The following is a 52,258-nucleotide window of genomic DNA, read 5'->3' on the forward strand; positions in this document are numbered from 1 at the left end:
AGCGCTACTTTTAGAACTAAGTTTAGCTGTATGAAATCCTCTGGCAGACTTTAAACAACTTTACTATAAATTAATAAAGGCACAAGTCTGTTACTGTCTGGACTGCCGGGGGTGGGGGTGGGGGGGTAGAAATAGGGGATATAGGGAGAGAGAACAGGTTGGTGCAATAGAGACGAAAAAAGGGAAAACTATGTATCTCTAAATGATCTGTAATCATTGTACTTTCATATTATGGCAGCCACAAAACGGCTGATGAGTGATATTGTTGTGAATGTATATTTATGTCATGAACAGGTTTACAGTTTCTGGAGGATTACATGTTTATAGTGTTGCTTCAGTAGAGTACTCTGTCATGCTGAAGCAACACGACAAAAGCAAAATGACTCAAAATGACAAAATGACTTGTTACGATCCAATGTTGTCAGTGTTTTGTGTTAGGCGTGACTGTTATGAGTTTCCTGTTTTACTTTGAAGGTCTGTCTTATCTCAGTGTGTTCAGTTTACGCTTCCTTGTCTTGTCAGTTCTGATTTGCCCCAGATGTGTTTCCCTCCTGTTGTCCATTCCCTGATTGCTCCCTCTATGTATTTAAGCCCTGTGTTTCAGTTTGTCATGGGTCGTGATCACTGTGGTGTTGGAATCTTTAGTTTTTGTAAAATAGATTTTGTAAGGTCGCAATCTGAGTATTTTTTTCGCACCCTTGTATATATTGTTCACTGCAGCCAGCCTAGTAGCGTGAGAAGCCATTTTTGTTGATTACGTTTTCTCCTGTTTTTGTTTAGGGAAGTTAGGTAAGTGAATTGTCTTTTGTTTGGTTTTCATTTTGGTAGAAAGCGTAGGGACCATTAGGGAGTTTTGTTTGTTAGTTTTTGGCACTGCTCACTGCTGAAGCAAATAAAATGGCTGCCTTATGCATTTTAAAAGATACTATTGTTTGGGGTTCTTGTTTTTGGGGTGGAGTGTGGTGGGCCAATGATTTGTTGCGTTCAGGACACGCCTAGACTTAGAACGTAACATAAAATGGGGCTCGTCCGGGATTTGAACCCGGGACCTCTCGCACCCCAAAGTGAGAATCATACGGCTAGATTCCGGACGAGCCCCCAGTAGTGTGGTGGGCCAATGTTTTGTTGCATTCAGGACACGCCTAGACTTAGAACGTAACATAAATGGGGGCTCGTCCATTCGCTGGAGGGTCCGGGGGACCGCTTCAGCCTTCGTCTGTCTCCGCTGGAGGGTCCGAGGGACCGCTTCAGCATTCCGTCTGTCTCCGCTGGAGGGTCCGAGGGACCGCCTTCAGCCTTCGTCCGTCTTCGCTGGAGGGTCCGAGGGGCCGTCTGGCCCTCCGTCCGTCTTCGCCGGAGGGTCCGGGGGACCGCTTCAGCCTTCCGTCTGTCTTCGCTGGAGGGTCCGAGGGGCCGACAAAAGCAAAATGACTCAAAATGACAAAATGACTCCTGCTGTACAGGTGAAAATAGAGCAACAGGACCACTAGTCCTTTGATTTTATTTATTTTCTGCTGTTTTACTTGCATCTATTTGAAAGACTGAGTGTAAACACAAAAACTATTTCATTATATGTGCTGGAATGTGCAGAAAATAGGTTTAAATGTTAAACAAATTTCTTCCAGTCAGAGAATGCTGCATATAATTTAATTTATGTTTTCATAGAGTTAAATGATTAAAACTAATAAACAAGTTTTAAAAAGAGACTTTTCCATTTGATTACATTTTGTATGATGGATTATGCAGAAAAAGTAGAATTGGGCTGAAAGATCTATCGCTTTATCACCTCTTCAGGTTGTAAATCATGTTTTTAAAAAGTAACTAAGTAATTAATTACTTTTGAAAATAAGTAATCAGTAAAGTAACAGGATTACTTTTTTGGGGAAGTAACAGTAATTACTTACTGCTTACTTTTTCAGTAACTTTACCAACACTGCACACAACGTTAATCAAACTCTAGATCTTGTTCTGACAGATGGCACAGAGACACTTTTGTCTAATCATTATTTAATAATATTCAAAGTTACAATAATGGACTGCACAGCAGTGGGATAGTAAGGTAGCACTTTTATGAAAGTGCTGTTAAGTAGGGATACCTCTATAGGTAGAATGGTGGCCCCATGATCGGAAGGTCGGTGGTTTGATTTCCCTGAACAGTTAGCTTGAGATACCTACGAGCAAGGTACTGTCCCTACACACAGCTGTCCACTGAGTGAATGGGTTAAATGGAGAGCAAGAGAAGATTCCCCAATAAAGTATACATTATTATGATTATTATTAAGTACTGTAAGTTTAAGGGTCTAATTCCTCTATTGTTGTCTTCTTTAGTGCCAACACAGTGCAGAACAGCACCCTAAAGTGTACTCCCACAGAGGCTACACCCACGATACAGCTACTGTGGCTCCTCCTAATAAGAACTCTCAAATTAGAAGTACTTGACTTCCTGTAACTCTCAAATGCACACCTTAAAGCAGATTACCTGTAAGATGGAGAGGAAATGGCAACTCACAGATTTAGAAGTTCTGTGTTTTAGCCAGGAAAAAGAAAAAAGATCAAATCTGTGTGAAAACATCTTACTATTGATCACTGATTGAATAAAATAAGAACAACTCCAGTTTTCTCTTCAGTGCTGTAGCCAGGCTGACAAAAGCCAGAGCTCTTTTGAACCAAGCATTGCTCTAATCATAACTAGTAATGACTTCATAACTTTCTACAAAAATAACATTTTAAACATTAGAGAAAAGATTATTGATGACTATCTCACAGATGTGATCTTATGTACTGCTAACTTTAGATCTACTTTCAGTAAAATCGATGATTATCAATACTGTTATTCTCCAGTTTATTTTTCTGAGTTAACTTTATTAATCACTCAACTTTGAAATAGTAACAAGAACGAAGCCAGCATTCTGAGAGCAAAGCACTCCTTTGGGGTGATATGGTACTATGAGGTCTTAAAGATTATATGATATGGCTGGCCTCTCCAAACTGCTGAGTGTCTCTTTAGGCTTTTGCAGAACCACCACTCTGCTTTAATGCCATTCACTGCTATCTTTGGAGGGCTAACTTCAATATTTCATAGAAACCTCGGTCACAGGTAGAAATATCTCTCCTCAGAGACTGCAAGACGTCACAGAGTTTATTTCTCGCCTCATTTAGATTTTTTTCAGCAGAAAAAAGCAGACTGTGTATGAGTTCTGTCCTCTTTTTAAGGTTAGACTTGGACAAACCTGTAAATGCAGTGCAGGATAATAGAACAAAGAAAAGTGGGCGGTTGTTACAGTTACAAAAGTCTAACTTGTAATTTGTACAAAATAATTTGATGTTTCTATGGTGAACGTAATTACATCACGTAGGATCTGCAGGAAATTTGTTCTTGTTGAGATGACATCATACAATCTAGTAAGAGTGCTTAGTTTCCTGGACTCACAAAATTCACAAGATCACACGAGATTTCAAACCACAGGAAAACCACTGGAGTTATAACTACACACACCACGTGTACGCTGTTGCTCTTTATTGTGGTTTAACCTGTCAAGGACAAAAAAAGTAAAGATAAATCTGCGTCAAGCCTGGTAATCGTAGCTTTCCTACTTTCGTGAATTCTGTGGTGGTGCTCAGTGGTGCAGTGGTTAGCACTGTTGCCTCACAGCAAGAAGGTACTGGTTTAATTCCTTTCAGGGCACTCTGGTTTCCTCCCACAGTTTACGGGTTTTTCTAGGTTAAACTGGTGATTCTAAATGACCTGTTAATGTAAATGGTTGTTTGTTTCTTTGTGTTACCCTAACCCTGTGATAGACTGGTGATCTGTCCATGGTCTACCCTGTCTCTGACCCTATCACATCAGGCCCCAGCAACCCTGATAAAGATTAGAGGATGGATGAAGTGGAAGTTGTTGTAAATCCGTTAAACTCCACTGTTAACCAAACTCTAGACTTCGTTGAACATCATGTAGTATTTAAGTGACCTACTATAACAAATATCAGCTTTAATAAATACCTGCCGCCCAGTGTGTGTTATTATGTAACAATGCAGGTCTCCTCTGCATAAATATAGTGCCCCACTTGAGTCTCAGTCCTCAAGACCACATCAATTTTCTTCTTTGTGTGTGTGTGTGTGTGTGTGTGTGTGTGTGTGTGTGTGTGTGTGTGTGTGTTCCTGTCTAGCTATCTTTGTGAGGACCGGAATCTGCATTCTACTATACTTGTGAGAACCAACAGTCACTTGTGAGGACACACTCACGGTCCTCAAGTTTGAAGCCTTTTTGAGGCTCAAAATGTGGTTTTAGTGTCAGGGTTACTTATGGTTAGGTTTAGGGTCAGGGTCAGGGAAACCATTATGTCAGTGAAGGCCCTCACTAAGATAGCTGAACGGAGTTGTGTGTGCACGCTCGTGTGTGTGTGTGTGTGGGGGGGGGGGGGTCAGCTGCCTCTCATTTGTCTGAACTGCCCACAGTGCTCTGACAAAACTTACCCTGTATTATAAAATATTGCTTACAGAACAAAGGCTGTCTAGCTCTACGATAGAAATCACAATTTAATAATGAAAGTCATGAAAGGCTGACTTATAGTTTTGCTCCTTCTCTAATGATGTGTTACGTTTCGGTGTTGTCAGTGTTTTGTTTTTGCGTGACTGTCATGTGTTTCCTGTTTTACTTTGAAGGTCTGTTGTTATCTTGGTGTGTTCAGTTTACATTTTCCCTGTCTCGTCAGTTCTAATTTGCCCCAGCTGTGTTTCCCTCCTGTGGTCCATTCCCTGATTGCTCCTTCTATGTATTTAAGCCTTGTGTTTCAGTATGTCATGGTCGCGATCTCCCCCGTGCTGTAAATAGTTTGGTGTGTTTGTTGTAAATAAATAGTCTGTTGTAAATAGTTGTGAATGGGTTTGTTAATATTTTCGTTTGAGACACCTTCGTTTTGGGATTTTGGTGGAGGGCCTTCGTGTGTTTTTGCCTTATTTTTGTTTTTCTACGTTGCACCCCGGTTGCCTAGGCCGGGGTGTAACATATGGGGGCTCGTCCAATCGCTGGAGGGCCCGGGGACCGCTTCGCGTCCCCGTCGCTGGAGGGTCGAGGAGGGACCCGCTCAGCCGTCTGTCTTCGCTGAGGGGTCCGAGGGCCGGGTCCAGCCTTCATCCGCCTTCGCTGGAGGGTCCCGAGGCCGTCCAGCCTTCATCCGCCTTCGCTGGAGGGTCCGAGGGGGACCGCTCCGGCCTTCGTGTCTTCGCTGGAGGATCCGAGGACCGCTCCAGCCTTCTGCAGCTGTGGGCTGCGGTTGTCCGTAGTGTGCAGCTGGTGGGCTGCGTGTCCGTGTGTGCAGCTGGGGGGCTGCTCATCCGCCTTCGCTGGAGGGTCCGAGGGACGCCCTCCAGGTCTTCATCCGCCTTCGCTGGAGGGTCCGAGGGACCGCCCCGGCCTTCGTCGTCTGCTGAGAGGGTCCGAGGGACTGCTCCAGCCTTCATCCGCCTTCGCTGGGGGTCCGGGAACCGCTCCAGCCTTCGTCGTCTGCTGGAGGTCAGTGGGGACCGCTCCAGCCTTCATCAGCTTCGTCTGCCTTCGCTTCAGCTTCGTTTGTCTGCTGGAGGGTCCGTGGGACTGCTCAGGCCTCGTCCGTCTCCCTGGAGGGGGTCCGAGGACCGCTCCAGCCTTCGTCGTCTGCTGGAGGGTCAGTGGGACCGCTCCAGCTTCATCAGCCTTCGTCTGCCTTCGCTGGAGGTCCGAGGCACCGCTCCAGGCCTGCGGTCTGCCTTCGCTGGAGGGTCCGTGGGACCGCTCCAGACTTCATCCGTCTTCGCTGGAGGGTCCGGGGGACCGCTCCAGCCTTCGTCGTCTGCTGAGGGTCCGTGGGGACCGCTCGCAGCCTTCACCAGCCTTCATCCGGTTTTGATCAAACATTTCACTTGGGGGTTACATGTTTGATTTTTGGGGTAGGGGGAAATGTTTACGTTTCGGTGTTGTCAGTGTTTTGTTTTGCGTTGACTGTCATGTGTTTCCTGTTTTTACTTTGAAGGTCTGTTGTTATCTTGTGTGTGTTTTAATGTTTGTGAGTGTCAGCCTTTCTAATCTTTTGAACAGACACACTCCATCTGATGGAAAACTGGATATCTGTTTCTTTACTTGTGACGAGCTGTCATCATGTGTCACTGGCATATCCTTTAATCAGCTTTCCATGTTAATCTCTCCATCCCTCTCTTTCTGTCAGCTCTAATCCTGTTTTACTTTCATTGCCATTTCACTCACATTTGTTCTTGACTTTATAGTTTTGTCTTCAAATCATCACTGCTACTGAAACTGCATTGTTAGAGACCATAATGGATTTTGTACACATCACAGATTATTGCTCAGAATGGATTTTCTGCTATGATTCTGCTTTCCTCCTGCAAATATGCTCAGCTGTATAACAGGAAGCTAACGTTCAGTTTCAGTCCAAAACGATAATATATATATACAGTATATATTGCATTTATATAGCGCTTTTCGAGGCTCTTAAAGCGATTTACAATTCCACTATTCATTTACACACTGGTGGAGGCAGCTACAGACTGACAGAAGCGAGGCTGCCATATCGCGCCATCAGCCCCTCTGGCGGTAGGTGGTAGGTGAAGTGTCTTGCCCAAGGACACAACGACCGAGACTGTCTGAGCCAGGGCTCGAACCAGCAACCTTCCGATTACAAGACGAACTCCAATACAGCTTGTTTTCATTAAGCTGGTATGATGCAGAACTGTACTGTGCAGTTCTTTAACCTCCTAAGAGCTGAACTCTTTCATGGCATTTTTAATTTCTCTTTGATATTTGGCCTGATTGGAACCTGATGAATGTAAAAACAAAGAATTACGTGATTTTTTTTTTTTTTTTACCTGATTTTTGCTTCTGAGAAAAATGAGATCCACATATGAGGACATTCGTTTTAAATTTCGATTGAACAGTGGCAGTGTAACATCCTTGTAAGTGGATATCGGGTCTAGACAACCCAAAATGTGATGTCCACATATGTGGACGCCAGGTCCTAGGAGGTTGAGGACCCAAACCCTGATCTTTGGCAAGGTTTGTCTGGCTGGACTCAGGAATGAAAGTTCAGTGAGTTTATTTATATTGTTGTACGACCCTGGAGTCTGAATTATCCACTTCAACCATGACCTGTTGGGCAGTGTCGGGCTGAATGAGGACCGGTGCAGTGTCAAACTGCACCGAGCAGCATTGTTCCACATGAATGGCAGCTTGGGAGGAGTCAGAGCACTGAGAGGTAGAACAGTTTTACAGACATTTTGATTAAACTGGCAGTAATAACTGGTAAACCCCAAGAAGGGCTGATGTGTCCTTTCTCCACTACGTGACTGAGGAAGGAGATGGTATCGGTGTGGAATTCACGTTTCTTGGACTTAACAAAACTGTTATTTTCAAGGACATGTTGGAGAACCAATGTTGGAGAACCAGGAGTTAATTAAATGTCCTTTGTTGCCTCAATAGAGGCACTCATGCCCTTAAAGGCACCTCAGGTGTTCTGCTGGGGAGAGCTTCATTGGTTGTTCTCTGTTGTCAGAGTCAAAGTTCAGGGTCCCAACCTCTTCCAGGGCAGCTCCTTTGGAGCCAGAAGCAGTGCAGCGCAGGGACTACTGGGTTTCAGTCTGGAGGCTATGCTGGACACTCCATGTTTGCAAGCTCACCATCTTGTTCTTGTTCCTGAGGTAGTTGTGGCACAGCTTGGACTGATGGTTTGGGTCATTATCTTGCTGCAGGATGAACCCCGACCAACTAGGTGCATACCAGAGGGTCCCGCATGGTGCTTCATGGTGCTGTGGTAGCTGTGTTGGTTCAGTCACCGACCCTGGATCAGCAAACAGCCCCAGACCATCACCCTTCCTCCTCCATGTTTGGAAGTTTTCTCTTCACAGCTGAAACTTGCTCACTACGACCACTATTAAGCTGCTTGAAGCTGTTGTCCCGTGAGCCGCCATCACACAGCTGTTAACTCTCAGAAACTTGTCCTCTGACTCAGTCGTGTCTTTGTCTGCAGACCTCTTCCTGTCACAGTTTGTTTCTGAGCCTTTGGATGCTGAAGGAAACTGGACTCACTGACACTGTGACTTTGTTTGCAGGTTTGTGTAGGACAGACCGACATTTATACATGTGATGACGGTCTGTATCTCTTGCATTGTTAATTGCCTTTTGCGTGCCATTTTTGTAGCAACACTACTTTCTACAGTATAATACTGTTCAACTGATGCTCTGGGTATGGAACCTGGTGTGTGTGTGTGCAGGTGTGTTTGTGTGAGTATTGTGTATACCTGCAGGGTAAATCCACAACATTCTGTGATGCTTTTATGCTTTTAACCTTCACAGTGGAAACCCAGCAAACACACTCCTCATTCTGGAATCCAGACACGTTCTCATTCATATTCATTCATCACCAAGTGCTACGAATCAAGCTGTTAAAAAACGAGAGAGAGGAAGAAAAAAAAAGGAATGGGTCCAGACAGACACGCTGGGAAAAAAGAAGAGAAGAGATCAAATAAAAGACAGTGATGGATATATCCACATCAACGTGTGTGGAGTCTAGTCCTTAACTTTCTAGTGTGTGTGGCCTAGGGTCCTTTGGGGGGGGGCATCCACTGCAGTGGTGTGTTAACTTCATGACAAAGCCCACTAATACCAGCTAAGCATGACTGACGAGAGGAGGGACCTCCTGACAACCCTCCACATACACACCAACAACAAGTAACCCCCTTTGAAAAAAATCCTTCAGTGGCTTCCTCATGGCACAGGGCAGTGTTTCACCAGCTTATCATCCAAGAGCCAAATGTTCAGCTTTTTAAAAGTAAACGTAGCTGAAGACAAACTGGACCTGTGGGATGTTGCCTTGTAGTGGTCAGCTAGAATCCAAAACTAGGGTACAAAAGTCTCGTGCACAGCTGTTGAAAGTGAAACGCTTCTTTCCACCAGCTCAGCTCGCTGTCGTCTGAATTGCTGATTTTTTCTTTTTGATTCACAAGTGAATAAATTGAGTGAAACCAAATGGTAATTCATTATGATTTACTGCTAAACAATAGCAGTAACCCCAAACCAACAATATTAGAAGAATGTCATTATTTACAGGTGCTGCTCTGTATCATGCAAGAGGAGGATACATTAATCTTGTATAACTGCTTCTGTAGCTTAAGCTAGTGTGCTATTATAACTTCAGAAATATAGAGTGTCTGGCTGTACAACAATAATCCCAAATACTTATTCACAGAAATCATGCAATTTCCTGTAAAATGTATTCTGCAGATACAGATAAGCAGTCCTACATTTTTCAAGTTCAATATTGTTAACAACGATGAGGCTGAAACTGCTGGACACTTAGAAGAGCTTAAGGATATAACGGGTCAGTGACAGGGAAAGAAAGTAGACCACACTTCAAAATTGTGACCATGCTACCATCTAGAGTTTTAAAAACAAAATTACAACAAGTAAAAGAGCTGCAAGCTGCTGTTAAGTTGTTTTATCTATTGCTTAATAATTCCACTAAAATATTACGCTCAAAAACTGAATACTACTCATGAGTATAGCACCACGGCTAAAAACATCTGGGACATTGATCAGCTGCTGTACTGTTATTGAAATTAACAGGCACGCTAAAGGGTCAACAATGAGACAACCCCCCAAAATAGGAATAGTTTTACAGATTGAGGTCCCACAATTTCACTCATCTTTTCTGACTGTCTTTTTCTCCAGTTTTGCACATGGCTAGAGTCAGTGCCTTTTTTGCCTGTCTCGTTTGGTTCTTTAGCCATCAGAATTATTGTCTGAAGGCCAAGAAAGATGCCCAACAGATTTAAGTTGGGTTTGGGTCATTATCTGTATCCCCATGTAATGTTTATGCTATATGTGTAAGGTCGGGGGGGGGGTCCCATTTCACTGCAGGGCAACCTGCATGTGACGAATAAAGCTTTGATTGATTGATTGATTGATTGATTGATTGATTATCTTGCTGTAGGATGAACCTCTGTTCAACTAGGTGCATACCAGAGGGTACTGCAAGTTGCTAAATAGCCCAATTCTTTGATCTTTGGGCTGAAGGAAGAACAACACTTGCTGTGTAAATGCTCAATCAACAATCACTTTAATCAGCACAATCCTATTTATTCCATACAACACTTTGAGCATTACAGACGTCCGGACGGGAGATTTGCACAGGTGGGTGACCAGCAAAATCTCGAAGTGTCTGACCATGCCTAGAGGCCCAAGCCCCCCACCCCCCAGAAGGGGCCTGACCGAGCCACCGGCACCAGGCTCCACCAAGCAGCCACTGGGAGTGAGCCAGTACATGCCTGAGCGCCCAGCCCCGGACACCAAGAACCACCAACGCCTGAGGGCATCAGCCAGTGTGGTGGGGGGAGATAGGCCTCCACACTTTGGAGGGCCTGAGATGTTCCCAGAGAGGTGGAGTCTAAGACCCGACCTGACATACAGACGAACAGGCGCACGCAGACACAAACATGCCTTCCCACCCTCATGCACACATATACAAACACTCAGCACTCACCCGACGTAAGGATAGACATACATGGACACTGTACACACAAGCACACTCCCCAAACATTCTCTATATCCCAGGTCCAGGACTTTTAAGCATATAGTTAGGGATGTATCAGGTGACCCTGAATCCTCGCTCAGTTATGCTGCAGTAGGTGTCGGCTGCTGGGGGCTGTTTCTTCTTTCAGCTTTTCCCCCTCTGTGTGTTCATGCAGCACTCTGCATTTAATCATTAGTTATCAATAACCTCTCTTCCACAGCGTGCCTGCTTTCCTCCTCTCATGTCCAACCAGTGGCAGCAGATGGTACCGCTCCCTAATGCTGGTTCTGTCTTCTTTTTCCTTCCCACTGTCACCAAAGCGCTTGCTTACAGGGGGTCATCTGATTCTTGGCGTTTTCTCTGTGTTATTGCAGAGTCTTTACCTTACAATATAAAGCACATTGAGGCGACTGTTATTTTGATTTGGTGCTACATAAATAAATGTTTATTGAACAAAATGATCATTGCTTTATGCCCAGCTTGGGGTATAGAAGTCAATTAAAGACATGTATTTTATTTATCGGGCTGCACCTGAAATGCAAAATGAAGTTACAGAAGAAAATTGGGTCCACAAATATTTATAACTCCATATTTTCCTTTTCTGTTTACCATGCCATTGATTTACCTGCAGTATAAAATTAATTTCTTCAGCAGCAAGATGATAAATGGTAAAAAATGGCCTGTATTTATATAGCGCTTTACTAGTCCCTAAGGACCCCAAAGCGCTTTACATATCCAGTCATCCACCCATTCACACACTGGCGATAGCAAGCTACATTGTAGCCACAGCCACCCTGGGGCGCACTGACAGAGGCGAGGCTGCCGGACACTGGCGCCACCGGGATGATAAGTTACACAGAGGTCCAGCTCATTCAGCATTCTGCTTTAACCTGTGACATTGTGGGTGTGTGTGTATGTGTGTGTGAAGTCTCTCTGAGCGCTAACAAACTCACTCTTGGGATCTTTCCGTACTTCTGTTGTCCTGTTTCTTTTTTTTTCTAATTGCATTTGTCGTGAAAACTGTGACAATCTGACTGCTGTTGGAGGTTACAGAGCATACAAAGTTAGGCCAACATTTGTGCCAACAGCAGGTGCTTCTGGGTACTGCGAGGCGCTTCCTCCCACTGCTCAAAGAGATGTTTGATAATTGGTGAAGAATGGATGGTTGTCTGTCTCTATGCACGAACTGTCCACTGTGTGTCCAGACCTCCATCCATTCGCTTCCACTTCTCCTTTTCAGGGTCGCGGGGGGCGCTGGAGCCTATCCCAGCTGTCATAGGGCGAGAGGCGGGGTACACCCTGGACAGGTCGCCAGTCTTTCGCAGGGCCAACACACAGGGACAGACAACCATTCACACTCACATTCACACCTAGTGGCAATTTGGATTATCCAATTAACCTATCCCCACAAGCTGCATGTCTTTGGACGGTGGGAGGAAGCCGGAGTACCCAGAGAGAACCCACGCAAACACGGGGAGAACATGCAAACTCCACACAGAAAGACCCCGGCCTGATGGTGGAATTGAACTCAGGACCTTCTTGCTGTGAGGCAACAGTGCTAACCACCGTGCCAACATGCTGCCAGACCTTTAATATTGAATTATGAGGCACTGTACAATGTAAAGCAGATATCATTCAAAATAATGGAAATAGTCTTGGTCTTACAAAGCATTATCGCAGCTGGACTGACAAGTATATGATATATACTATATATAACCATAAATTGAAACTTTTATTATATACAATTTATCAGTGGCCAACATACAAATAAGCAGGTTGTTTCTATGTAAAGAGTAACAAACCAGCAGGCAGGATGAAGTAAGAAGAGGCACTTTATACTCAGATATGCTGCTTCCCACAGTGAAAGCATCAGCACTGATTCTGATGAACACTCTCAGGATACAGCACGGACCGGTCAGTTATAACAGAGGCTTCATAGGACTGCATGAGCCCCAGAGTTTGGCTCTGGGGCTCATTGTTAGTGCAGCTGTCCACACATAATTCCCTTTTCCATTATCCCAGTGGTGCTGGGATGGATCTGATTAATGATTCACAGCAGTCTGGAAACATTTTGATTCACTGGCAGCGTTTCAGTTCAAATTTGGTTTATTTTTCTCCTCATCAAGAGAGAGCACTGATGTCAACAAACCACCGAGCTACTGTACACATCAGGTACAGTTGGAAAGGTTGAAGAACCCGTTGACTGTTGGTGCACTTCCAGATCAGTGACTTTTCAATCACCCCTTTGGTTAAAGAATTATATGTGTGTGTTTTTTACTTTGATTCAATTTTATTTTACTTATAAAGAGTTAAATCTCAACAGTAGTCACATCAAGGTGCTCTCCACAGTAACAGAGAGAAACCCCAACAATCAGACGACCCCATATGAGCGAGCTATTTGGCGACAGTGGAGAGGCTGTGGGTGAGAGGCGAGAGACAAGACCAAAGGCTTGCTGTGGAAGCTAGCCAGAACTCATAACTCAATACAATCATTAGCAATAACTATGCTAAGCCAGCTAATTATTGTCTAGTTAGTGATAAATTCAGTCATGTTTTCAATATATGTCTCATTTATATATTTACATATGTTTATATTATAAAGTTTACAGGCTGTGAACTGAGTATCAATTTGAGTCCACACAGATGATGAAATACTGGGTTTGTGGTTTTTACTTCAAACCGTCCAGGCACGGCAGAGAATGGTCGTCTTTACAGGAATCACTGAACACGTGGAACACGAAACAAACACCTCACTGAGCTCAAATATAGAATTTCTAACATATCACGTTTTTAAGGCCAGGTTAGGCTTCAGAACACCCTGAGTGCTCGACTACATGAAGACTAAGTAAATTTAATGTTCCTCAGTGTAAATTTAAAAAGAATAACTCATCATTTACAATACATTATTGTTTTTAGATTATTCTCAGAGTCTGGACCCTCAGACACACGATTCACTGCATGGGCTCAGGAATACTTCCAGAAACGTGTGAACATAGCTTCCTCTGTCACCCACAAACACAGGTTAAATCCACAAACACCAGTCATTCCTGGACCAAAGCCATTTAAAATCTGATTTTATTGTTTTCAGAAAAAATATGGACACCATGTTCTCCAAAACAATGAGGTGCTGGAGCTTCGCTGCCTGTTACCAGCACTCAGTTTTAGAGCTTGTCTCTCTGATGACATAGAGGTGCAAACGTACCTGGAACTGGCTGCTTGCACATCTGGAAAGCCACCATCAGTGCTGAAAGGTATGTGCAGGTTTAAGGCCAGCATAAGCTCCCATACAGGCAATATCTTTTCCAGTAAATCTTTAACCAAGATCATGCTGAACTGCATGCTGCATTTGTTACAACAGCATGGATTTGTTGTAGAAGGGGCCTTTAACCAAATGAAGACTAATTTGCCACATCGTGAATTTAAAAGTAAGAGAGAGAAGATCCAGGACTGTTACGCAACTAGAATCCTATATTAGCCAGGAGTGAGACAGCATTGCTCTATCACTAGTCCAGCAGCTCGTCTCCTCAGGTCCCTGACGTTTATGGATCGTTGTTAAAAGAAGAGGGGACGCCATACAGCGGTAAACATGAACCTGTCTGAACTTTTCTGACACATGTTGGTGCCACCAAATTAAAAATGACCTAAGTTTTTCCTTAAACTGCTACAGTTTCTCAGTTTAATCATTGGATATCATTTTTATTCTCCATTTTGAAGGAGACGTTGGATCATGAGATTTACAGATCATTGCATTCAGTTCAGATTCCATATTTTGCACAGTGTTCCAACATTTGCACATTGCACTTATAACCCTAACGAGTTCCTGATCTGTCCTTTTGCCTTCTGGCTATTTTATTCTCCCAATGATCCGTTTATAAATGTGCAAGACCTAAACCCAGATTCTGGTCAATCAAAACACACACCTATCCATCCATCTTGGGCCAAATCATGGGTGCAGTAGCCTGTGTAGCTCAGACCTCCCTCTGCTCAGGTCACAGATATGATCTCTCCAGCACGGGTCTACCCCGGGGCTTCCTTAGGTTGAAACACGCCTCACCCAGGTTTAATGCTCAGCTCTATCTGGACCCACCTCGCATCACTACAGACACGGTCCCAACATCCCACTTCTCCTCTCCTCACTCATGAAAAAGACCAGGAAATACTTAAACTCAGTTTAAGTAACTCAGTTTAGCAACTGTGACCCAGTATGGACACTTCACCAGCTGAGAGTCATGGCCTCAGGCTTGAAGGTGAAATTCATTCTCACTGCTTCACACTCGGTTGTGAACCATTCCAGTGCAAGCTGGACGCCACCGCCTAATGAAGCCAGCAGAATCACATCCTCTGCAAAAACTAGAGATAATTTTGAGGTCAGAAGTGTGCGTAGAGCACGGCTTTCTCTCCCGAGTCGCCTGACAGTTTGGCAGAATCAGTTTGAAGCAGACCTGAAGCAGTCTCGGTCAAAAGCCTGACAAAACTACTCCCACATGCATGGGCTGAGGTCCAGTCCCTCCTCATGCCTGCCTTCAGGGTGGGGCCACAGTGAACCTGGGCATTTGGCCCCTGACTTTTTGCCCTCCGTATGGGTGTCTGGCCTCTCACCATGGACCAGTTTGCCTGCTAGAGTCTATCAAGGACCCAAACAACACACACACCCCTCCACCACGGTTAGGTGAGTTTACATTTCTTTTTTAATTAATTAAACTGTATTATTTATCAAACTTAGTTAATAACTTTGTAAGTACTAACAGACAGTATGGGTAAATGTGAGTTGGTTTAAAAAGAGCCAGTAAGTCACCGAGACTAGAACAGCAGTACATACATGTCAGTGCAGCCACGAGTTATTTTACACCATCATCTCATCTTTGCAATTATTGCACACAACGCTGTTCTGAGGGTACAGGACTGGACATATGTTAACAACAACGCTGGGATACGTAGAGCAGGCATGAAACAGGTGAGCAACATCAGCTAGTTTATTCTTACCTTCACCATCACCGGCTCAGTCATGAAGTCAACTGAATCCAGTTTTATTTATGCAGCACCTCATCACAACAGCAGTTGCCTCAAAGTGCTTTAAACTTGTTTGTATTTCTGCGGCCACCTGTCTTCTATCCGAAGGTTTTTAGGTGGGATTCATTTATTTTGGTTACGGAATTGTTGCCTGCTGTATTTGGAATACCTGGAATACCTGGAATACCTGGTGACTGTGGCGACCAACTTTAATAACTGCCAGCCATCTCTAACAGCCGCGTGTGTGTGTGTGAAGTCTCTCTGAGCGCTAACAAACTCACTCTTGGGATCTTTCCGTACTTCTGTTGTCCTGTTTCTTTTTTTTTCTAATTGCATTTGTCGTGAAAACTGTGACAATCTGACTGCTGTTGGAGGTTACAGAGCATACAAAGTTAGGCCAACATTTGTGCCAACAGCAGGTGCTTCTGGGTACTGCGAGGCGCTTCCTCCCACTGCTCAAAGAGATGTTTGATAATTGGTGAAGAATGGATGGTTGTCTGTCTCTATGCACGAGACAGACAAATGAGTGTCGGCGACACTCATTTTCCCGAGTGACCAGTCGGTCTGTGTGACCTCATCGAGCACCTTTCCTAAAGACACAGCTTGAAACGGTTTTCTTTATTGATTGATTTATTTTGCATGAGAGGTCGAAAAAACTGGGGAAGTCTGCTATTTTTAGTTCAAATAATGAACAAGACCAACAAGTCCACAATAAGACAGCAAGAATCTCTACTAGAAAGAGAGAGTGGTAAAAAAAGAAAAACAGCACTCGGACACACCTGAATCGATTGCAGCTGCAGTGACAGACACTTGGTAATATTTTACCAGACGTCCGATATGAAAGTTGCTTCTAAAGACGAATTCCCTTCCTGTGGACCATTTAGTATCCAAGCATGAACATGAGCTTTGCTGTTGTTTGACACTAAATGCTTAGAGGAAGATTGAGGATGAAAAACGGGGAGTGTGGCGAGTGGGTGAAAGCAGACGACAGAGCACATTCCACAAGAAAGTACATTCATCAGTAAACGTCTGCCTCCCAGGAACAGCGGCCACTTCATCCAAAGGGTCTGCAGCCGCACGAGCACATTTACAAGCTGAATGAATGAGATCCAACCACTACAGTTATTCACCACAGTGACTGGTAAACAAACATACAACAAAACAGACTTCAGGGTGGAGTTTCCCACCTTCACACCAAATGTCACAGGCTTTACTTACAGAAACAGACAGTTTTGTAACCTGATTTCTAAACCATTACTGGTGATTTACATGCAGGTCTTTCCTGATTTGTATTTACTAGTCTGTAAACTACCTACTTTTTGGACAAAGAATCTGTAAACACTGATGCAAACTGTGTCCATGGTGCATCCTGCTAACGTCCGGTAGTCGTCCATATGTACCACAGAAGGCGGCGATCCAGACGCTGTTTGATCTTCCTTGAAGTAATGCCAACATGTTTGCATTTTAACTCCGTTTATTGTGGTTCAGGACAGTCCAGCACATTCACTACAGTTCAGTCAGAGTCTGCTGCTACACGGCTGTACAGTCACACTCGTTTAGTTCAGTAGGTTTAGGCATCCTCTGAACTCCATGTGTCGAGTAAACGGACTGCTCTAGGTCCCCAGAGCAAATATTACACCACCCTTAGTTCAGTCCTGAAATAAATAAACATTTAATAAATTAAAGGTAGATCATAGAAAAGTGCAGTCCTTATTCATGTGGCCTATACGACAGCTACAGGTAACAGTTTCTCCATAAATTATAATTCTACGCATCGTTTTTCTTTGCGGAGAGACTTTTCCATGTAAGTAACAGCATCACACAACATACTGATGCATGTGTGATGAAGTCATGTTAGAAAAACAAAGAAACATCGTCCATACTTAAAGTTTTAGATCCTTACAGATGCTTCGGTAACACTTTATCAGTTTCTAGCTTGAGTGAGTCACAAATACTGTGTCATCAAATATGCAGAGGTGGCAAAACCACAGACAGTCGTCACTTTAGGAGAACGATGGACACTCGTGTTGAAAACTGCTGATTAAACTTCTTAACTCAAGTAAAAGTGAAAATGCACAGAAATGTAAACTGAGCCTCGTGACTGCTGAAACACCTAAATAGTACAAGAACATAGTCGGGGATTAAAGTGGGATTTGGCAGGTGTGAAACTCTCAGATCAGTTGTATGGCTGGAGTGTGGGGAAACCAACATCAGCTCCATTCATTTTGATTGTGTACATTTTGTCTACAGGCTGTGATCGACTGACTTGTGTTGCTGCTGCTCTAAAATGTACCGCTCTTTGTGAATTTAACCAACTGAATTAACAAGATGTAAGCAGAGATTACACAGACTCACAAGGCTCCCTCTGTAGCACAAAGATGGAAGTCAGTGAGGGAGTCCAACCAGCATCAGCCGATGTAACAGTGAGCATGAACGCAACAGGTTCTCCGCAGCAGGCAAACATCGTGCACTACTTTAAACTTAAGCACAGTGCTGTAGATGAACCGACTCAGCACTAAGCTGCTCTTTCATGCACACAAAGTCAGAATCCTTTGATTTGTTTTGCAGATGTGTGAGAAAACAAACGGCTGGATCCAAAAACTCAAAACTACATTTAAATGTAATTTCCAATCTAGTTTTTTCACATTTCTCCATCTCTCAGTGAACGCATTCATTTCTCTCCCTGGGAAACAAAGCAGCTGTACTTGCTGTCCACACTGCACACAAACACTTTGTGTGTTTATATTTGTTGAGTTGTTTAAAGGTACATTTAAAATGATCTGCCAGTTAAAACATCGTTACTTCCTCTTCTGTAGTGCTAGCTACATGCTGAAGTGCATCGCAGCTCATGGTATCTACACCAAAAATGTTTTTTGTTGCGGTCCACTTTACCCCCCCGAGTAGAGCTATTAATGTATGTGTGATGTATAACTGATATGTTTTTGCCTCTTGTCGTAACAGGATTGTCGTCGATGTTACTGTCCTCAACATTTAGGTTCAAATCTGTTCCAGAGGGCCTGCAGTGATGTGAAATGATAATAATATTACCCCTTAAATGTGTCAAAGCTAAAGTAATGAGCCTTTTATGAAAATGTAGGGAGTAAATACAGATACCTGAAAATCCTACTTAAGTACTGTAACAGAGTATTTGTTATTTCCCACCTCTGTAGTAATCTGTTGCCTGAAAGGAGTAAAAACAGGGGAAAGAAAAGTGACAAAGAAACTGGAGAAGAGGAAGAAGATATTTTGAATACCAGCATATTCGAGTAAACTGTGGGGAAATATATTTCCCTTCAAAAGTGTAGCTGAAGTTTATCGATATGCAAATATAATTTTTAGGACACTGTGCTGACACTGTCCTTGAAAGGAAATGATTACAAATATACTAGAAACAGGCTCATCACGGTGTTCCTGCAACTGTCCAACTACCTGCAGTTCAAACAGCACTTTGTGCAGGACCCTCTATTAAGCGACAGGCAGCACTGCCCCAGAGCCTGAGATCAACTGCACGAGTCCTCAGCTCAGCGAGAGGCCTCTGCAAAGTCCCAACAGTTAGTTACATGACGGTAAACTGGAGCCAACACATCCAGTTCCACCTTAGTCCAGCTGACTTCTTTGGGTTCTTGTGGTGTTTTGGCAGTTTACCTGACCCGCTTCATGTGTCATTGCTGAAATCGGTAAATGAACAAATAACAAGGTAATAGAATAAATAAATATTCTGGGGTTAAGGTTTTGGTCTACAGGGGACTGATCGTGGTCCTGCAGTAGCAAGAGTTTCCATTTTGCACCACAGGAAGGATTCAGCACCAAACATCTGTCCCACGCACACACTGACAGACAGACAATCAAACGCTCCTGTGGGAGTTCAGATCCCGTCACAGTGTGTTTCCCATGCCGCTGCTCACCAGCCCTTTCACGTTCATAATGGGCCGAACGTCGTGCAGTTGTCTCCTTCGATCGATAAATGTGGCCAACCGTGCCGTGTCCAGTGGTGTCTTGGAGTACTCCCCACCTCCACGACCCACCCACAGATGTTGGAGACAGGAAGTAGCACTCGGCCGCTTCCTGGGATCCTGCTGCAGTAATGATGACACAAAATCCCTCGCCACCTGGCTCACATTGCAGAAGTATTCATCTGGGAAGCAGAAGTCTAGGCGGCAGATGTTGATGCAGGTTTCCTCCGGTGACTCGTCCAGAAACGGAGAAACGCCACTAAGCATGACATAAGCCAGAACACCCAAGCTCCACATGTCTGTGGCCACGGAGACTGGAGCGCCACGGATCAGCTCAGGCGCAGCGAACTCTGGATTCCCGAGCAAGAGGTGGACGTATCGGCGGTGGGCAGACAACTGGACAGCATCGCCAAAATCGATTAACTTAATACTGGGCATGGGAGAATGGAGGTTGACCATGATGTTCTCGGGCTACAGCAAAAACAGAGTTATGACTTAGACACAGGTGAGCAAACAACAATTGTCAATATTTTTCTTTTCATATGTGACAAAAACCTGCAGTCACCTTCAGGTCTAGGTGTGCCACTCTACAGGTATGAAGGTGCTCCAGGGCCTCCAGTGTTTCTCTGATGAAGAAGGCCACCTTCTCCTCCATCAGCTCATCGTGGGCAACCAGATAATCAAGCAAGCGGCCATCCTCCAGTCTAACATGGAAACACAGACAAGTTTCGATTTCTGCACTGTGTGGTTGAATGAATCGCTCAGTAGACCCGCTATTACACACAGCTGTGAATATGCACTGCAGGCTTTGTAACTCATTCACTGTGAATGGGTGATGTCACACGTTCACATTATGGAGCAGCTGTTCTGCTTTGCTCGTCCTGGTTGTGCTGACAAAGTGTAAACATTATGAAAACATTCAAAGAGAGCAAAGTTGAAAAGAAAACTATTAAAAAGTAACAGCCATCTAGTTTGGTTCATACCAAACCACGCGGGCTCTAAAAGCAGCTGAAAACTCTACTTGTTGTGAAAAACAAGCAAAAACACAACGATAAAAAAACCGTGCAGCAGCCAAACACTGGACTTACAGCTCCAGGACGAGCATCAGACAGGAGGGAGACTCGTAGGTGTCCAACAATGACACCAGCTGGTGATTCTGGACATATTGCAGAATGTCTGCCTCATGAGCCACTTGCTCCTTCTTCTGCATCTTCTTGCTCACAAACTTCACTGCCACCTAGTGGAGAACAAAGGCAAAACACTTAAACGTGCAATATAGTTTTTTCTATGCCGAGGTGCATCTATTTGACTAGTTCCATCCAACTTGAGGTTCAGTATCTTGCCCAACATACAAGCGATTAGTTGATGAGCTGCTCTACCTCCTGAGCTGCAGCCACCCCGCCTGAAGTTAAAGTTTTGAGACAAAACCACTCTGCACGATGACATATTGTGGATTTTATTATACAGCCAGATAATAAAATGCTTGTTTGTGCAAACACAGACAGATTATCAAGTTTATCTATACGATCATTAAAACAGGTTACATCTTGAATGTGTCTGCATCTCACAGTAGCTGATAAAATATCAAGTTTAATTTTTAAGAAGTTAAACAAAAGGAACAAGTACCTCTTTCTTAGTGGACCTGTTGACACACTTCCGTACCACTGAGAACCGTCCCCTGGTCAAAGCAAGTGAGACTGCATTAAAAACCGGCTGCTTTGGCTCGATAGAGACGTTATTTGTGACTGAAATCGTTTTACCTTCCAATCTCACAGATCTCAGTAAAGGTTGACTCAAAGTTTTCCTTCCAATGAATGCCCGTCCCATCACAGCCAGAGTCTGGACAAAGAACAAATACATAAGTAAGATAATTCCCCCTGAACATGTCAGCATTAGTGGAGAAATTGTTTTCATTTCCTCTTTCTTTACTCTTAGGTGGAGAGGTGGTTCGCCTTGATCTACCGGTGTTTATGCCCATGGGCAGAGGTGCCCGGTCAGCTCATTGCCTCATCAGTGCTGTGTAATAAGGACAAGCTGTAGCAGTTATTTTCCACATGGTGGTGAATCGGCTTCAGCGTGCCTCGCCTGTTCTCCCCTACTTCCCTTTCTGGACTGAAAAGCTCACAGCCAGATCAGCGCTCAGGCTTTATGAGTCTGTGGAATCAGGACTTACCCGAGGCTCACCTGCCTGCCCACTCTCCAGCAAACAACCTTCTTCATTTACTCCTCTCTACTGTGATATATTTCCAGGGGTGGAGTGTGTCATACTCTCACCAGCTGATGGCAAATTCAATTTCAAATCTTTGAGATTTTAAAACTGTTCACCTTCAGGTCTAGGATGCATTCAAGGATACCTTTTGGTATCCTTGAATGCATCCTCATGCATTTACTTTTCTTTGTTAAGAGCACGTGCGACTTACTGCTGCTGGCTAGTGTGACCATATTTGAGGGCTCCGATGGTGGGCCGACACCCCAGCGGTTGGAGGCCCGAACTCTGAACTGATAGTGACCTCCGGGGATCAGAGAGTCGATCTGCACACATTCCTCCCTGCTGCTGGCCACCTGCTGCCACAGGAACGAGTCTGTGAGTGAAAGAGGAGGAAAGGTCAGTCTGTTTGAACATCACTACAGAACAATTCCAGTGGCTAATACACAGACCTTCCTGTCTGTACTCCACAGTGTAGCTGCTGACAGTACAGTGGGCAGATGAAGGTGGGGGCAGCCAGTGGATCATCACCGCTGTGCTGCTGGCCTCCTGAGCCACAGGTCTCACTGGGGCTGCTGGGATACCTGCAAGCCAAGACAAAAATAGTCAACCCCAAATCAACAGTAACCGTCTCAAATGGTCCTCAGTGTTAATCAAAGTGCGACACCTTGGACTTTGATGGAGGCAGAGGAGGATGCAGTGCCGTGGTCATTAACAGCAACACAGGTGTAGATTCCTGTATCCTGAGGCATCAGATTACAGACTTTCAACAAGATGTCACCTGTATCCCTGCACAGTGCGTAGGAGTATGGAGAGAGGAGGAAAGATCAAAAGGCTGCACTCATAGAGGGTACTACTTATAGTGGTGTGAAGACGTGTTTGCGCCCTTCCTGATTTCCTGTGTGAAAAAATAATTGGCATCCGATCACATCTGGCGTAAAAGTAACACAGCATTTCTGAAAAGGAACATCGTACCAACAGTAAACCATGGTAGTGGGAGTGTAATTGTCTGTGGCTGTTTTGCTGCTGTGGAAAATGGAACCATGACTTCTGCTGTCTGAAGGAGAACATCTGGCCACCTCTTTGTGACCTCTAGGTGAAGTGCCCTTGAGTTCTGCAGCAGGATGGTGATCCAACGCAGCAAGTCCACCTCTGAATGGCTTAAGAAAAGCAAAATGAAGACTTTGGAGTGGCCTAGCCAAAGTCCTGATCTGAATCTGACTGAGGAGCTGTGGCATGAGGCTGTTCGTGCTTGAAAACCCTCCGATGGCTCAATTACAATTATTCTACAAGCATCAGTGGGCCAAAATTCCTCCAACACGATGCAAAAGACTCACTGCCAAACGTTCAGTTGATTGTAGTTGTTGCTGCTTAGTTACTAGGTTTTTCACACATGGCCATGAGGGTTTAGTCTTTTTCCCTTAATAAACACCTTCATTTAGAAACTGCATTTTGTTTTTACTTGTGTGAGTTTTGTCTGATATTTAAATCTGGTTGATGATCGGAAACGCATAGAAATCAGGAAGGGGGTGAACACTTTTACACCACTGTATGTTTAAAAGTCAAAACACTGAAGGAGAAGCAGGTGAGGAAAAACAAGAATCTGAATGCAGCATTGAAATGGTCCTCTGGAAAGCCTTCATGGACACATCTGGTGTTCCTCGTGGTCTCTTTGTTACCTGATGTCTATGGTGAAGCGGCTGTTGTTGGTCACTGGATTCTGGTCGGGGCCCTTCAGAGTGACTGAAGGTTTAGGCCGTCCTGAGACTTTACAGCAGAGGACTACGGTCTCTCCGAATGCACATACCACATCTGACAGTGGGACCAAGAACTCTGGAGCCACTGCACACAGAAAACGCATCACAAACCACGTTCCCCTCAGCTCTTAGTTAAAATGTCCACAGTTTATCACGTTGTTGTTTCTGAGCGAAGGCATGTGTGACCTCAAGCATTCTCAGCTCAGTTCTGTAGTTTTTGGGAACAGTTCAAACCTCTCTCATGTATTCAGAAGGAATTGTTGCATTGCTGTTATACTGCATTAGCATAAATAATGACCAGTTTTGCCAAATCACTCGATTCAGATCAGAATAATCAGGCTGATTCTAGCACATCATTTATTACCAGGTTTGCTGCTGTTCCAGACTGACATAGGAGTTGGGGCTTCTTGTACTCCCGTGGTAGTGAAAAGCATTTGGAAGCCTCTTGGCTTTGTCACACAACTTATTCAATGAATAAATAAATGTAATTTGCATTAACTGCCTTATGTATGTCTCACCTTCCTGGATGAAGTTTGGGTTCAGAAGCTGGAAAATAATTAGATGTGGATTAGTTTTCAGCATATATGAAGCAGTATTATATAAAATGAATTTATACATAATAGTTCCAGATTTTAAACTTCTTAAATTCTCTCACATTTGTCTCCAACACAGTGTTTGTCTAATGCTGATATAATAATTCAATAGAAAAGTATTCAACACCGAGTCAGAGATCTTTTCAATGAAAATGAACAGCTGGTACCTCCATGCCCGTCTTTGGGTCAATGTCATCACCACAATCTGAATCATCTGAAGTTTGGACCTCCTGGTGGAGGAAGAAACAAGGGAAAAGAATAAAAGGGGAATGGAGGCACATAAAAGTCAAAGGTAAGAGAATGGAGATGGGACATAAAAAAGGTGAAACATGTACAAAAACAAGGAAAACGGGAACGACAGGAGGAAAGAGTACGAGAGGGGACAGATGCAGACGAAGTTGAGCAGAACCAAAACAGAAAAAATGATGTCAAATATGAAAAGAGATGAAAGAGAACAAAGGAAAGATTCTGAGAATATGAGAAAAAATGAGAGCAAAACAGTGGCTACAGTGGACACTTCAGATCCTACTCACCTGAGAGTCCTTTTGGATTTTTCTGACACACTGTAAAACTGCCACCATTTGTCTTTCCATTAAGTGATAATTAGAAGTTTTGAGGCTACTAATCAGTCCTTTAAGACTGTAAATCTAACCTTATCACCAGAAAATGTTCAAACTGTTAAACCTGCGATAAGCCAAAATCTTTGGTTGGGGAGTGCAGTACGACTCTTAGAATGATTCGCTACCTTATCGTGGTGGAGGGGTGTGCGTGTCCCAGGGATTCTAGAGGCTATGTTCTCGGGAGGCTTTGCCTCCTATTAGGGTCTCCAATGGCAAACTGGCAAACTGGGTCATGCATTAGTACATGGGGCCCGACTGGCCACAGCCTGAGAGGGACACGGGCCCATCCTCCTGTAGGCCCACCACCCACAGGAAGGTCAGGTTCAATAAGTGGAGGCCCTGGCGGACCGATCCCTGGCTACCAAGACTAGCAATTAGGAGAATGTCACTGGCGGGGAAGGAGCCTGAGTTAGTGCGTAAGGTTGAGCGGTACTGGCTAGGTATAGTCAGGCTCACCTCAACGCACGGCTTGGAACTAGTCTCCTGGAGAAGGGCTGGACTCTGTCTCAGTCATGAGTTGCCCTTGGTGAAAGATGCTGGGTGAGTATCCTAGTATCCCCTTCGGCTTGCTGCCTGTACTATGGTGTTTCTCTTGGTGGACGAGAGGGTTTGTTCCCTGCACCTTTGGGTCGGAGAATGTGTCCTGACTGTCGTCTGTGCTTATGCGCTGGACGACGGTTCAGAGCACCCAGCCTTCTTGGAGTCCCTGGGCAGCGTGCTCAAGGATGCTCCACCTGTGGACTTTGCTGTACTACTGGGAAACTTCAACGTTCATGTGGGCAACAACAGTGAGATCTGAACCCGAGCAGCATTTTGTTGTTGTTTGTCAATAATGAACACCATGTCTGAACTTAAGGGTGTCTATAAGTATATATGGCACTAGGACGTCCTATCGGGCTTGGTTAGCCCGTGGGACTTCGGAGGCAGCTGATAGGTACCAACAGGCCAAGCGGAACATGGCTTGGGCAGTAGCTGAAGCAAAAATTTGGGTGTGGGAGGAGTTCGGAGATGCCGTGGAAAAAGACATGCGGATGGCCTCAAAGAGATTATGGCAAATGGCCAGGCGACTCAGGAGGGGAAAGTGGTGCTCTACCTGCACTGTGTATAGTGCGGGTGGAGCGCTGCTGACTTCAACTGAGAACATTGTCGGGCGGCTGGAATACTTCGAGGATCTTCTTTATCCCACTGGCATGTCTTCCGTGGAGGAAGCAGACTCTGGGGACAAGGCTTCTTTCTCCGCAGGTGAGGTCACTGAGGCTCCTTGGTGGCAGGGCCCCTGAGGGATGAGGTTCGCCCTGAATTCCTGAAGGCTCTGAATGTTATAGGGCTGTCTTGATTGACAATCCTCTACAATGCTGCGTGAAAATCAGGGGCGGTACCTCTGGATTTGCAGACCAGGGTGGTGGTTCCCATCTTTAAGAAGGTTGTGTTTCAACTATAGGAGGATCACACACACTCAGCTTTGCTGGGAAAGTCTATGCCAGGGTGTTGGAAAAGAAAGTTCATCCATTAGTCAAACCTCGGATACAGGAGGAACAATGCAGTTTTCGTCTTGGTTGTGGAACACTGGACCAGCTCTTTACCCACTCAATGATATTTGAGGGTGCATGGGAGTTTGCCCAACCAGTCTAAATGTGCTTTGTGGACTTGGAGAAGGAACTCAACCGTGTCCCTCAGAGTGTGCTATGGGAGGTGCTACGGGAGTATGGGGTGTCTGACCCATTGCTACAGGCCATTTGATCCTTAAACAGCCGTTGCAAGAGCTTGGTCCGCATAGCCATAAGCAATAAGTAATCGTTTCCGGTGAGTGATAGACTCTGCCCATTGTCACAGATTCTGTTCGTAATCTTTATGGACAGAATTTCTAGGTGGAGCCAAGTGGCGGAGGGCTTTCATTTGGGTCGTCTGAGAATCTCATTTCTGCTTTTCACAGATGATGTGGTTCTGTTGGCTTCATTGGGTGATGGCCTCCAACTTGCACTTGAATGGTTCACAGGCGAATCTGAAGCGGTGGGAATGAGAACCAGCACCTCCAAGTGTGAGGCCATGGTCCTAAGCTGGAAAAGGGTGGAGTGCCCACTCCTGGTCAGGGAAGAGCTCCTACCCTGAGTGGAGGAGTTTAAGTATCTCGGGGTCTTGCTTATGAGTGACGGGAGAAGGGAGATCAACAGGGTGGTGATTAGTGCTGTGGCTACAGTGATGCAGAAAAAAGCGAAGCTCTCAATTTACCGGTCGATCTATGTCCCTACCCTCACCCTATGGTCACGAGCTGTGCGTAGTGACCAAAAGAATATGATCGCGGAGAAAAGTGGCAGTAATGAGCTTCCTCCGTAGGGTGGATGGCCTCTCCCTTACTGATAGGGTGAGGAGTTCGGCCATCCAGGAGGTGTTCAACATTGAAAGGAGCCAGCTGAGGTGGTTCGGGCATCTGACATGGATGCCTCCTGGGCGCCTCCTGGGCGAGGTGTTCTGGGCATGCCCCACCAGCAGGCGGCCCCCCCAGGGCAGAACCAGGACACGCTGGAGAGATTATATCTCTCGGCTGGCCTGGGAAGGCCTTGGTGTTCCCCTGGACAAGCTAGAGGAGGTGGATGGGGAGGAGGAGTCCTGGGCTTCTCTGCTTAGGCTGCTGCCTCCACGACCCAGCTTCAGATAAGCGGAAGAAGATCGATGGATGGATCCTAGAGTATCTGTCTTCATAAGATTATTATAACGCTAGATATATATACAAAAGGACAATGTATATCTGATATGTTAAGTCTCTCAAAAAGAGATTGCATCTGTGATTATGACTGCAGCCTGTGGCTGATGATTACTCAAGACTTTGGCTGTGCTATTATTCTTATTGCTGCAGCATAAGTTGCATGGTTGTAATACATATACATGCAACAGCTCCGTTTTGATTATACTATGTTAATAAGAAAAATTCTTTCATAAAATCACTGCATCTTCCAACAGTCTTGCATAGACATACAGTATTCACAGCACCACACACTGAACCACTGCTGAAGTCTATATCCAGCCACAGCCTACATCACTGCCAACAAGATCAACTGCAGCTGTTCACTGATTGGAGACGCAGTTTTTTCACTGTTCACTGGAGATCAGCTTTTTAAAATGAATGAGGAGCATTAAATGCAACACAAAGTGTCACATGACGTATCCAATTGTGCTAAAACCAGGAATTAAAAAAATAGAAGCTTAAAATTAAGTTGCCAAATGAATCATATAAGAATTGTTTTTGGACATCACCAAACGCTGTTTCCTCTCTTGAGATGCTCTGCTATGTGTTTAGTGCAGTTGCTGTTTGATTGTGGATTTCTCTGTCTTCAGTTTCGCCTTCAGTAAAATGAAAAACATCTGGTTGGGTTGGCGATTAAAGGTAATTTCAGTGCAATTAGAAACTTGGTTTGCTTTTGCAGTATGCTTTGAGTCAGTCACACTGTGTGAGTATTGCCCTGTACACTTCAGATTTCATCATGCCACTTCAATGAGCAAGCACATCATTATTTAACAGTGGTAACCTGGTTTCACTTGTCCATGCCATAAGATTGCCCGTACCATGGCAGAGGATGTGATATACTTCAAATCATGAGCTATTCCTCATCTTCCCAAAGGTGGTGACCTTGGCACACTATGTGCCTCAGCATTTCACGACTGGACTTCTTGCACAGGTGGTGTCCTATCACTGTAGCACACTGAAACTTACAGAGCGGATCATTCTTTTACAAAGTCTACATTCCTAGGTGCTTGATTTCATACACCTGTAGCCATGGCAGTGATTGGAACACCTGGAATTCATGATTTGGATGAGTGAGTGAATACTTCTGGCAGTATGTGCATATGGGTTAAAGTGGGATTTGATAGGCATAGAGACTGTAAGAGCAGCTGTAGTGGTTGCATGTGCGGAAAACAAATAAGTCAGACTAATTTCTAATGTGAGCACAAGTATATTTTGTATAAAGGCTGTGACCAGCTAAAATTCACTGCTCTTTTTGGATTTAGCCAACTGACTTCAACAAGGTCTAAGTAGATATTACAAAGGGGAAAATAATGATGCTGAATTTCTTTGCAAGATTGCTCCCAAAGAAACGGATGGTTTCTAATTTAAATGGTAGTTTCATTTTAATGGAGAGAGAATATCAACCAAAATTCCAGAAAAACACATGAAAGTCATAAATTGATCTGTAACTGACTGAAATAAGTAATTGATCCCCTACAACTCAGAATTTTCAATGAAGAGAAATCCTTAATATGAACCAAGTAACAACATCCCCACGGTCGAGTACGGAGGTGGACACACTGCTCTGGGCAGTGGAGTGCAGATGGAAACGAGCCACACACACAAGCAAAGACATCGTCCTCCGCTTGTTAGCAAGATAAACTGGATCTGTACTCCACATGGGCAGTCTTACCTTTTTGCACTCCTTCCTGACAGGAGATTTGTGAAATATCATTACGTTTATTGTTAAAGAAATAAATATATAACCAGAAAAATATTTATTATTAGCTGAAAAAATAAGTCGTGGAAGTATTTTTCTGCTTAACACCGAGAAGACCAAGGAGCTCATCGTGGACTACAGGAGGAATGCTGACCCACATCCACCCATCCACATTAAGGGGACGGCTGTGGAGCGTGTGAGCAGCTTCAAGTTCCTGGGAGTCCACATCTCCGAGGATCTCACCTGGACGACCAACTTCTCCAAGCTGGTCAAGAAGGCTCACCAGTGCCTCTTCTTCTTGAGGACTCTGAGGAAGAACCACCTGTCCTCAGACATCCTGGTGAACTTCTATCGTTGCACCATCGAGAGCATCCTGACAAACTGTATAACAGTCTGGTACGGGAACTGCTCTGCCTCGGACCGGAAGGCATTGCAGAGGGTCGTGAAAACTGCCCAGCGCATCGCCGGAGCACCACTTCCTGCCATAAAAGACATCTACAGGAAGCGGTGTCTGAAAAGGGCTGGGAAAATCATCAAAGACCCCAGTCACCCATCACATGGACTCTTCACCCTCCTGCCCTCTGGGAGGCGCTATAGGAGCCTCCGGACTAAGACCACCAGGTACCGGAACAGCTTCTTCCCCACAGCTGTCAGACTCCTGAACTCTGCCTCCTGACATCTGACCCACGTTAACACACGGACTGAACATACACACCCCCACAATGGACAACTGTACCCTCAAACACACAATAATAACATGGACTGAACCACCACTCACAACCACTAGCACTTTATAGCCTCTGTAGAAACTATCTACACCCTCACTTATCTTAACTGCACTACTGTATAGCTCTGTGTAAACAATCATTCTGTACATACGATAATTTTTAATCCTACAACTGTTTACAACTTGCATAGTTCCCATTTCTGTATAGCTGTATATCTCAGATTTCTGTAAAGTTATTTATTTCATATTCTGTATAGTTTTTCATATTTATATCCTGTTCATATCCTGTACATAGCTTGTACTCACTACAGCCTGTACATACTTATAGTTATAGAATATTCACAACATACTTCATACCGTGTACATTATAACATACCATAATAGACCCATTTCTGTAATATACTCACATATCTATATTATTGCTAATATATATTGTAATATATCTATATCACTAAAGCACTTCTGGATGGATGCAAACTGCATTTCGTTGCCCTGTACCTGTGCATGTGCAATGACAATAAAGTTGAATTCTATTCTATTCTATTTTTCAAACCATTCCTTTAGGAAACAAACACCTTACAACACATCAGTGTTTAAAAGATTAACATTACTGCTACACATGTTTGAGCTCATTCTGAATACTTTATGTCTATATTATATTTAAAATGTCTAGTTTTTCAGCCTAATGATAACTTCCTCTTTCACAGTGAAAAGCTCAAGTTTCATTTGTTACAAAATAAAGAGGCTGCAGACCTCAAAAGGCCATGAAACTGCTGGCAGTTCAAACTAACCAACGAGTTTTGAGCCTCTGAATGGATGATTATGTATAACACCTGCTGCCATTCCTCAACAGTTAATACAAAATTTGGGGGAAAAATCTTTGAATTAAAGCAACTTTTAGAAGCTAATACTGGGTAATGTAGCATAAATGAACATGCTAATGTGCAGAGCAGAATATGCTAAAGCTCTAAATATCTATATAGTTATATATATTATATATAGAGCTCTTTATAACTCTTCAATACTGCAAATGACTGACAGTTTACCTGTGATGTATGTTTGGCTTCCTGCATATCCAGTTACCACTCCAAGAAAATCTTTAACAGTATGTCACTCCTGGTCTTTTGACTGAATTCTGAGTCAATCATTTGTTCCAAAGATTCCACAAAATATCCCAGTCAGTCTCTCCCACAATGCAATGCTCGAGATTTTGTCGATGGCAGTAATTGTGCTACTCTGTAACGCCATCAGCTGCAGCCAGTAAGGGTTTTTAATAGAGAAATCGTGGTCCCGTAGGACAGACGTGATCCAAGAAATAAAACCGATCAGTCTGAATTCATGCGTCATGCAGGTTGAGAACCACTCCTGGAGTCCCACTGAGACACATCCACCTGTGTGTGTGTCTACAGGTGTCTGCACACACGCACACATACTGAGGTTAGGACAAAGAACATAAACCGAGTGGGGCGGTGGAGGCGAGGGGTTTTGGCACACACATAACATCACCAGTGCGCACCGTCGGCCTGCTTTACTCACTTTGCCTTTCACCACAGGGTCGGACGAGGCGAACGGGGTAGGAGGAGTGATTTCTTTGGGCTTACGGAGAAGGCCATTCTCCTGACCTTTGACCCCTACTGAGAAGGCATCCTTGTCTTCAGCGCGCTTCCTGGCACGCAGTGTGTTCCACGACAGAGACTTCCTGTACAGTATGGGAACAACAAACATCAACCAGCCAATCAAAGTGAAGCTCAGAGGTGTCCAGCTGAGTCTGGCTGCAGCAGCAACGTACCTGTCAGGTTGCTATGGTGACAGCTTATGACATGACGTAATGCTTCATAAGGTGAATAGATACAGACAAGACCACAATAGTATCGATAAATTATCTATTGGGGTTTGAACTTTTGTCATCTTGGACTTGTTGTTTTCAGTTTATGAGTTATTGTAAGACTGAAAGATGTTTACATACATTTGGAAATCTTTTAGGAAGTACCCGAAGCATCCCAAAACTGCTCTTCTGGATGCTAGCCTCCAACAAAGCAAAAATACATTCTCTACAAACAAGACAATGTAGGCTACTGCAATAACCAAAACAAACAAAAAACACTTTTCAACAGAAAGAATGGCTGTACACCTCGAGTCTGAGAAAATCCAGACAGGACCAGTGCCTGAATCTGCAGCCAGACTCTTCTGGTTCATGAAGACGAACATTAGAGCAGATGACAGAGAGTTCGGACTTTATTGACACAGCTGGACTTCTATGTACAAGAATTAGTGCAATGATGTTTTTAATTTGTTAAATTCAATCTTTTATAGTTCCTGTAAACTTTAAATACATAGTTATGATTAGTAGGACTTCCCGTCCACGTCGATGCGATGCAGCTTAAAAAGGAAAGTTACATAAATCTCTTTTGTTCACCTCTAACCTTGTGTTAGTCATTTTGATTTATTCCAGTGCAAAGTTAGCTCAACTCCTAAAAACACATCAAGGCGAAAAAGCAGCTGAGAATAAACCACAGTTATTCTCTGAGAAGATTTTAAAGGCTTTACAGTTTGTTCAGTTACCAAATGCTGCTACATTTATTCAAAGCTCTGAAGTTTAAACCACTTAAGTTTAGAGTTTGTAGCTTCTGTGGAGTGTCAAACCGTGAGGTTAGTGAAAACTGAAACGAAACAAATCAAATGTAACAACATACACAAAAAGCTGAAATTAACCAAACAGGAACAAAACGCTGTAAAGGGTTTATATACCTGAATCTACAGTGTGGCTGTGGGGATTTTTGGTTCTTGGCATTAAAACCTTGACAGAAATCTTTCATCTAGAAACTTCCCAATAAGCAGAGCTGGAATCAGCACAAAGTCTGCTTGGATGACAACTTTGAACTAGTCTGATATTTCTGTGTCCATGAACTTCTTTCTCTCCTGTACACCAACCTAAACAATGCTGACACGTCTCAGGTTGGACTCAAAGTGGTATTCTGTACAGTAGTATTTCTATGTATGTATTTCAGCTTCAGGTGTGGATATGAGATCGCCGTCGTTACTTCTTCACGTTCTGCTAATATCTGTTGATAGTTACATTTATTTTTGTCACAAAAACGTGTCTCTGTGATGATGTTTGGCTCATTTTAAGAGAGCTTTACTTCTAAAATGGTATAACAGTGCAACACACATGCAGGCAGACACTCGGGTTCACATTTGCTGTTGTGGTTTATTTACAAATATTAAAAACTACTACAAACCGTCACCCATCATCAGCCAAATGTCAAATAAAACATCTTCACCTTGACACCGCTTTGTTAACTCGTGCTCAAGTCCAAAAGGTTTATTTAACAAATTTAAAATCAGTATTATTAATAGACTACCAAGAGTACAACGCTGACCTTGCCACCAAACATATTGCACAGCCTGACTTCATTCATATTTTTCTTGTCATAAATAGTGCAAAAGGTTTTTTTTAGATAAAAAACAAAACAAAAACAAACAAACAAAACAAAAACAGGAATGTTGTAGAGCCTCAGTCAATGTTTTTACTCTGTACAGTGAACTGCCAACATAAATTCAACACAAAAAAAGAATTAAATACAACTTTGTCCGTGGAATAAAATAATTATTAGTAGGGCAGCAACAATAAGAGGAATAAACAAACATCTGTGAGGAGAACAGGACTGAGGCCACCGCAATGACCCAGGTGAGGTGAGGGTTTTGTTTTTTTTGTTTTTTTTACAGAAAGCAGGAAAAATTAAAAAAAAGTACAAAAACAGAAGAAAATGCAGAGTGTTAGGAACTGAAGTAAAAAGTCGGTTTTAGCTCCACACGAGTACTTTTCACTTTCTGGTTTCCAGTTAGGAACAAGGTACAAGTTTTTTCTATCCTGTCTATTTCTGTGGGAATCACCTCGAAGTTTTCAGCTGTTTTTCTTTCTTTTGTTAGTTTCAAGCCTCAAAACCTTTTTTTATTTTGCTTTTTTGTTTAAACGTCATCGCCACAGAGCCGATAAGTGACCGGCTCAAGAAATCAAAGTCATTGCAGCAGCTTGATGGACAGTTAGAGAACAACTCTGTACCTTCAAAACAAGAAAAAACAAAGTCCAACATTTTTTTGTGTTTGCTTTTTAAACACAGGACGCAGACAGCTGAGGAGCTGGTGATGGAAACAGAGTCAGAACAAAAACATTTAGACAGACCTTTGTCAGCTTAGTCCTCTCATTCAATCCGAATACTTGGTTTCAAGCCCAACCAGAAGTGCTTCAGTCTGCAGGGAAAGATGTGCGGGGTGGGTGGGGACTTACTTGATGTTGTTGGCATCTGTTACGGCTGCTGAGAAGGAGCAAGTAGAAGAAGAGTCTTTAATGGGCTTTGTGAGCGGGCCTAAGACGTGTCCTGGCACCCAGCCCTCCGCGGCAGGCGACTGGCTGTTGGCTGGCCGGTAAACGAGGTACATGTTCTGCTGATTGGTGGCCATGACCTGAATGATCTCTCCTTGACTGACACAGATCTCATTCTCTTTGAGCGCCGAGTAGTCCTGAGTGACCAGCATGGTGGAAGTGATGTCGTTGTTGTCCTGCAGACAGGAGGGAAGGAAAGAATGGCCGACAGGACGAGGGAAAGGAAAGGCAGAAGAAAAAGAGGAGCAGGATGGAGGAGACACAATGTGGACAATTGAGGATGAGGTTAAGGAGCGACTGTGGGCTGGATAACAGAAATGCTGTGATACAGCTGGTGTCAACCTGAGGAGGAGCAGAGGGAGTTCAGGGCTGAGGAGCAGGAGTGGAGGGAGAACAGCAGTGAACACAGGTTTCATTACTTGAATCAGCAGCACACGCTCATTTTATTAAAATCAAATTATTATTATTACGAACAATAATAATAATTAACAAAGAGGCATAACTGATCCAATACTGTGACGAGGAGATGAGGAGTGGGGAGCCGAGTCAAAACAACGAGAAGAAAAATGAACAAAAGCAGTTTAGTTGTAGTTATACTTGGTTTCAAGCCCAAACTAAGGTGCTTCATCTGTGGCTGCATTGAGCATCGTTGACACACCTGATGGTATATTAGAAACTTTATTAGATCAGCTGTTTGCAGAGAGTGCTAAACACGATCTGCAACAGCACTTAGGAGGGTGATACGTATCCAAGGTTCTGCCCAAAGCAACGGTCTCGGCTTGCCTTCCTCCCACAGTGCCAAGTGTTCCCTATCAGTGATGCACATGCACCTGGACACGTGCATCACTGATGTTGTGTCAATGAAAACGTGATTCATCAGACTGATGTGCTGATGCTCACATGCCCATTGTTGCCCCTATCATGGTGGAGCTATGGATCAGACCCCACGGGCCGGCCTTCATAACCAAAGCCATACCAGCTTTTACTGGTTTAACAAAGTCTGTGTCAGGTATGGAGGAACCAGGACGTATGGATGAAAACTGGGCTATTAGAACAAATCATACATGGACAAGCCGACATACACACAAACTGAACTGCTGCTACACCTGCAGTAGCCTACATTTTGACTTACAAAAGTCTGTTTAGTGCCCCAGTTTAGCGAGTGCCTGGTGCAGTCTGCAGGCTGTGCTTACATGACACCAACACAAAATTCTAAAACTAAATAACCAAAAACAAAACAATAAAATCCTCAAATTGAAAGTAAACAAATTTTAAAAAATAAAGGTAAGCTGATAATCATATAACCTGCACACACTCACCATGGAGTCAAAACACGATGAACCTCCATTAGAGGTGGAGACTTTGACTTGGCTCTTCCCCTTCTCCGTACTGCACAGGCCGACCACTGACGAGGGTCGGCTGTGAGAGGACGCGGTAGTTTGATTCCCTGAGGACGAGCGGTTTCTGGTCAGCGATGAGCTGTTGCCTCCTCCACTCTGCTGATTGTGGTAGACGATGGGTGACTGCAGAGCTGCAGACAGAAAAAGCACTTTAGATGAGGCTCATTTAAGTACAACAGGGGACATATTTCAGGACATTTTGTTATAGACACACACAAACTGCATTTCTGTTAAAGGTAAGACAGAAAACACGGGGGTCGTTATTTTTGTTTGGATGGGTTGCCTACCTTCTGGGAACGAGCTTAAGGAAGTGACAGATATCAGGCTTTATCATGTTTCCACCTAAACTACTTTATGATCATGGCAGTTTTATTTTAGGTGGTGAAGGCACCACAGCCAGAAAGCAACCGTCTTCTCGTTTATGTGCCAGTTTGTACAATCATTTTTTAAAGCATGCTAGGTTAAAAATTAAAAGTAGCATCCTTAAAATTTAGGAGAAAATAACAAAAAACCTATAACGTGCTTTCACAAACGTGAAGCTCGAGTGAAAACAAAGTAATATTCTACTGAACACAAAGACCCTCAGTGTTTCCTCACCAGACAGGAAGTTGCTTTGAGCATCCAGGAGTTCCTGAATGTGTTGGACCCAGACCTGCTTAATGTCAACATTGGCTGCCTGCAGGGTGAAACGCTCCGATGATCCGCGACTCAGCTACACAAACTTACAGGGATCATTATCCACACTGTCCTCCAGACCCAAGTAGGATACCTGTGTGGAAAAGATAGTTTACAGTGTTAGACCAACACCATCTCACAAACCACCAGGTCCTCTCCTGCAGGAGCCTGGAGGAGGGCGTGGTTCGAGGAGCTCGCTAGGAGGTCTATGTATATTCTCATTCTTCAGTATGACCTGCTCATATACACTTCATTTAAAGCACAGTCTGCTGTGTCTTTGTGATGAACATACTGCATGCACACAAACATAGGCACAGCTTTATTGCAACCATCTACACACACGCTCCTCTGTGCTCTCCAATGATTTTGTCCAACATGATCAAATGTGGATGAAAACCTGGTTTTAAAGACTGAAGTCAGGACATGTGTGAGCTTTTGTGTTCTTCATGAGATTAAACCAGTTCACTGATCACAGACCTTTAACCCACTTTTTGTAATACCTTAATGCTCTTTTTGAACTGGTAGCCAGGTGTGGACGAGCCTTTTCTCAGCAGCTCACTGAAGATCACGATTTGCTCAAACAAGAAGACTCGTCGTTCCTTCGAGCGGGACAGGACGCCGGCGTCTTGCACCGTAACAAAAAAGGTTTCCTGCTGCAGCAGTTTGCCCTGACTGGTCAGTTTCCCCTGCAGAGAAACCAGGTTGATATAAACATTACTCTCTTAGGCTTTACAGCACGCCACACATGTCATAGTGTGTGCAGCACATGTCATTGTGAAGACCCACAAAACTTACCTCAAATCCCTGCAGCCGACCCAAATTCATCATGTCATTACACAGTTTCGGGACCTGAGACATCAAGCCTACTGCTTTCTGTAAAAGTCATGGACAGAGATATTTAGATAGTTTTTCATTTGAGGAGGATGTGTCAGCACAAACATGCCGGATTGAAAAGCATTTTACATTTTTACCTCAATTTGTTCACAGTCCATTCCTGCCTTTGAGCTGTACTTCAGGAAATCCTGAGGAAGAGGAGAAGCCCAACTTTAATCAGTCTAACCAAGCTTGCTACCATCAACACTTTCATCTAATAGGAAAAACAACAAAAACAGCAAAAACAACAAAAACAGGAAAAACAACAAAAACAGGAAAAATAGTAAAAAAACAACAAAAACAGGAAAAACAGGGAAAATGGTAAAAACAGCAAAAACAACAAAAACGGCAAAAACAGGGAAACAGTAAAAAGAACAAAAACAACAAAAACAGTAAAAACAACAAAAACAGTAAAAACAACAAAAACAGTTCCTCTTGGCCAAAGAAATGTTAAAGCTTCAATATGCAGAAATGTAAACGATAATGTAAAGGACAGTAAGTCAGGTTAGAGTAACATGTGGAGCACAGTTATGCTCTTTGGCATTTTCTTTTGTGATAAGGAGAGACTGTGTGTGTCTGTCACCTTCAGTAAAAGCTGGTATTTGGTGATTCTCTGGATTGGTTTGATGAGGAAGTCACTGATGGACAACCTGGACTGGATATCTTGTTGGATTCCCTGGAAGAGAAATAACCGAACTGTGTGTCCTTTTGTCCACTTCACACAAATACTCCCAATAACATCACACAAAGACAGTATCAGTCCAGATAATTGAGGGTCGTCCCTGCATTTCATATCGAGGATGAATGTAAAAGAACATTGCCGTTTAGATCACACTGCACACCTTCTGCTAATGATGAAGAGAATCAAAGCTTCACCTACATCGAAATACGTGTCGTATTCTGCCACGATGAACTCTGACTTGGGCTTATTCTGACAATAAACAACATACATGTGGAGCCTTCTCTCCTGTAAAGACAAAGGAGCTTTGATTAGAGAGCAAATCACTGGGACAGCAGAGATTATGTACTCTAGTGCGGTGACACAATCACGACACAGTGTTTATCTAACGTGTTTAATGAAGAGCTCAGGGAGGTGTTCATGGTCATCCAGGCATTTCTCCAGTTCTCCTACAAAGAAACTGACAGATAAAGATTGTTACTATCCCCTCGCCCCGTCCTTCACGCCATCATTTCCAGCCGACACTCGACTTACTCTCTGTGCCAGTCATAAATCTGGTGGATGTTCCCAAACACGATTTTGTCTTTTCCTTTCATGTCGTCTGGGACGCCCTTCTCCTCGATCCTCTTCATGAACCCCTGCAGTCAAAGTGTTGATAACTTTTGAACCCAAATGTACATTTCCTGATGCCCTTTGTTTAAATGGCAGGAGACCGCTGCACAGAATGATTCTGCAGAAGCACTCACCTCCACCACGATGCCCAGGTCTTTGACATAGTCCTTCTCTGTCTGAATCAGCTCGTTCAGAACAAACCTGTGTTAAAAAACAGCTAAGTTAACACAGAGCTCCTGTTCCTGCTGCAACAGAGGACTAGTGCCTTAGTGAATGCTTCACACTGTAAACATGGTTATTTCTTGAGGTTCCAACATCTGCCTCCATCTCACTCTCTCCTTAGGGCAGAGGTGTCCAACTCCAGGCCTCCAGAGCCGGTGTCCTACAGGTTTTAGATGTGTCCTTGACCTCCTCATCATGTCTTGAAGTTCTCCAGAGGCCTGGGAGTGAACTAATTATTTGATTCAGGCGTGCAGGGTGTCCAGGGTGAGATCTAAAACCTGCAGGACACCGGCCCCAGGAGTTGGACACCCCTGCCTTAGGGTGAAGTGGAGACTGTAATCTACTCATTGCTGTCCCTCCCGGTCACTCCCACTCTAAGCATCTTCAGCTCCGCCCCCTATAGCTTCCACATGTTTTTTGTCACTACCATGTTGCAAAGTTTCACTTTCATTCTTGCTGCTATCCTGTCACAAATCACCCCTGACACTCATCTCCACCCGCCTCCAGCCTCTTCATCTCTTGTGCACTGTCTGTTACTTGGTTGACCCCCAGCTAAACTCATCCACCTTCAATACCTGGACTCTAAGATAAGATTGACAATTCTGTCTGTAGTAAGTTACACTGAACAGAATCGAGAGTCGATGCAGAAAAGAGCTGGCAGTGATGCCAACAGATATCGCAGTGATTAGGTCAGGTGGAGCATGAAGTGCTATGGTGGAGGTGGCTTGTGCATAGCATAGCATCTGTGGACCGGATCAAGCAGTACTGAGATCAGCTGAGCTATGGCTGTGCTTTTGTTGAACAAAGGCTACCCTCCATTTTCTAAATTCGAAGCAGTTCAAAGTAGAAGAAAGAGTCGCAGTACTTACATCCGTCCTCTCATAGCTTTTGCTCTCTGCTCCTGTTCAGGGTTGCGTGGCTGAACAGGAGTGGTTTGTTCAGGCGGACAGAGGGGGGTAAACCCCGGGTACACCCCTGGTTCTAGACTCTGCAGACATGAGAGGATCAGAGTTCAGGTGATTATGTCCCACTGATTTCTATCAATATCAGTAACGTTCAGCATACTCAGATGTTGAATATGTAACAACTCCACATAATCAAACCACACAAACACGTGTGATGCCAGCAGAGGGCAGCAGGAGCTTCAAACATGCGCGCTAACAGCTGCTGTCTGTGAACACTGCAGCAGCAAACTGACACTTCTGCTTTGTTTCATTGCAAATCGTGTCTATTAGATGATAGCAGAGAGTAATCAGCTCAGCAGTAAATGTCTCTGCAAGTCTGTCTACGGAAACTCCACAGCACATACAGCATTTCATACATGCAGCAGTGAAACATTCAGAGACATGCTGGGGTCCAAAAGACACTTTTATTCTTTTATTCATTTTCCAGAAAGTTTCCTGAGATTAAAATCTGTTATTGAAGAAAGACGAGGCCAAGAAGGAACAACGTTAAAGCTTAAGCCAGCCTGTCCCAGGAGTCTCTCTACTCTGTGCCGCTCTCTCGGTTTGGATCTATTCCTCCTGTTTCTCATATTTGCCGTCTTACTATTTAGATTTTAATTGTGCACAGTTAGTGTGGAGCACCCACAATTTCCTTGTACACGTGCAATGACAAAAGAGGGCTATTCTATTCTGTTCTATTCTATTCTATTGTAGAAATAGGGCAGCTTTAAAGGCCTTTCTTACTTGCTTCACTTGTGATGTCAACCTTTTATGTACAGTCTATGACAAAGACAAGTCCGGATGTTTCTGTTGTAGTACCAGGTCCACATGAACACACTGCCAGACTGTGGACCTCCATTTATCACAAACCAAAGCAGCTGAGAATGAACATGAATTTTTACCATCACTTGGTTAACAGACTACAAAGTGCTTCAAAGCTATGTTGCCAGAAGTATTCCCTCACCCATCCAACTCGCTGAACTCAGGTGTTCCAGTCTGTGCTGTGGCCACAGGTGTAGGAAAACAAGCACCTGGCGTCCAGACTGCCTCTGCCAACAGGAATGGTCGCTCTCAGGGGCTCAGTGAAGTGTACGCAGTCATGGTCGAGCACTACAGACCTCCAAACTTCATGTGAACTTCAGATAAGCTCAAGAACAGAGCATATAGAGCTTGATGGATTGGGTTTTCATGGCAGAGCATCCAAGCCTTACATGACCCAGTGCAATGCATCAGATGCAGTGGTGTAAAGCAGGCTGGACTCTAGAGCGGTGGAGACGTGTTCTGTGACTAATCACACCTCTGTCTACCATAAGAACAGCATACCAAGATGCTGTCATGCACACCGCTAAACCTTGTGGAAACCACTTTCTCAGAGTGTTCCCAGAGCGAGCTGAGGGCTGGAGGCCACCGACTCAGTCTTGCTGTCAGAGACAGTATAGTTTTCTAACTGGAGTCACATAAACCCCAGCAGGGTGAGCAGTCATCATATTAAACCCTGTGGATGTCACTCAAGTTCATACTTTTCATAACATAGTGTATTAGTGTTATTAGACAGCAGACAGGCTGGAGTGGTCGGCACATTGCGTGCCTTCACTGTGTGGACGTCACAAGTCATTTTAAAATGAACAAAGAAGAGCACCTGTTAGACCGTGCTAACTAACACACACTCACCATCTTGGTTTTAACCAGTTTCTCTATGGCGCTAACTAGCTCTGCAGCACTGGGCACCTCAGAGGAAGACTGCAGAGAGGTGAGCAAGGACGAAGACTGAGAGAGGACAGGGGGAACAGAAAGTATAGGTGTTTATTAAATATGAGAATGATAAGAAAGAAATACAGAGAAAACCAAAGAAACGAAGAGCAGGAAGGAGAGAAAATCTGTTAATCGGCAGAAGACAGCAGCTACAGATGGACACGCTCCAAGATAGGAGTGCTTGTGTGAGTGGGCGAATGAGGCATGTTGTATGTAGAACAGCGCTATATAAGAATCAGTCCGTTTACCAAACCCAGCCCCGTTTATTAGACAGCAGATCGAAGCAGACGAGCAGAACGTGGTTCAGCTGGTCACACAAAATCATCTGTTTTTATACTTTAAGCAGATCCAGCTGATCAGAGTAAACCATGAGTGTAAGTAACAGCATATTTCCCACAGGCAACACTTGTGTAATTACAGGCTGACCTAAGCCAGACCTACAGCAGCCTGTCTGGGAGCCTAACCTAAGGGAAAAACTCTGCTGGGCCGAATTACCTTGTCATCAGGATCTGATGGGTCGTTGATGATCTTCATACGGGGAGGCAGAGGGGTGTGGGCGTCTTCATCCTGCTCCTCCTCCCCACCACTCTGCATCCCAGACGTCTTAGACAGGATGTTGCCATCTCTGCTGATGACTCTCTGAGAGGAGACACACAGCATCAGCAGCTGGTTACGTACCACGTTACTGGTCCCACTGTGCCATCTATGAGCCACATATCTTTTCACTAATAAAACAATAAAGTGGCAGCTGTTCCTGGAGAGTTCAGCTCTCTATAAAACCAGTCTGACATCAAAGACAGAGCTTATTTCATTTGCAGAAGCAATGACGAATCATAGGCTCTCGTGCTTCATGGTTCGGGCTTTTAAATAAACCTCGTTAAGCAGTCGAAGCTTATTGTTTTTCCAAATCGATTTATTTCTGTGGATCCTTTCACGGTGACACTCAGTCACGTAGAGGCTCAGAAACACTGATGTTATCATATTTTTTGGCTAACACTGCGGATACAGGATAAAACGCATTCGTCCATCAGGGAGGGAGCCATGGCTGTGATCACGTTTGTCTGTGTGGGTGTTTTCGTGCGTAAGAGAAGGAAAAACTTTTCACACAAAAAGAGGAACCTCATCTATTTACCACCTGTTATGTGAATCATGTATATCTTAGGATAGCACCGACAGCAAAAGCTTTTTTGTCACATGCATTTCTGCCCCGGTTCATGACTTTCTGCAGTTTAAATAAATGACACTGTTGTGTTAGTGGAGTGTTACACCTCTCATCAGACAAAGTCAAACTTAAGACGAACAAAGTTTGAGAAAGTTTACTGAAACACGTGTGTCATATTTCAGGATAAATACAGATATATTGACATAAATGCTCACACAGCTCTGCAGTCAGTTTGTGAGTGACAGGCCAATCAGGTGAAGCTGTACCTGTTTGCATCCCAGCACCATCACACGATCTCAGCACTGGGAATGTTCAGTGCTTCAGCAGCCACAGTGTTTGTAACACAGATCAGGAAACCACCCTCAGTGCTTACCTCACCAGTGACATCATCCTGCAGGGTAAGGTCAGGCTGACCCAGGTCGATGCTCTTCCTGATTTCCTCTTTTCCTGTTCCTGGCCCTGACAACAAGTCGCAGCCAGTCAGTCACAGAATCACTTTAACACTCAAACACACACAGATGTGAAGATGTGTCAGGCATTGTGCGCACGTCTTAGTTTTCCTCTCTGCGAGTGCCGTCAGCTGAACTGTGTCCTCTGCTGTCACAGACTTGTTCACAGCTTAAACCAGTTTCTCGTCACCAGCTGCAGCGGTTTTTCACCCATTCTGTGTTCATTTTCACCACTAATCAGTGGATTACTCCAACTTAACTTCTCCTCCCACAACACTACATTTGAGCTCGGGTTTTTGGACTTCGCTGTGTTTTCTGGTTGCTGGTCTTTAACTCCTTGTTTGGAGTCCGAGGGTCATTTTTACATTACACTCTCCAAACATCCAGCAGCACCTTTTCAAAGTTCTTCAAACATTGTCATTTACAAGTGATGCTATGGAAGCCCGTTTCCGCCACAAAAAAAAAGGATCCATAACTTACAATTTCGAGTTACTTTCTCGAAATTTCGAGTTAATGTGTCGAAATTTCAATTTATTAAACTCACAATTTTGAGAAAAGCAACTCGAAATTTCGAGTTAGCGCTGCCAATCAGTAATCTACGTGAATGACGTCATTTCCTCGTTACCCAGAAGCTGAAGCCCTCAGCTACAAATGCCACAGCTAAGCTACCGGTATTACATCCAGTCGTGAATGCACAGATTGCTGAGTGCTTTCAGCCTGGCTTCAAAAATGATGAAATCCCCGTGTTATTAGCTGAATCACATGGTGTTGCTATCAGCAAACGTACTCGCCAAAGCGCCAATTTGTTGGGATCCGTTTTTGAGTGCGTGCCATATGCTTCCGGGTAACAAGAAAGCGACCTCATTCAGGTATATTTTTGATTGGCAGAGCTAACTCAAATTTCGAGAAAATAACTCCAAATTTCGAGTTATGGATACTAGCTGTTTTGTTTTTATTTAGTGGCGGAAACGGGCTTCCATACGATGCAGCTGCGAGCATGACAACGTTAAAAATAACTGAAGGAACAAATGAAAGCAGATTTAATGTAACTGAAACCGTGTTAGCAGGAAAGCTGCTGCAGTGTAATAACAAGCTAAAGGAGCTTCAGTGTGGAGAGTGGAGGTGTTTGCAGCACATTAACATGTCATCATGACCGTTTCTGCCCCTCTCACCTGGCTTCTTCTGTTTGTGATTAGGAAGTTTCTTAACAGAGCTGCCACTGAGGCGGCGGACCGGACTGGTCAGCCACTTCCTCAGAGTGTTCCCAGAGCGTTTGGGACCAGGAGAGCTGGACTGCAGGGAGCTGAGGGACGGCTGCGGCTGAAGGTTGGCCACCGATTCGGTCTTGCCGTCCGAGCCGCCAACAGTGTAGTTTTCTGAAAGGAGTCACACAACATATGATTTTTTTAAAACACACACCATCTGTTATGTAACCTGTTGCTTTGACTTCAGGCTGTGTGCTCAACATACTAAAGTGATGTGTGGATTTAAGCTCTTCAACACTAATCAGTAAGTTTACACTGTAAACAACGTGACAGGGCCGTGCACTCGTATCAGAACATTTTTATTAGTCCTGTATCCAGGTAAACATCTCATTGAGATTAAAGCTTCGTTTCCGAGGGAGGCCTGGCATCGTGGCAGCAAAAGTAAACAAACAAACATACAAAGTCTTTCTTTGTCTGCAGAGTCGGTGTGTTTCTGGAAAAATATCAATCCTGCTCATCAATTTCTTTATGGTAAAAAAAGAGGAACACCTGGTCCCACTCTGCACTCAGCGTATACAGCTGATAGGGAGAAGAGCCCAGCATCATCCTGCAGTACTGACATTAATCCAACCAACACATCAGGTCTGCCTAAACGTCCTGGTCTGTGTTTGCACCACGATCCACACGTCACATCACCTGACCCAAGACTACAGTCATGTGAAAATTATTTCAAATACTTCTGACAGCTATAAATATCTGCTGTGATGGGGACAAACGTGCAGGCACAGGAAAGCCAAGCTCTGTGGCAACGGACGCACTCAGAGGTCCAGATGAGCGAGTCTGTCACAAACAAGCATCTGTGCAGCAGCTGCCATGTCGCACACACACACATGCACACACACACATGCACACACACACGCTCCCAGGTGGCCACTCACACTCCTCCTTCCTTTGCTGTGGTGTCACATTAGTTTTCATTTTTAATCGGTTTTTTCATTTCTATCGCTCGATCCAACTCTTCGATTTGAGCATCGAGGGTGGGACGGGAGTCTAGGACAGTCGTCAGGGTCCACCCTCGGACAGGACAGCCATTTAACAACCATTCAGGATTCACAACTAAAGGTAATGTAGCAATCACCAGTTAACCCTGCATGTCTTTGGACTTCGAGAGGAAGCAGACACATGAGACACGGGGAGAGTGCAAAATTTGCCTGGATTCAAACCCACAACCTTGTTGCTATGAGGTGAATTATAAATGAATAAATGTACACATGGTCTTGAGGTTGTGCTTCCTGTCGTATTCATCTTGTACAGCCAGAAACATCAGACTGTGTGAATGACTTGAAGAATAAATAGCAGTCACGGCGTCAGGGAGTTGCTGCATCAGCTGCTCTCACACACACAGCTGGCAGCAATGGGTAGAGGCTGTATGTGCCAGATTCCCACAGGAGCTGAAGGAGGGTTAAAGGTCAGGGTCTCCTGAGGTGTTCTTGCTGTAGCATAGGAGCTAAGTTAAGAGATTGGAGGAAGAAAAACTCCTATCTGGTATTTTGAATGTGTCATATTTATACACAAGCAGGCTGTTTCTGGCTGCAGACGCTAAAACATGTGACAACATGTCACAATCACAGATATTACATCAGACCTCAGTACGACCAACAGCGTGCAACAGCGCACACTAACATACACACTGCTGTTGAGTGTACGGTTCAGTGAGCACTGGGATCAGGCTGAATGAAACATTCAATCTATTTGTAGATCTGGATCAAAATAGTTATAGTTTGGAAACAGAAGGTTGGGTGTGACGTGGTCAAACATCCTCATACGTGCTAATGAAACCCAAGTTTCAATCTCAGAAGTGTTTGCTTCTCACAGCAGTACAACACACAGGGTGTGGTTGCACGATCTGATATCCTCGTGTTGGTGTTGTTCCAGATCATCATAGTAAATGTTGCTCCAGGATCAACATTGCAAGTGACCAATCAGAATGTTGTGACGTCATACTTTTGCGACTTCGGGAAAAACGGCGTAAAACAAAAACTGTACTTAAGCTGCGAGAAACCGCCTCTGTCCGCCGATCAACGGACCCTGACCCTGACCCGTTAATAAACCCATCTCGATGATACTGTTGGAGGCAGGAAATAGACTGATGATCATTGTCCTGCCTGCAACCTACCATATTTGTGTGGGACATTTCGCTGGAGATGATAGTTTATGCGAGCACGTGAAATGGTGCCTGGCGCGCAAAACATAACGGACCCAGTAGATGCATTTATTCTTCCAAGTCATCCAGTTTGAGAATGTTATATATGGCGTCACAAACAATTGGCTTACAAGTATGAATACGAGGAAACAACCTGACATGGGTACATTAATTAATTTTTATTCACGATTTTCAATGAGAAAGGGTGTCTGCAATTGTGTGTTTGAATTTCCAAGGCCAAGAAACTTTTGCACCTCGGGTCAAGAGGCGATGTCTAAATTTGTCGGATCTTTTGATTCCTGCGCTAAAGTAAGAGCAAGTAAACAACGACCAGACTAAACTGAGGTATCTTTTGTAGGAGGAGTTAGTGCAAATATTCATCTGCAGATGGTGTAATGGGTGATTGTGGCCTGTCGAGATTGGTTAGGCAGGTGCGAACGCCTGCTGCGTCCCGGTACCCTAGCTAACCTCACACCCCGAACAACTGATTTGCAAGGATTGTATTCATGTTCGACAAGGCGGCGAGTTCGAGGTTGTCGACTCAGGAACAAAGAAGTAGATTAATCTGGAGAAACCGTCTACAGCCGAATAGTAGATAATCTTGAATGAGCTCGAAAGCTAAAAGAAGCCGAGTAACAGTGGGTTGGGTATAATTGTTGTACATGCAAACTGTGACAGGTTGTTACATAGGTGCAGCCTGCAGGCTGAAGAGAGCAGTCCTGTGGGGGAATGCTCAAAGAGGTGGTTTCATTCCTGAAGGCCATGCCCACCAGGCGAGCTGGGTACAGTGGGAGTTGGGGAGTGTGTACTGGAGGTTATTTAACTTGTTATTTGAGATAACTGTTAAAACAGGAGCCAAGGTCACCTGCTGCAAGCGGGCAGCTGTTTCTCTCTGATAGAAAACGCTTGTGTGTGGGTGGTGTTGCGACATTGAGCTGCCTTGCCAGGGGTTTTTGTGACAGACCGTCGTCAAAGGGGCTCGTGGGCTGCGTGGAACTTTTGTCTAATTGTTTGAATAACTTTCTTTGGTGAACGAGTGGCTGTTGCGCTGTCTACGCAAGCTCCACGCATGCTTTGGCCCTCTTGCCACCACTTTCGTAGTCACTGCCACTGGTTGAGTGTCATAGGAAAGCATGTATAGTCAAAACACTGTGAGATCAGAGCTTTTTCGATGAACCTCTGACACTCATTTCTAGAACAAGTGAATATGTGTCCTTGGAGGGGACAGGCTTAATGGTACGATCACGTGACGTCGATGAGGTGCTGTGTGGGGCCAAAGTCGTGCAAGGGTAGATCGACTGTGTTTTCAGTTGAGGTGCGCTCAGTGCGTCGACGCGTCCTCACTTAGGTAGTGTGCTCAGCACAATCAGTGCTAAGCGGTCATGCCGCGGGGATGCGGCTGGCTGTGCATGTGTGTGCCATAAGTGTGTTAAAGCCATCGCTAATAAGACAGACCTGTGTTATGGACTTGAGTGCACGTTGGCAAACACACCAGCACGTGCAGCGTACAGGCGAACACACACACCACACCACGGGTTCCTCTCTCTATTTGTTTGACTTGCAATAGATAGACAGAGTGATGGAGCAGATTTTGACTGAATATGGTCTATACCAACGAAGAGGCAAACAACGATGGTAACTTATGGGCAGAACAGAGGTGATAAAAACACGCACTCTAGCGGATATTGAGGCTATTGTTTTGTACTTTGCCAAGCAGTGGCCCAACATGACAAAGAGAGAGACATGGATCCAAAGCCGTGGTCCATATCCAGGATATCCCCGTGTGCTAATGAGACGAAGTGATTCTCTCGACTCGCGAGAGACTGTTTGATAAGACGAATTTACAAAGTCAAGACTGCATTTCTATTTGGCTGTGATCTTGTAGTTGTACAAACGGATAAGCCTCGTGCGTTAGAGACGTTGTAGGCCAGTCTGCAGTGAGTAACAGGAACTAGAGCTGGATTTAGGTTGAAGAGCTTAAATCACACACACTGTTTCTTTTAGGTTGTTGCGTTTTGGCTGACAACCAGAGCCTCAGTCCCTGAAAGTCAAAGCAACAAGAGTGTAGCCCAACTACATGAGATGGTGTGTTTCTAAAGGAACAAGTGGTTCTGCATACAGAAAGGTCAAATCATGTTTTGACGGTTGTGTGGTGCACTTATTCGCCTATACGCATAGAAAGACACGTACGTGTTTGTGGACAGGCGAGAGGGCCAGTCGGAGGCGAAGGCCGAATCCAGCAAACAATGGGTGGGCCAAACGGTCCCAAGTGAGACAGGACAATCAGGTACCAGCGTACCCGTTTAAGCCAGTGTCTGAAGTATCACTCTCTCTGGTTCTACTTGTATCACAGATTGACACTTCGTACTTTCTTGTGTGTTCCTCCCCACAACCAAACTGAATGCGGAGATGTAGTCATCCCTTGAACTCGTGCGAAATGGATATCCCCGTGCGGCGGTTAAAAGTTAGGTTTTACAAACAAAAAACTGATCCGACATATAGTGCCCGAGTCCCGCCGGTGACTTACTTAAATGGTTAGGTGTACAGGCGCTCTGTTAAGAAAAGCTTCTCCCCCAAGTAAATCACCAACCACCAGAAGAAGCCAGGTGGTAATAAATAAGTTTGATGAGGCACCGGCCCGGACAGTCTGATGACTATGGTTAAGGTTTGCTTGCAAACTCACTTCCACATGAAGGCTCTTAGTTGGTTATAACACCGAGCAGTTATGTAACACGATATGTGGGACTACACAGAGCTGTGGTAAGTAAATGTAAATCATTGTTCCATGTCCTGTGCCTTTGTCATTTTTAGTATATTTAAACGGCCCAGTCAGGTGGTGAGAACTCACAAGGAAGTCATTGTTTGTGCTAGAGGAGCTGAGTGATTCTCATCTTGTTATATAGGATCCCCAATACAACCTCACTATATGGTTAATGCGTCCCGTACTCACCATACAATCAAAACCAACACCAAAGGAGTAGTTCCTTAATCCACTATGAAAGTATTCAAGTGATTTGAAAGTCGAGCTGTTGTGTATGCCTCGACAGTGAGTGAGGTTTCGGTGTTCATTCTGCTGTCCTCCCAAACTCATGTGCTAAAACACCACACACATTCATCACTAGATGCTCCAATGAAGGTGATGATATGTGGTCTTATATCCGCCATGAACAAAGAAATTAAGTTTGTAGCTAAAAGCCTCAAACTGCAACCAACATATAAAACAGCACACACAGACTTACCACACATCACCACACACACACCACCACCACCACAACAAGACACACAAAGAGCGGAATGTCGTTTCTTCGTGGTTATATTCCAGTGCTCTTACGGTCCATCTGGATTGAGGTCTCCTTGAACACTGTGGGAGCTCAGTCAAGTACTTTCCACAAAGAAGCTGATGGCGTAATGAGAGGGCGATGTAAGCAGAGGTGAAGCGTGGGACAATGAGAGAACTACGAATGGTTGCCGAGCCTGGTGCATAGCTACCGAACTGTGATAGTAATTGTAAATACGGAGTAATGTAGCCGCCTTAGGTTACGTGGTGGCAATTTTTAGATAGATAGGTGAGTGGAGTATATCTGTATCTCTGTTACAGTTACCGCTTAAAAAAGAGATATTCAGATACAGTTTACTTTGTTGAACTAAAGGGATTACACGCGGTACTTTCCGGTGAAAGCGTATTGCATAAAAGGCTATAGCCTAATTTGAAACTTTTTATTGCTACGATTTCCACGCCTAGTGGGGATAAACGCCAATTGTAACCATGAAAACACAGCTACATTGCCCGTAAGTGCGCCGTTAACTCCGGAAATTTTCGGAGGTCGCTGTTCTTCAATTTTTGGCGGCAGGCTGTGTTAAATCTATAATATTGTAAAATTGTATCGTGAAGAAAATATTTTTATAACCAAAGAGAATTTTAACCATGAATGAAAGTAGAGCACCACTAGGCAGATAGTTGTGTAACAGTAAGGATCTGCATCGCTCCTGTTATATGCATGCAAGGGCAGTGTAGTCCGTGCTGCAGGGAGGAGGACTGTCATACAGTTTGTGTCTGGTGAGTGAGGAGGGAGAGAAAGGAAAAGTAGGAGGCTGTTCACGGAGCAGAAACGGGAGCTGGAAGCATGTAAATTATAATAAAACCACTGCACAGGCCAAACAGAGAGCCTGAGAGCCCAGCCTTGAAGTAAGCTGTTAAGACTCGACTTGGTAGTTAACGTGGTGTGCCGTGTGTGATTAAACGTGGGCTCGGTTCAACAATCAATTGGAGAAGATAGGCATCTGGGATTGAAGTGCGGTGGCGAAACAGAATGGAAGGTGGGTTGGTTTGGAGCAACGCCGCTCTCTGTCTCTCACTAGCAAGTTGACCCAGACAACAAAGTTTAAAGAGCGTTGTAATGTTAGTTATTCAGCTACGAAAGTGAACCTCAGCTGACAACGAAGAAACCGTTAAAGAGAAGAACACGAGCGAATACAGCCATAGGTGGGATACTCAACTTTCCTACGGTTGAGCCCACGTCACTGTCGTGTTTCTCCACGAACCTGCAGGCTGAGGGGGCCGTATTGTGGGGGTTTGGGTTTTGTATGGAAGAATGTGGTCGGGGTGGAGAAGTAGTCATGTGAGACGGTGAGGGGTGAATACACACGTAGATGACGTCGTTTGAAATATACCCGGACCGCTCTGTGGGAGATTTCATCTTCAGTCTAGGGGGTTGTTTGCCACAGTATTTGAACCCCACTATACTAATGTATCATTCACCAGGGAGCTGTTGCCAGTAAAAACAGAGAGAGAAGTGGAGACGAGGAATTAGGTTAAGAATGAGAGCTCAACAAAGTCTGTTGCGACCCGCATAGATTAAGCAGTTTAAAGATGGACGGGGGCGCGGCTGCGAGGGAAAACCTAGGACGGGGCTCACAATGCCTGTGGTTCGACACACATCTTCACACTGTGGGTTGTATGTCTTCACGGCAGAGGATGGGCGAAACGCAGGTGTCCGATTCAGTTTCGGTTGTGGGTAACTCTGAGCATCCAGCTAGCCGAGACTGAGTTGTGAGCAATATCACATGGGGTATATAAGGAAGTGTTTTCACAGTGTGATGTTTTTCAGGCATAATGGCCGAATGATTTCTCGGGTTGTGCAGGCAGGACAAGGAAAGGAGGAAGAACTAGGAGGCATCCGAACCTGCTCAACAAACATCAGCAAACCCACACAAACCTGCTGTGTGGTGTTGCTGCAGTTTGCTACTTCGACTACAGCGGTTTGCAGCCACAGTTCCACCGCTTGCGCGGTATTTTAATGGAGAGTGCCCGCTCTTCGGTGTGCGAACTCAGAGATGGAGAAAGAGAAGAGAATTAGAACGCGCACCTGAGGACATGGTTTCGAAGAGAGAGCTTAGATTCAAAGGGAACGGTGATCTGTGCAAACATTGTGGCTGTTGAGACTGAAAATTCCCTCGTCTGAGATCCGGGGGAGGGGCGTTGCGGTGGTGTGACTCAGGCTCAACCTCAGTTGTCTGTTAATATCCAGCATATTGCTGAGGTTGGTGACTCGCACTCAGTCAGAACAATCTTGTACTAGTTAGATGACTGCATGTTGGCCATTATGGTGTCTAAAGGGTATATCCTGTATTTATCCCTGCTGAAATATGACACAGGGCTGTGAGTCGCAGTTTAAAATCATATCCGACTATTTCTCTTGTTTACCACGTTTTGTTGTCTTAAGGTTTGAGCTTTGTCTGATGAGAAGGTGTAAATCACTAACACAGAGCAGTTGTAATTAAATTTAAGCAGAGAGTGGAATCGCGATATAAGATATAGTATCTCGATATTTTTT

The 52,258-nt window shown here is 44.3% G+C and overlaps 1 pseudogene; it reads right to left on the reverse strand.

Moving 5' to 3' along the window:
- Positions 1–17,022: 17,022 nt before the first annotated feature.
- On the reverse strand, positions 17,023–44,417 carry LOC113017439 (kalirin-like; annotated as a pseudogene).
- Between the last annotated feature and the right edge of the window lie 7,841 nt (positions 44,418–52,258).

This window comes from Astatotilapia calliptera, unplaced genomic scaffold (genome assembly GCF_900246225.1).
Source record: "Astatotilapia calliptera unplaced genomic scaffold, fAstCal1.2 U_scaffold_126, whole genome shotgun sequence".
Lineage (NCBI taxonomy): Eukaryota > Metazoa > Chordata > Actinopteri > Cichliformes > Cichlidae > Astatotilapia > Astatotilapia calliptera.